This window comes from Miscanthus floridulus, chromosome 1 (genome assembly GCF_019320115.1).
Source record: "Miscanthus floridulus cultivar M001 chromosome 1, ASM1932011v1, whole genome shotgun sequence".
In the NCBI taxonomy this organism is placed as follows: domain Eukaryota; kingdom Viridiplantae; phylum Streptophyta; class Magnoliopsida; order Poales; family Poaceae; genus Miscanthus; species Miscanthus floridulus.
In genome coordinates this window covers 149,002,916-149,075,004 of record NC_089580.1, presented here as the reverse complement: position 1 = coordinate 149,075,004, position 72,089 = coordinate 149,002,916, and the positions used below count along the sequence as shown (strand labels likewise).

The 72,089-nt window shown below is 49.6% G+C and overlaps 1 protein-coding gene and 2 pseudogenes across 1 annotated transcript; 2 read left to right on the top strand and 1 right to left on the bottom strand.

Moving 5' to 3' along the window:
* Window positions 1–38,801: 38,801 nt before the first annotated feature.
* On the top strand, window positions 38,802–42,520 carry LOC136497631 (uncharacterized; annotated as a pseudogene).
* An 866-nt stretch (window positions 42,521–43,386) lies between these two features.
* On the top strand, window positions 43,387–46,869 carry LOC136497640 (probable polyamine transporter At3g13620). The gene is made up of 2 exons (XM_066493486.1): window positions 43,387–44,350; window positions 45,930–46,869. Exons 1-2 carry the CDS (start codon window positions 43,387–43,389, stop codon window positions 46,499–46,501), a joined length of 1,536 nt encoding a protein of 511 aa, XP_066349583.1. The 3' UTR covers window positions 46,502–46,869.
* Window positions 46,870–46,873: 4 nt separating this feature from the next.
* On the bottom strand, window positions 46,874–53,469 carry LOC136465207 (glucan endo-1,3-beta-glucosidase 3-like; annotated as a pseudogene).
* Between the last annotated feature and the right edge of the window lie 18,620 nt (window positions 53,470–72,089).

The window sequence follows — 72,089 nt, the reverse complement described above, 5'->3', positions numbered from 1 at the left end:
GCCTTGCCCCTATCCCGACCATCGCTGAACACCACCCCGACCATCTTCTCGTTGGAGGCGTGGTTCATGGCGATGTCGAGTAGGTCACAGGTGGTACGGGGCTTCACACAGTTGAGCTTGTGGATCAGGGACTTGTAGGTTGTCCTAAGAGGAACGCGCTAACGATGTCTGCATCGACGACATCAGGAAGGGAGTTGCACTATTTTGAGAAATTAGGGATGTAATTCTATAGGGACTCATTGGGCTCTTGCTGGCAGCTCTTAAGGTCCCAGAAATTCCCAGGATGGACATATGTCCCCATGGAATTTCCAGCGAAGACCCTCTTGAGATCCGCCCAGTCGCGGATGCTGTCGGGCAGAAGAAATTCGAGCCATGCTCTAACATGCTCCCCCATGATGATGGGGAGGTACTGGATGATGAAGTAGTCATCATCCACTCCTCCGGCTTGGCAGGTGAGCCAAAAGTCTTCAAGCCATATACCGAGGTTTGTCTCCCCGGTGTACCTGGCGATGTTGGTGGGCGATCGGAAGCATTGTGGGAATGACACTTTCTGGATACGACGACCAAAGGCCTATGGCCCCAGGCTATTTGGGCTGGGGCTCTAGTCGATTGACTGGCCACCATGCCTAGGGTGTGCGTCCTCGCACTCCTCAATGGTCAGGCTAGGCCCACGCTGCCTGGTCTCGCTGCCCTTCGATGGGTGTCATCATCGTGTCGGGAGTGGCGTCGATTATTGATGATGCTGTGAGCATCATGGTTCGGCCCAAGCCATTCGAGCACAGGTGGTCGATGTGGAGCAGGCGTCGGGTTGGGCTATGGTGTAGCCATGGCTTCCGGCTCCACGCCTGACAACTATTGCGGTGAGTGGATAGAGTGATTCGACTGGTGCGGCCCCAGTCCCCCGGTTAGGCAAGAGGCCGCGAGCCGGTGTTGCGATGTGGAGCTCTCTGCTTGTTGAACAGCGGCGGTCTCCACCAGCGCCCGAAGGTTCCGGTGGATTCCCTGCTCCTGGGGGTCGGTAGGCTCGGGGAGGCCACGTAGAAGCATCGCTATAGCAGCGATGTTCTGGCTAGCCTGAGCAAACTAAAGAAGGCCATCCTCTCCATCTAGTGTGTTGCACTAGACCTGATGGGCGCAACCCGAGCGCCGCTCACCAGTTTACATGCATGTGGCATAGCGTGATACGCTGGGTGCGCTGACGCAGGCAGCGGTTGGCTTTGCCGCCTTTGTCGTAACTCCTCGCCGTACTCCTACGCACACGCTAGCGCCTGCACATGAGGTTTCAGAGGGGTATGAGTCTGCAGAGACTCTACTACCACCGGTGGCTATCCCGGGACGTCTGCCATAGTGCAGTCCTAGGACAGAGGGTGGTTAGGTGCCATGACATCATCGATGCTAGAGTCATCGCCATCCCCATGAACTCGGACATGAAAGGGGGCGGCGTCAGCATCCTTCGGAGCCCCTACGCTCATGCATCCATGGGGGACGCGAAGCCATAGGGGAACCAGCCACACAACGGTCACGGTGGGGACAACGGGGTCCCTCCGAAGAGTCAGCAGAAGGTGTTAAATAGTGAGTAAAGAACAATATGTACATCACTCACCATGGGGTTTGAGCCTAGTATGGGCTCGAGGCGAAGCGCAAGTGTCTCGACGTTGAGGTCGTCGAGTGGTCCGGGTCTGGTAGAGGGTGCTCCTCCTCCAGTGGGCACCGGGGCAAGCGCCTCCTCATGAAGGCAGAGTATGTCGAGCTGGTCAGCGATGAAGTCCAGACTCCCAAAGAGGAAGGTCTGGAGTGGCACGAAGACGGGAGGAACCCACATCCTAGCAAGTGGGAGCATGGGAAACTCCAGCGAGCCAAAGCGAATCGTATCGCTCGAACCTGCCATGCTGAAGATAGTGGAAAGGTGGGCCATCCGATGGCCAAAAGTGTGAACGCACAGCGTCCTCCCCACGGACTGCGCCAACTGTCAGAGCGAAATGTGGCCAACAAGTAAATATTTATAGTTTTGCCGTGCGTTGTGATCGGATGTGGCCTAACACTCAATGACATAGGATTTATACTGGTTCAGGCAACAGGCCCTACGTCCAGTTAAGGTCGGTCGATGACTTTATTCCTGAGCCCAGGTGCTCAAAGTTTGTTGTTGGGTTACAAATGAGTAATGAATGAGAAGGGGGGTGTTAAAGGCCCGGTTGGACTCTGAACCGAGTGGAAGAGAGTGACGGATGCTCAAATGTGTGCTAAGTATTGGAGCGTATGCTCTGTGTGTCTGAGCTTATCAGCTATTGAGAGCGTATAAACTATGTAGCTATTGAGCTCTAGAGCTGTTGTGCTATTGTCCTCGAGTCCTTGAGTCTTTGAGTCTTTGAGTCTTCGATCCTTCTGGTAGGAGAGAGCGCATCCCCTTTTATAGTTGAAGGGGATGGCCTTACAAGTCAGAGAGAAAGAGAGAGTGCATACAGGCGCTGCCTAGTCTTGTTGCCCACACCATCAGGTATGGGATGGTCGCCATCGCCCATCTTACTGTTCATGCTCTGTTGTATCTAGCAGGCTGCACAGTGTTCGCCTGGTACCGCAAACGGCGGCGCCCACAATACTATTTGTGCTCATACATGTCTGGCAGGCTCTACCGAGTTTGCCTGACATGCCCCGTGTAACAAATCGGGTTTTTGGAGAAGCCAAAAATACGAACTTTTAAAATTTTTCCTGTAATATGTGAATCATGTAGTTGCTAGGTCAAACCTAAAGTCAACTAAGAACAATTTATAAATAAATTGTTGCACTCATATAGAATTGCTTGTAGGTGTTCGCTGGAGTTCTTTAGTTGGTTTAGTGTTTTGTTCAGAGTGCACAAATCTATAGCATCCCCCTCCAAGCCTTCTTGAATTACTCCCATCTCTATTGCATCCCTCCCAAAATTCATTTGTGTTAAAAAAGGAAAACCTTTTGCTTTTATTTCCCTTTTCAATTCTCCGTGTATATTCCTCTCAAACCCTTTTGAATTCATTTCAAAATCCTTAAATCAATAAAAGGAAAATTCCTTTTTCCTTTTGTCCTAACCAACCCATCCTATCACCATGGCGATGCTCCTAATAATCCAACTAGGTGAACAAACATGCCGGCTAGTGTGCTTGTTCACGTGAGCTCCTTGCTTCCTCTGTATACACGGCCATGCAAGGACTCCATACGTGTATATACGTGTATACATGCCAGTGCCCAATAGCAAGTACCGGAGCCCAGCTTCCCTTCTGGCCCATCACCATCGTGGCCCAGCTAGCCCAGCAGCATCGCTGCCTCTCCAAGATGCACCCCTGCTCCCAGGCCGCCGCCACCTCCCGATGGCAAGCCAACCAGACGAAGCCGCCCCTGCATGCTCCTATATGGACTATCGTCTGCACCTGGCCCCATCGGCCAGCCACAGCAGACTGCTACCCAATCCTCTCTCACGTGCATGCTCCTGTACATCACCCCGTGGGTCCCAAGTGTCATCCGCAAGGAGGAACTGAAGCCACGAATGCCATTTACCTCCAGTCGCTTTTCCTGTCCCCACGCCGTCTCCATGTTTCTCCATACATGCCCTGCTCCTCTGCTTTCCGTCAAGAGCCATGATGTCTGACCTTGGATGCCCTTGCGAGACCCCAGCTGTGGACCCCGCTGAGCCGCGCCTCGTGCCGCGAATTGCGAAAGTGACCGCACCGAGCCTGGACGCCCCCTTCTCGAAGCTTCTCGCGTCGCTCACCTGCCCGTGGCCTTGGATGCGTGCCATGTCGCGCCGACCGTCAAATCAGTGGCACGGACGCCGGCGCCCCACCGCGAAGCCCTAGCCTTTGGGCTATAAAACCCCCGGCCAAGGCCTCGCCCTCACCAACTCCCTCCACCGCGCCGCCATAGCCCTTCTCGCACCTCTTGGCCTCGCTTAGCCTCCGACACCATGCCCCTCCTCTGCTGCACGATCACGACCACGACCCCAGCGTTGTCGCCGTGCCGATCCACTCCATCACCGTTCGCGTCAGCCAGCTGCCAGAACCGATCGCCGCGGTGGAGCTGAGCAGCACGTCCACGCCGAAGCAGCTGCTCATCGACCACCATGGACGTGACCCCGAGCTGCTCGCCACGACCAGGAATAGCGCCAACCACCCGTGAAGCCGACGTCCTCATCCACATCCAAGCTGCTGCCTTCTTGGCCTCCGACCCTGCCTCGCCGTCCGTTACGTCGCGCGTTGGCCTCACCACGAAGGAGCCATCGGCCGTCCCTGATGCCAAGCTGGCACCTTACCATGACCTCGCCACCCTGGTGTGCCCGTGACCCTGCTACACACCCTTCGGCGACTACCAGTAAGGTCGAAGCCCACCGTTGCAGCCCGTCGAAGCCGGAGCTTGTGCCGTTGCCCTTACGACTACGTCGACGTAGCGGCTCGGCATAGCACGGCCTCAAATCGTCACTGCAGCACCTCGCCACTGCACCGCCATCCCTTCGCCTTCGACACCGACGGTGAGCCCACGCACCGCCCCCTGCTCACCGTCACCGTGTGCACCGTGGCAGCGATGCCGATGCCGTCCGCAACATCATGCTCTGCTCCAAGCTGCACCGGCGCTGGCAGCCCACCTCTATGACCATGAGCCCCCTGGACACGTGCACGCACGCACCTACGTACACGGCCAAGGCCCTACCTTGCCGGGCCGATGGCACCCAGGGACACAGCCGCCACCTTCCTGCCCTCGGTCGCACATGCCGGGATGCTGTCGAGCCTCCCCGTAGCCTCTCTGGAGCCCGCAACTGCCCTACCACCGCAGCTATATCACCCGTCACCACCGTCCTGCGCCACTGCTTCGCACGCACTGGCCACCGGAACTCTTGGCCTCATCCTTAGTCCACCAACGCCCTCGCTGCGATCACGCGAACCTGTAGAACCCATCTTCAGCCTTGCGGTGCCGCCGCCTTGTGCTGGCGCGTGAGCTCGCCGCCGACGAGAGCCCTGCCATGGGAGAACAGAGGAGGGAAAAGGAGGAACCTATCATGGCATTGCGAACCCATTCTACTGTGAGCCGGGAAAGAGAAACGAAGAAGTGGACTTGGTCCACCATGGACCCTGCCTTAGGTCCATGGACCAGCGCATCATGGTCTACCGTGAGCCATGCTCACGCCCACAGCCTAGAACTGAGCCCGTATGGAGCCCAGATGAGCCACGTGGATGGCCTCCCCGTGCGACACGTGTTCGGGCCGGCCCAGCCCAAATCCAGCCCTGTCTAGGCCCGCCAAGGCCCAGTCGGGACCCAAACCAGATGACCGTTGACCGGTCAGCATTGACTACTGACTAACCCCACATGTTAGTGACCAGTGCCGAGGGCCCACCTGTCAGCCATGGGTTAGCTCTGACGATGCCATGCTGACGTCATGCCAAAGATGAGACCGCGCCAGCGTCGAGGACTTCGGCGACCACTTCGACCACCTCCACGACCTCTTCGACCACTTCGGCGATATCACCGACCATGTCGGCGAGCTCTCCGACCATTTCGGTGATCTCTCCGACCACCTCGGCAACCTTTCCGACCACCTCGGCAACCTTTCCGACCACCTTGGTGACTTCTCCGACCACTTCGGTGATCTCACCGACCACGTCAGCGAGCTCTCCGACCACTTTGGCGATCTCTCCGACCACCTGTCAATCACAATCTATGCCTATCTGAATCGGTGATCTCTCCGACCACTTGTCAATCATGATCTATGCCTATCTGAATCCACATATGCCATGCCCTTATGCAGGTTCCCTCGTTGCTACGGAGATGTGCTACTCCATTCGTGTGGTTGTGTCTTAGCTCTTATGTTGGGTTGTCGGGATTCTTGTTCTTATGTTGTGTTTGTTTGCCTAAGGACCATGCCTTCAAGCCGGTCGAAGGATAGTACCTCGTTCGACCATTTCGGTCGTGGGTTTGCCCCACCGTGGTCGTAATGGCGAGCATAACTCGCTCCCTCGCTTTTAGTTGTCTCCGACGTACTACAATTATTAGTAATCTGATTCGGCCCTAGGACCTAGCCATTGTGGACTGAACATTGGTGCGGATATCACCCGCACACAATGAGCCCTTTGTGGCCTAACTTAGTGGATGAGTCAAGATATGATGATTGTAGAAGACGGATGCCAACTCGTGTAGGATAAGCTCATGGCCGCGAGTCCCCTCGCCATGACCATCGGGCTCTACCTCCTTTCACCTATGTTTATCCTAGCCACCTTATATGATTGCACCACCTTGACCATAGCATTCCTTCGGATCTAAGCGGTGACAACCGCACTACTGTGAACCGAGGGAATAGCAATGTGCCAATAAGTTGCACGGCTGTGATGCCCTATGAGTTGGTTTGCATCGTGGGACTGTATCTCTTCTCTCCAACCTTCGTCCGTTCCATGACAAGTTGGTCGAAAGAGTACAGATTCCGTTCTTCTCTCTCTTTGGTTCTCAATCATCGTCAAGCCAGTAAGATGTGGATTGAGCCCCTTGCTTGTTTGGTGTTTATTGCGCTCTTGATTCCATTCCTTTGATTCTCGTCGGCTTCTAGGGCGAGTAGATCAAAGGAAGGCGAATCTCGTGTTCTTCTCTTTTGGTTCTTTCGTGCTTAAGCCCTTGTATGTTTGTACCCAATTGGACCATAGCATTTCTGTGGTTCTTGCGGTGACAACCACACCGCTAAGAACCCTAGGGTGTCTTAGTGCATTTAGTGCACCTAGGTCTTGGTACCCTACAAGTGGATTGGGCACTCGTGTCCTTTTATGTGTCGCTCCTTTTTGAAGCCTCGTCCTTTGCCATGGCATGTGTATAGGAAGGAGTAGACCTTTGCCATACCTATACCTTTCTCTCTTCCCCCACCCTTTCTTGGTCATCGTCAATTACAATGGCGTACGGATTGAGAGAGATCGGAATTGTATAGCTGCTCCTTTCGATTCATGTCAATCTCTATGACGCCCGGATCGAAAGACCGTAAGCCGTGGTGTTTAGGATGAACTGAGGTCTTGGCCATTTATCTTGAAGCTGTATAGGTCGACCACAGTTGGCCCGGGAAGTACAGGCTAGGCCTTGACTTAAACCCGTGCTTAGTGAACAACCACTCCTATTTCTTAGCACATGGATCGGACATCAGCCGAGAGGGCCAAGTCATTTCCTCTTTGTGTTCCTTCTAGGTCTTGTCACCTTTTTGGAATATTGTTTATTCTCTTGCCTTGAGTGTGTTTTGGAGGTAATTGCCTCGAGGACAACGTTGGACCGGAACCCAATGGAGAAGGAGAACGTGATCGACGACGGGACCCTGGGAAGAGGAGACCTTGCTGATCGACTACATCAACTAATGAAGATTTGTACCACTACTACCTCAACATCGCAGGCGTCAAGGCAGCACCCTCTTTTAGAGAATCCTATTAGACATTGCATAATATCTAGAACTGCTAGCGCTTTATAATTATTCCTTTGATAGTACTTTGATGCATGCTACTACCTGAGCCATTATTACTCTGATGCAACCCACTCTACCATGTCACCCTGCTTTGCGCATTCGCTCACTTATATATGCTTACTTGCCTGCTTGCTTGCATATTACACCACTATACTTATTATTAACTCCACTTCGCATTATATCGGGGATGTGATGCTGGTGGTGAACCCCCTGGGAATGGTTTGGCTATGGGTGCCAGACTTGGTGGTGTGTGAGCGTGTTGCGTGTGTCTTGGGTGCGTGGAGAGTGAGGGTTGTGTCGACCGAGCTGGAATAACGATGAGCCTGGGGCGAGTCTTGCCATGTGGTGCTACCTGGCACTTGGATATGGAATACCTGTGGTGGGTAAATGGTAATTGGAGGTGGCCTCAGGTGTGAACCTCGGAGAGGTGGAGCCCGGGGTAGAGGTGTTGTGGTGGCACGTAAAATGGAAACCCTGATGAAGACATTCTGGCTTGGTCAATCCCTAAGGACTTACTAGTACTCAGACTCACCGGGAATCCTTTACATCCCACTCACCCTATATGGTGCGGGACGGTCGGACTACTTGGTAGAACGATGCCACTACTGCTAGGCGAATGTGTGCAAGGAGGTACAGGGCGCGCGGTTTCCCCCCACACCCTTCCGAGACTTCAGGAGGCCTTGTGGACCTGGCTCTTGACATCCGGAGGGCCCCGGCTCTATCTACGACTCATAGTATCAGCCATCCCAGACTAGACTTGGGATGTTACAGGGCTGAGAGGTAGGGCGGCATCGTTCTAGGCTAGCAAGCGACCGGAATTCTGCCTAGGAGATACATGGCTCCGAGGATGGCTAATCTTGTGGGTATGTAAAACCTTTGCAGAGTGTTTGGTTGATCGATCGATACATATGCCTGTAAGGAAAATGAACCCTTGGCCCATTTACTCTGGATTTTAGTGTTTGATGACCAACACAACCAAATTGGACTAATATATTTGCAAGTGTTTGTTTTGTAGTTCAATAGGGTGTAAGACATGACTTGGACGAAGGCGCCGTGATGATCTGATGATCAACACCTCAAGCAAGACCTTAGAAGCACAAGTGATGACCCAAGATATCAAGCAAAGTCCAAGCATGAAGATTGGAATCAAGCCGTATGCAAGATCGCCATGAAACGGGCTCACTGTGGTGACCGAACGCTGGACCAAACGCTGGACAAGCGACCGGACGCTGGGTGGAGACTCGACAGATAGGTGACCGAACGCGAGGACCAGACACTGGCGGCAACCGACCGGACGCAAGGCATCAGCGTCCGATCGAGTACAGAAAGGTTCCAAGCGCGTGAAACTGCGACTGGACGCTGGAAGCGTCCGATCGGTAGTTTGTGGCTACAATGGTCGGGACGACCAGACGCGTCCGGTCAGGACGATTCAGCGTCCAGTTAGTAGCAGAATTGCGGGAGTTCGACCCCAACGGCTACTTTCTCAGTGGGGCTTATAAATACAACCCCCAACCGGCCATTTGAGCAAAGTGGAGCTGAGGAAACATACCAAGGGTGTTGATACACCATTTTAGTGATCTCCACTTGCATAGTGCTTAGTGTTTCATCAGGTCATTAGCGTAGGTGCTTTGCGAAGTGCTTAGGTTGATTAGACCATCACTTATGCGCTTGCTCTAGGTGTATGCCTAGTGTTTGGTGAGGTTTGCATACCTCTTGCCACCCCGTGCTTGCGAGCACAAGAGTTGTACATCAGAGGGGCTTGAAGTCTTGCGAGATCGCACCAACCGCGTTTGTGGTGTGGCCGCCACCGTGTACCGAAGGAAACAAGGCCCGCGGCGTTTCGGCCAAAAGCTTGATAGTGAAGACGGCGGGGAGCATCCGGGAGAGGCTTGCCAGAAGGCACATCGGAGACCCACTTGCGCATGGGGAAGGCCCGAGGCTATCCACGGAGTTACCCGACTGAGAGCTTGGCCCTTGCGAGGGATTCCTTGCGAGGGGCTCCAACGAGGACTAGGGGAAGCTTGCGTGCTTCTCGATACCTCGGTAAAAATACCGGAGTCATCGACGGGAGTTCGCATATCTCTACCTTGCTCTTTAAGCTTCCGCATTTACATTGATCATATTATTATCATTTGTGGTAGAGATAGCAACACACTAGCAAAACCATAGTTGCACATCTAGATAGATTATCTTTTGCATAGGTTTTGCTAGAGGTAGATGAAGAGGCAATAGTTTAGAGAGTTAGATTTTTAAGTTGCCTAATTCACCCCCCTCTTAGGCGTCCTCGCGTCCTACAAGTGGTATCAGAGCCGGTTGGCTCATTTTGGACCTTTGGCTTAACCGTCGTTGAGCCGCCGCTATTTAGAGTGGTTGTGATGGATACCGCTAGGCCTCCGCAATTTAATGGCACTAACTTCCCATACTATAAAGCAAGAATGGCTTGTCATCTTGAGGCGGTTGATTTAGGTGTATGGAGAGTCACTCGTGACGGGATGAAACCCATTAAGAATCCCAAAAAACCCACGAAGAGTGATGAAAAAGAATTGCATTTCAATGCTAGAGCTAAAAATTGCTTGTTTGAATCATTAAGTATGGATGTTTTTAACCAAGTGCTCACTTTAAATACCGCACATGAAATTTGGTTAAAACTCCAAGAGCTCCATGACGGCACAAGTAATGTCCGTGAGCAAAAACATTGTTTAGCTAAACAAAATTATGATTCCTTTACTATGAATGATAATGAGCTTGTTCGTGATATGTATTCTCGTTTGAATCTAATCATCAATGAGCTCCATTCAATAGGACTATTAAAGCTAGATGATGCGGACATCGTGAGGAAGATCATCTCTGTGCTACCACAAAAGAAATATGCAAGCATCATCACCGTCCTTCACAACATGGAGGACTTGAGCAACATGACCCCGGGCATAGTCATTGGCAAATTAGTGGCATTTGAAATGTCACGTAAGATGGGTCAAGAAGAAGCCTCTTCATCGAGCAAAGGCAAAGCTCTCGCATGTAGCAAGAAAAAGAAGATGAAGGGCAAGAAAGTTGAGTCAAGCTCAAGCTCAAGCTCCTCAAGTGAAGAAGAAGATGATGAGGATGATGATGAAGAAGAAGAATCAAGTAATGATGATCAATCTTCCTCCTCCACCTCTGACCTTGATGAAGAATCAATGAAACTTATCAACAAGGTGGAAAAGATGATCCAAAAGCTCAATGTCAAGGGTGTGCCCATCCAAATTCAAGACCTCCTTTTTACCAATCAAAGAAACGAGCAAAGAAAGAGAGGATGCTATGGATGTGGCGAGGTGGGGCACTTTGTGGAAGTTTGTCCAAACAAGCCCACACCAGAGACAAAGAAGAAGGCGTGCAAGAACAAAGCCCTCACATCAATAAGGTCATCGGATGATTCTTCAAGTGAAGAAGACCATCACAAGAGGCGAGGGCGCAAGCACTCATCATCTAGCTCTTCACGTATGTGCCTTATGGCACGAGGTAACGAAAGCTCTTCCTCTAGTAAGAGTGATAGTGATGATGATATGCCTTCTTATCATGAAATTGTGCAACAAAATCTTAAATATGCTAAAGTTTGCACTAGTCAACAAAAGAAGCTCAAAAATTTAAAAGAAGAGCTAGGTAGTTCACAAGAAGCATACAAGAATTTGCTTGAACAATATGAGAACTTTGCAAATCTAAATGTTGAACTATCTACTAAAATTGAGCAACTTGAAGCTAGTGCAACAACAAATGAATGCATAATTAGTGATAAGCAACTTGCAAAGAAAAATGAAAAATTAAAAGAAAAGTTAGCTAGCTCACAAAATGATTATCAAAGTTTGCTTGCTAAAATAAAAATCATGTGCAAACATTGTGATGAGCTAACCAATAAAGTTGCTAATCTTGAGGCCGTTAATAAAACCTCCTCCAAGGCATCTAAAAGAAATGAGATTATTAAAAAGGATGTCTCTACTTCTTGCAAAGATTTATGTTTAGACTCACCTTTGTGCAACCAAGCTTGTGTTGAGAAAGTGATTATAGATACATGCACACGAGAGGTTGCAAAGGAGAATGAGCAACTCAAGCAAGAAGTAGCTCGCCTCACCAAGGACTTGACTCAAGTGAAAGGCAAGGTGAAGCAAACCCAACTTCATCAAGATAACACCGTCAAGGGAGTGAAGAAGTTTGATGAAGGACAAACCGTGGTTTGCTACATGTGCCACAAGGAAGGCCACAAGTCCTATGAGTGCAAGGTGAAGAATGGGGGAGGAGAAAAGAAGAAAGAGAAAAAACAAACAAGCAAGCTCTCCAACACCTACACCAACAAGGTGGACAAGAAAGCCTCCACACCTTATCTCTTGAAGAAGAAGAAAAATGACAAGGTGGTGGCCATCAAGGTAAACAAGCAAGCCAACAATGGGGTCAAACGCTTTTGGGTGCCAAAGGAAATCATTTCCAACATGAAAAGCACCAAGAAGGTTTGGATCCCGAGAGGGAAGTGAGAAGTCCAATGGACTTCGGGGAATTTGGAGACTTGGCAAAGTATGGGTGCATTTCATGGGGTGCATCTTGTTGGACAAAGTTATTGCCAAGTGGGTTAGTGAATACTATGGACCCAAATTCCCCTTCCCATGTTAGGTAACTAGATTCAATTTACTTCAATTTGGTATTAAAATTAAAACTTTCCTACAATTGGTATCTTTTAGCATCTAGTTACTCTTCATGCCTATGTTTGCATTTGAATTCTTATATCTTTTGTCATGCATACACTAGGTATATCATATGGTAGGCTTGCTCGGTTTCATTCTTAACCCTTGGAGCAAACCTACATGGTTTAAAATTAATTAGAAGCACGGCACATAGCTTGTCTTACAATTTTTTAACTAATATGTGCCAAAGTCCAAATTGTAGATAATTTCTCCCAAATATCATCTTTCAAGTGGTATCTTGATTCCAAAATCAAATGTGCATGAGTACTACAAATATTCCACGCTTGCATGCACAAATTTAGGGGGAGAATTATCTACAAGATGGATGCTTTGAGACTAACACCTTTTCAAGTTTATCATGTGTGTAGTAGTCTCATTGCAAGGAAAATAGAGTCCCCGGAGATAAGCATCATTCTTCATTTAGTATCATCATGTTGACTCCATTTTGATATTTATATGCTTTCTCCATACATTATATAGATTAAACTCCTTTGTGCAATAATTTGCCAATTATGCATATGCTTTGCCTTCTATCATATGTATGCATTTATTTAGGGGGAGCTTAGTCTATATAATGTGAGAGTCAAATTTTGTGATCCATTCAATTCTACATACAAAGGATCATAAAGTTTGACCCTCCCTTGTGCTACTAATGTCTTCCTTTTCGGTGTTTGATGCCAAAGGGGGAGAATTTGGAGGACCAAAGGCAAGCATTGAGTTAATATCTACAAATAGTAATGGTCAGAGAAAGGGAGGATAGTGGATTATGGATTAGTCTAAGTAATGAGGAGAATTTATAGGAAGCAAGACTTTAATCCATAATGCCACATGGGGACATTTGCAAGGGCAAGTTAGGTCTTTAATTGGTATCATAGTCTTTCAAGTAGTATCTCTTAGCATCATATAACCTTGCCCCTTGCATTGCATCCTAGCAAGTAGATAGTTTTTAAATTTAATTTTTTATTATTTGCTTGCTTTGGTCGTGTTGTCATCAATCACCAAAAAGGGGGAGATTGTAAGGAAAATGGACCCTTGGCCCATTTACTCTGGATTTTGGTGTTTGATGACCAACACAACCAAATTGGATTAATGTATTTGCAAGTGTTTGTTTTGTAGTTCAATAGGGTGTAAGACGTGACTTGGACGAAGGCGATGTGGTGATATGATGATCAACACCTCAAGCAAGACCTTAGAAGCACAAGTGATGACCCAAGATATCAAGCAAAGTCCAAGCATGAAGATTGGAACCAAGCCGTATGCAAGATCATGATGAAATGGGCTCACTGTGGTGACCGAACGCTGGACCGGACGCTGGATAAGTGACTGGACGCTGCGACCAGATGCTGGGTGGAGACTCGGCAGACAGGCGACCGGACGCGAGGACCGGACGTTGGTGGCAACCGACCAGACACAAGGCATCAGCGTCCGATCAAGTACAGAAAGGTTCCAGGCGCGCAAAACTGCGACCGGACGCGTTCGGTGGCAGGCGACCGGACGCTAGAAGCGTCCGATCGGTAGTTCGTGGCTACAACGGTCGGGACGACCGGACGCGTCCGGTCAGTAGCAGAATTGCGGGAGTTCGACCGCAATGGCTACTTTCTCAGTGGGGCTTATAAATACAACCCCCAACCGGCCATTTGAGCAAAGTGGAGCTGAGGAAACATACCAAGGGTGTTGATACACCATTTTAGTGATCTCCACTTGCATAGTGCTTAGTGTTTCATCAGGTGATTAGCGTAGGTGCTTTGCGAAGTGCTTAGATTGATTAGACCATCGCTTATGCACTTGCTCTAGGTGTATGCCTAGTGTTTGGTGAGGTTTGCATATCTCTTGCCACCCCGTGCTTGCGAGCACAAGAGTTGTACATCGGAGGGGCTTGAAGTCTTGCGAGATCGCACTAACCGCGTTTGTGGTGTGGCCGCCACCGTGTACCGAAGGAAACAAGGCCCGCGGCATTTCGGCCGAAAGCTTGATAGTGAAGACGGCGGGGAGCATCCGGGAGAGGCTTGCCAGAAGGCACATCGGAGACCCACTTGCGCGTGGGGAAGGCCCGAGGCTATCCACGGAGTTACCCGACTGAGAGCTTGGCCCTTGCGAGGGATTCCTTGCGAGGGCCTCCAACGAGGACTAGGGGGAAGCTTGCGCGCTTCTTGATACCTCGGTAAAAATACCGGAGTCGTCGACGGGAGTTCGCATATCTCTACCTTGCACTTTAAGCTTCCGCATTTACATTGATCATATTATTATCATTTGCGGTAGAGATAGCAACACACTAGCAAAACCGTAGTTGCACATCTAGATAGATTATCTTTTGCATAGGTTTTGCTAGAGGTAGACGAAGAGGCAATAGTTCAGAGAGTTAGATTTTTAAGTTGCCTAATTCACCCCCCTTTTAGGCGTCCTCGCGTCCTACAATGCCGACTTGTCGGCTATGGACCTTTCCTAGGTTTCGCTTAAACTAGATAGGAGATGAGTCCTTCTTTCCTCCCTCCAGGGTTGGGGTATTTTCCGGTCGTGAGCCTTGGGGGCTACGGGTCGTTGAGACAAGGCCGAGAGTGAGTTGGCCTGTCGACCTGAGTGTGTGAGATGAGATATGGTGTGGTGGTGTGGGGATGGTTTGGGATGGATGGTTGGTGGATGGATATGGATGGTGTGGTGGTGAATGTGTTAAAAATTGGATATTATTATTATATTACTAATGTTATTTACTTCTCATGCGCTAAGGATGTAAAGCACAGCCAAATATTAGGATCGCCAGATCCCTTGTTTATCTTTTCCACTAAAGCTCATCGGTGCTGACCATGGCCTGCACACATCTGGCGGTGTGCAGATTTCCTGCTTCTCAGAGATGCTGACTTTAGAAGGATTAGGAGGTCTCATGCCTACGCTCAAGTTTGGTTCGGAGATGGAATCTACGTTGCACTACGCCAACTCTGATGATGCCCGTGAAGGAGGAGCCTTCACTCGGTAGTCTTTTGCTAGATTAACTCTGTAATAGATGTGTTCCCCAGTGATGTAATATCTTGTATTCTTGTAATCTTACGATGTATGACTGTGACATCGACTGAAATATGATAATATGATGGAATCGGTTCTTGGTTTTATCATATTACAATCCATTCTGTGGATTTTCCCTTCAAGGAAAATTGAGGATGTTTCACCCCAATGGCACCATCCTGCAGGTGCGCAGTGCGTGGCAGGGTATGGTCCTCGGTATTACGGTTGACTTGAGCGCCTTACCTTATCTGCTCCGCCTGCTCCTAGGGCCCACACCGAGCGGGCATCCCTGGTCGATCGTTCCCAATCGGCCCCGACCATGTCGGTCAGGAAAGAGCAGCGAGTAGAGGTCCTAGCGTATTCTGGATCGGAGAAAGGGGGTCGGAGTCGGACTGCGGTCCCACCACGGCCAGGCCTTTCGGTCGCACCTCCGATCAGATCTCCTAGCCGAATGTGCCGGCTAGGGACCGGATCGTGGTCTTGGCCTGTCATTGTGTATCTAGGCCGGCCCAGGCACGTGCTGTCGTTGTGCCGCCTGCTGGGCCGAGTTTTGTAGGGAAGCGGGTCCATTGGGGACCTCGTGTTTATGAACCCGACACTATCTCTGCACCAAAAAAAACTCCTAGTTCCATGCTCATATGGGGTATAGATGTCACTACTCTATTGATACTAACACAAATCGGATAGTTCAGATTCAAATTTCTATTCAGATATCCATTTAACTTTGTTCAGATTCACAAATCGAATAGTTCATATTCGAATTCATATTACAAAGTTGTATAGCTCTTCGATATCCACAACTCTGGCCGTTGTCGTTTCACCATCTGTGGTCATTTGCAATTTTTTAATTTCAAAATATGAGGACTTCAAACTGAATTTTGAGATCCTAGATTATTTCAATCGAACAAGTTTATCGACTATAATGTTTATACCTTTTTGAGAGCTATAAATTTGGTTTTGGCCATTTCTCTATTCAAGGTCATTTGAAAAATTCATTAAAATGAATTTCAAAATGTGACAATTTTAAACAAAATTTGAGGGACTAAATGATTTCAGATGAAAAAGTTGTCAAATATAAATTTGTAGATGTCTTCAAGACATACAACTTTGGTTAAAAGTTTGTCTTCATCTAACTTCGTTTAAAAAAAGTTACGAATTTTTACTATGTTTCACCTATTTTTAGGGACAACTCCAGTAGATCCAACCGCCTTTACAAATCAATTTCTAGGGGTGTTTCAATATCCAGCCACCTCTAAAAATCGATTTCTAAGGCAGGCTCTAGAACTAGCTGCTTTTGCAAATCGATTTCTAAGGATGGCATTAGATCCAGTCACCTCTACAAATCGATTTTTAGGTGTGGCTTTAGATACAACCGCCTTTAAAGATAAAAATGAATTTCTAGAGGCGAGTTATTTTGGAAACTATTTTTAGGACAACTTTAAATAGAGCTGTCTCTACTAAAAATTGGAGGTGTTCTGTAATATACCATTGTAGATATATGGGTGCAAATTACTTATGTGAAATTATCCTCACGTGGTGTGAGTGCCTCTAAAAGGCACTTCCACGGTTTCACATTTGTCCTAACTCAAATTTCTCTAGATTTAATAAAAAATACAGAAAAAATCATTGAAGTCTATAGTACTACAACAATTTAATTAAATTCTTCATAAAATATGCTTAGGATAATGCATTTATATGAACCTCCTACAGATGTTAATTTATTTTTGTAAAAGCTTGATTGAATTTAAAGAAGTTTAACTTCAAATAAAAGTAAAGCAAACTATAGTTTTGACAATTTGGAACTGATGGGTACGGTCGTACGGATACTTATCTTGATAGATAGGGTTAGAGGATGTCTTCAATCTTTGTTTTAACTTTTTATTTAAAAAGTTATTTTGAGTAATCTGTTGCTAGACACTTGGTAAACCTTGGCAGTTGTATAAGCAGTTGTATAGTACAGGGAGCGAGCTTCGGCTCGACTGGTCAGGTGGGCCTCACGCCTGCCGACCAGAGTTCAAAGGCCCAGTCGGCCGAATTTCCAGTATCCACAAAAAAAAATCCACTCATTGTGCACACGAGCCTGATGACTGCGTCGGATCTGGCCTGATGATCTGTCCCGGTTCACTCGGCCCTTCGGGGTTTGTGCCAGGGTTCGAGGGTTTTCTCGATCCGGTGAGGGCGGTTCTTCCCTCACCGGTCGAGTTTTTTTTTATAGTACAACATACTATACTGTTACTCAAATCTCCTTCTTCAAAAGTTAACAGGGACGTTTCTAGTTTAAAGTCGTGTGGCACAGTTGCAGTGCTTATAATTCAGATAGTCCATGTCAGTCGGTACTCCATTATTTACAATGGACTAGATAACACCTCGCGCGTTGCTGCGAAAATTTATAGTGTTGTATGTCTAATTAAACATTTGAATGGAACATAATGCATTTTGTTATATGTAAAAGTTAAAAAGATACATGGAAGATACAAAATCATATATGGAATTAGACGTTGTAGACAATTTATTGAAGTTAGAAAAAAAATGTTGGATTTCAGGAAGTTAGGAGAAACAAAAATTGTAAATTAAAAAATAGAATTGATGTCGTAGCCTTTCAGAATACAGCGTGATGAATTGGAGAGGAATGAGAAACCTGTGTAGTACGTAGGACATCACACTCGTCTGTATCTAAACAAACAATCAGCGTGTTCAGCTAATCTGGTCTTAGATTGTTTTAGCTTATTTCAGCTTATTCTCTTTCACAAAACACTATTCAATTATCCGAAATGAGATTTTAGTGCTGCAATAAAGGGAAAGTGGCTCCGTCTCCGTGAAGACCAAAGGCCGTGTGCGGTCTGCGGTGTGCCCACGTGTCTAACCCTGAGCTACTGACCTCCAAAGCTATCTTGACCGGCCTGTATACTCCCTCCATATCGCTTTTAGAGGTCGTTTAGGACATGGGAATGCTTACCAAGGAGTGATTAATTAGGGGGTATTTTTCAATGTCCACCCCTATTAAATAGGGCTACAGTTGTTACCTATACAACAAATAGATACATAGCTTGAGTGGCTAGCCCTTAGCGGCCCAAGGAAGCAGGTCATCGGTTTGAGTCCCTGCGGGTTCGCTTATTTTTTATGTCGTTTCTATTTTGCATGGCACTGTGCTCGGGGCCGGCGTTGCTTGCATGGATTTCGTTTGCCTTCGTAGCTGCTCGTGCGCGCGCGCGTTTTGGCCGTCCGCGGCAACGTTTTGCCCTGCGCGCCGTCGACTTTTGGTTCGTTTTCGCCCTGCGCGTTTTAGCAGTCCACGCGCGCGTTGATCTCGTTCAAGCAGGTAGGTTTTTTTTTGTTTTTTCGCATCGTGCACGCTCTTGTTTCCTTCGGCCGTCCATCTACCCCTTCCTATTTAACCGGCGCTGCATGCCTGCATCTGTGCCGTGATGGAGTCCGGCGCGAGCTCCATCTCCTGCTCGAGGCTGTCTTCCGTCGTCATCTTCATGGACTCCGGCACCAACGCCGACGTCGAGTCCGCCGAGGATGCATCCATGCAGTCCGGCGTGCGGCGAGGGCAAGGGCGTGCGGCGGCGTGCGGCATGCGTCGAGCGGATGGGAGACGACGCTAATAATTCACGCGGTTGGTGTAACAACCCAAAAATCCATACACTAAAAAATACCAACTACAAAATTTTTCTTAAAACTCCCATGTGATGATGAGTGTCATGTATAGAAACCCAACCTAAGAGATGCATTAGGTCTAACCCCAACCCAAGTCAACACATAAGCATGGCATGTCATTTGTTGATTATGATTATTTAATTTCTAACAAATAAAGTGATGCATGCATTTGTTAACTTGAATTGTGAATTGGATTTCCATTGTTTTATGTTATGCTTAAAAACTCTTTTAAAGAAACACACCATAAAAGTAATTACTATTCAAACCAAAGGATAAATGTGTAAAAAGAGAAAACTAATTCTATTTTTATATATAACAAGCTACACATAAGTTGATATACAAAATAGCTAAATAAATTCCTAATATATATAAAAGAATGTGGTGGGCCTCATATCTAAGACTCCATTGAATTTGGTGCACCCATTTTGAATTCAAATACCCAAACCAAATTTGAATTCAAATCAAGGAAGAAGGAAAAGAAAACAGAAAAAGGAAATAAGGAAGAGGGCCTCGCTAAGGCCCAAGCCTGCTCGGCTTCACGGCCCAGCCAGCCCCACTGCACCGGCCAGCCCCGCCAACGCGCAGCAGCAGGCCGGCCCACGCGCTCGCATAGGCCCAGCAGCCAGCCCGCACGCCGCTCATGCCCACGCGCCTCCCCGCCTTCGCTTGTAGCCGCTGCCACGCGGGCCCCGCACGTCAGCCGCCCCGTCCACAGTGCCGTCTTCCCTGACCGCCCACGCCGATTCCCCTCACCGACCGAGCCCCGACAGCACTGGTAGGGCGGGCCAGGGGGTCACGCCCGGGGCATGCCCCTGTCTCCTTGGCGCCGCGCCCACGCAACCTCGCGCCACCGTAGGATGCATCGCATGCCTCTCCACCGATCGATCGCCGTCTGCCATGGAAGCTTGGTGCTCGGCTATAAAAGCCCGGCCTCGGTTGCCCTAGCACCCTAAGCTCTCAACGCCCCACCGCCACCTTGTGGCTACCCTCTGCACACCCGAGCCAAGAGAGAGAGCCAAGAGAGAGAGCCAAGAGAGGAAGAAGGAAGGGAGCAGGAGAAAGAGGAAGGAGCCACCGACGGAGCACCTCCGAAGCCGCCGGAGCAAGGACGACGCCACGACGCTGCACGACACTGCACGGCTTCCGGAGCTACACGGCCGCAACTCGCCACTGCGTCGCCATCCCCTCTTCCACAACACCTATGGTGAGCCCCCGGTTCTTCCCCTGCTCGCCGCCGGACCGCACCATGTCGGCCATGGCGCTCTACACCGGGAGCGCGTAGGCCAGGGCCGTCTCTGGCCTCTGGGAACACACGCACTCATGCACACAACCGCGACCACACCGTGACCACCCCACCGGAGCCCCGTAGCACACCCGCGTGCCTTGCCGTCGTCTTCATGATCGCCGTGGCCGACGGGGAGCCCCTAACGGCCACCTGGAAGCCGAAGCCTCGCCTTGAGCCCTGGACGCCTTCGCCGTGCACCCACGGAACCCCAGAAGCCCCTATCTACCCAGCCGAGCCACCGGAGAGCCTGCATGCGTGACCTCGCCACCGGCGAGCACCGCCGAGCCGCCAGCCGCCGTGGCCAACGCCCTAGAAGGCCCCGGCCACCACTTAGACCCCAGCATCATGATCGCCGTGGCCTGGGGAAGCTTTTCCCCTCCCCAATTGGACACCAGCACCACCACGGAGGCTCATCAGCGAACTCGCCGCTGGCAGGAGCACTGCCGCGGGGGAAACAGGGGAACACTCCCCTCGCTGGCCACCCGTGCGTGCACCCGGTGCACATGAACTGCGCCTGAGAGAAGGAGGGTGGACTCGGTCCACCGTAGACCTATCTGCGGTCCATGGACCAGCGTCTCTTGGTCCACCGTGAGCCACGCTCATGCCCACAGCCGAAGACCCCAGCCCAGTGGAGGCCCACGGCTACGACGTGGCAGCGCCACAGCTTGCCACGTGTCCGGCCCGCCCTGGCCCAGACCGGCCCAACCTGAGCCCACCAGAGCCCGTTTGAGACCCGGCCCATGTTGACCGTTGATTGGTCAACGTTGACCGTTGACCTGGGCCCACATGTCAGTGGCACGGACACTCTGGACCCACATGTCAGACGCTGACGTCATGCTGATGTCACGCGGGACCCACACGTTAGAAGCCAACACAGCCAGGGTGACGTTATACTGACGTCACGGTGATGTCAACTGCTGACGTCAGCAGCCCTGGCCCCACACGTCAGTGATCTGACCCGTTGACTGTTGACTCGTCGTTGACTCGCCGTTGACTTGACGTTGACTTCGGTCGGACCCACCTGTTAGTGACCCGAAAGCCCTGGTCCCACCTGCCGGACTGATGACACTGATGACGTCATGCTGACGTCAGCTGGACCCCACCTGTCAGTACCAGAACCGAGACGATGACGACATCAGCATGCCACGTGGACCAGCCACAGCGTGACACATGTCAGCCCAGGGTTAATTCAGCCTTTTTCCATTTTCAGAAATGATTTAAACTTCGGAAATTCATAACTAATTCATATGACCTCAGAAAAATACGAAACCAGGACCAAAATTCATCTAAAATCAAGCTCTACGCAATGAACCCATGTTTGAGTGCATTTGGCTCTTTTGAATTTTCATTGTTTCTTTGTGCTATTCTATAGATGTCGCTAACGCGACTATAATGCGATCGTTTGCAGACTCGGAGGAGGATCAGACAGACGAGGATCGTGAGTACCATGAGGAGTACAGAGACGACTACACTAAAGGTGCCACATCCCACCCAATCTCGTAGCACCTATTAGGCATGGCTAATATAGAACTGCTATTGCTTTACTTTACTGCTACAGTCATGTTATGATAGGAATTGCATGGTAGAATGCTTACTTGAAGGCCTTTACCTTGACGCAACCTTACCCCTACATACCCTGCTATTAGGCTAGACACACGCTTACTGCTATATATTTCATTACTTACACTTCTACTACGCTTATACTACGTGTGTGGTGGGAGCTGGTGTTATCTGGATTATGGGGAGAGTGCTGCGTGTGTGACTTGGGTGTGTGGAGGGTGAGGGTTATGTCGACCAAGTCAGAGTATACGACGAGCCTAGAGCAAGTCTTGCCATGGGGTGCTACCTGGGCACCCCTGGAAATGGATACCTGTGGTGGGTAAATGGTATATGAGGTGGTCCTGGGTGTGAACCTGTGATGGTAGGAGCTCGGGGTGGAGGTGCTGTGGTGGCACGATAAATGGAAACTCTGATGAAGACATTCTGGCTTGGTCATCCCTAAGGACTTACTAGTACTCAGATTCACCGAGAAGCCTTACGTACCACTTGCCCTATATGGTGCGGGACGGCCGGACTACTTGGTAGGATATTGCCACTACTGCTAGGTTGATAGCGGACAGTGTAAGGAGGTACGGGGCATGGAGGATTTCCCCCACGCCCTTCTAAGACTTCATGGAGACCTTGTGGACCCGGCTCATGACTCACAGTTTCAGCCACCCCAGACTAGACTTGGGGTGTACCATGGCTGAATGGTAGGGTGGCATTATCCTAGGCTAGCAAGCGGCCGGAATCAACACAGTTGACGACGGTCAGCGAGGAAGGCGGATCTTGTGGTTATGTAAAACCTCTATAGAGTGTATGGTTGATCGATCGATACATGTGCCGACTTATCGGCTATGGACCTTTCCTGGATTTCGCTTAAACTAGATAGTGAGATGAGTCCTTCTCTTCTTCCTCCGTGAGAGAGTGTCGGTCGTAGCTAGGGGCTACGGGCCTTGAGACTATGCCGAGAGGGAGTTGGCCTATCGACTGAGCGATGGTATGGTTATGGTATGGTGATGGTGTGGAGATGGTGGTATATCGATCCCAGGATCGAAACCTGGCTCTAGGAAGGGAATGGGTGGAATGTGTGTGGGAATGGTGTTAAAACTTGACTATACTTTTAAATACTTGATATGCTAAGTACATAGGAAACCCCAACCTTATAGGTTCCTTTTGACTATATCCAACTTGCATCCAATTTCCACAAAGCAATGCTCATAGGGTTGGGAGTGGCCAGTACAAATCGTACTGATAAATTTTAGCACACAGGTTCTGCTGAGGAGTATAGCTCCGAGGAGTTTGACGGTTGAGGGATTCGTGCCTATGCTCAAGTTTGGCGATCTTATCTTCAAGCTGTTCTAAATGAATGCTACTTTTGATTCCGCCAATGCAGCGATGTAATAATTTATGTAATTTTGCACTGTTTGTACTCTGATATTATCGTTGTATGGATGTGATATTCGACTGGAATTTGGGTAATATGATCTACCACGGTCTTATTACACTTCGACGCTGTGGATTTCCCTTCGCGGAAATCGGGGTCGCTTCAGTTGGTATCAGAGCCATACTTGACCATAGGACGAAACCCTTAGAAATGGACAATAGAATAGGATGTGAACAGACCTTCTTTCGGTTATATACTGACCCTACATTTACTTTTATGCAAGGCTTATCTAAATATTGACCTGCTAACACCTGATTCCTTAAAACATGCAGATGGCAACGAACATCGACTGGCCGCCTCTAGGACCGCTACCTCTAGACCACGCCAAGCTTACCTTTGACCTACATGAGCTCGAGGGTTTTGCACAGACCCTCTACCGAGTTCTCGTCACGTTAGGTATCCCCGACGAGCTTGTCAAAGTCACATGCACCGGGAAGCCAGCTCAGGAAGGAGGAATCAAAGGACCAGTTGTCACCTCAGTCGAGTTCCCAGCTAGCACTACCTTACCTTCTGTCCTAGCTTTCACCGAGTTGACTATAGAGGACACAGTCAAGGAGGGACTGCAAGCTATCTCACACAAGGCACTTTACAGAGTGATGAGGGACCACTACGAGCACCTAAAGACGACAGAGTTCCATCTACTTCCCTAGGCCCTCGACCTCAGCCTTACCCCCAGTGAGCAGAGTTTTGCAGCCGGCAGAGTTATCCTTGTAGAGGAGGACAGGTGCCTTCGCGTCTCGGCTATCCACCTACTCGAGCAGGACGGGTATGTAACCCAGCTTGAGTAGAAGAGACGTCAGAACCAGGCCCTTCTGTGGGAGTACTAGGGGTGAGACTCGCAGGGAGCACAGGAGCAAGCTAGTCTGCTCAAGACAGTTGCCAAGCTATAGGACGAACTCAACCGTCATGAAGAAGTCCACAGAGCCGAGGTCGCTGACTTATAGGACAAAGCAGCCGACCTAGGCAATAGGAACTGCTACCTCGACAGCAAGGTCTGGGAGTTGCAGAGAGAGTTGGACGACAAGAAGGCCGAGTTGAACCGCAGAGGGGACAGAGAGAGATCCAAGGGGATTGATATGCTGAAGATTCAATCTCGGAACAAGACCATGACTCGAGAGCTAGAGGAGTCTAGGAAGAAGGCCGTTCACAACCAGGGTCACTTGATCGAGGCACTCAGGCAGACCGAGTACCTACAGGACAAGTGTGAAAGGACATGGCAGGCTTGGCAGAAGTCTGACAGGAAGTGCCTCAGGGAGATGAAGGGTATGTGGGACCAGCTACCCAAGGAGATTCGTAGCAAGACGAGGCCTAGGATAGAGGAGTTTGAGTTAGCCCTGACTCGCCTCAACCTAGATGCTTGTCCTACCCTACCTAGAGCCAAGCCTACTGAGGAGCTCGCCGAGGCCTTGAAGTACATATCCTGACTTCTCAAGTCTGACGAGGAGATTGAGATCGAGAACAGTCGTATCCTAGCTGCGGTGTACGAGTTAGAGTAGGATGACCCTGCGTGGTCATGAGTCATGTCAGTAGCTTCCGTAAGTTGTACCCCATGATGTACCCCTTATGAGATGTATTATACTTTGTGCGTAGTACGAATTCTCGCACGTCTTCAAGTGTAGCTACTAGAGATGATGCTATGTAATAAAACCCATGTAATGAATGTTTCGGATCTTATTGCATCTTTATGAATCTTATTGCTTCTTTGTAATGAGTGTTGGATAGTATAAATGTTTTTCTTTAAATCATCAAAATCATGTAATCATATTGAATTATAAGCACTTATGGCACAAGCACTAAATTCTCTATGATCCGTGTTGCAGATGTCGAACCGCCGATCTAATCGCCTAATGAACTATGGACGAGCGCCCACCCCTGAACCAGTTGAACCAAATGGGGGACGTGGTGGCAACAACCGTGGCCGAGGCCATGGCCATGGACGTGGAGGGATACCCTTCCACCTGGAGAATACTCCGCCGCCTGAGGAGAACATTCCTCCACCACCACCACCGAACCTGGTAGAAGTAATGGCACAGCAAACCCAACTTCTTACAGCTCTTGTAGAAGGAGCAAATCGTCGCCAGGGAGGTCAGCAGAATGATTTCCAAAGGAAGCTAGAGGGATTCCTGAAGCTAAGGCCACCTACCTATGATGGCACCGACCCTGACCCGCTTGTAGCCGATGACTGGCTCAAGGAGATGGAGAAGAAGCTTGACCACACTACTTTCACCGACGATGAGTGTGTTGGAGCAGCCGCACACTAGCTCACAGGTGCAGCACGCGCCTGGTGGGACAGTTTTAGTGATTCCCATGAGGACCCTACCAACATCTCGTGGGACGAGTTCGCCGAGGCATTTACCGAGTATCACATTCCCAAGGGTGTCATGGAGGCCAAAGCTGAGGAGTTCCGCAACATCAAGATGGGAAAAGACAGGGTGACTGAGTACACTACTCGTTTCACCAATCTTCTACGCTATGCACCTTCCTATGTTGTGAACTCTGAGAAGGAGAAGCTGTACTATTACCGCAAGGGACTTAACCCGCACATCAAGCTAAAGTTTGGCGGTATTGAGAGTAACACGTTGCGTGCCCTGGTGGATCGCTGCATCCAGATTGAGAAGGACCATGCTGAAGCTAGAGAAGAGTACAGGGAGAGGAATCGTAAGCCTGAGGAGTCCTTCCGTGGACGTGATCGCAAGAGGTTCCATAGAGATGCATCATCCAAGAAACGCTCTCACCACAACAGGGATGACACCCCTGGATCGAGTAGGGGTAGTGGAGGCTACACCGCCAAATACTCCTGCCCTGCTCAGGATCGTTACACCCGGGACCGTTATGCTCAGGACCGCAACACTCAGGATCATTTCAACCGTCCCCGCTCAGTGAATGAACGCCCAGCATAGAACCGCTCCGCACCAAGCACTGGAAACTGGAAGGCACCCGCGCCAACCCCTACAGGCGGTACGCCTTTCATCTGCTTCGCTTGTGGCCAACCAGGTCACAAAGCCGCTGAGTGCCCACAGAACTCAGCTGCTCAGAAGTCTCAGTTTAGGGGATCTACTACTCGTGGACATCTCAACCATCTAGACGCCAAGGAAGCATAGGCTACCCCTGACGTGGTGTACGGTATGTTTTTAGTTAATGGCAATACTGCATCAGTTCTATTTGACTCAGGAGCAACTTGTTCTTACATATCATCCAAGTTTGCACAAGAACATGACCTGTCTGTAACCCCACGTGAAAAGCCTATCATCACCAGCTCACCTTTAGGAGACCTAAAATGCACCCACATCTGTAAGGGAGTGAGTCTTACCATTGAGGGTCTTATCTTTAAAGCCGACCTAACCCTGTTACCTTCCACCAACCTAGATGTCATCTTAGGTATGGATTGGTTAACCATTCACCGAGGGATCATATCATGTTCACCTAGATATGTCCAAGTGACCCACCCATCAGGCCAAGTCATTAGATGTGAACCCCAGTCCAGAAAGTCCACCTCTATCTTGTGTGCCCTTAAAGCAAGTTCAGAATCGCAGAAAGAGGAGAAGATAGTTCATGATGTGCCTGTGGTCAGAGACTACCTCGATGTATTCCCTGAGGAATTACCGGGTATGCCACCAGACCATGATGTAGAGTTCATCATTGATCTTTTATCGGGAATGGGACCCATTGCCAAGAGACCCTATCACATGTCAGTTGATGAACTAGCTGAGCTCAAAAAATAGCTTGATGAGCTCATCTCGAAAGGATATATCAGACCTAGTGCTTCACCCTGGGGATCCCCTATTCTGTTTGTTAAGAAGAAGGATGGCTCAATGAGAATGTGCATTGATTACCAGAACTTGAACGCAGTCACCATCAAGAACAAGTACCCCCCTGCCAAGAATTGATGATCTGCTTGATCAGCTTCGAGTTGCCAAGTATTTCTCCAAGATTGATCTCAGATCCGGCTATCATCAGATGAAGATTCGAGAGAGTGACATCCCGAAGACAACTTTTGTGACTAGGTATGGGCAGTTTGAGTTCACCGTGGTGTCCTTTGGACTCATGAATGCTCTCGCATACTTCATGAACATGATGAATAAGGTTTTCATGGACGAACTGGATAAGTTTGTGGTAGTATTCATTGATGACATCCTTGTCTATTCATCCATCGCTGATGAACACGAACATCATCTGAGAACGGTGCTTGAGAAACTAGCCCAACATCAGCTCTATGCAAAGTTCAGCAAATGCGAATTTTGGCTACAGGAAGTTGCCTTCTTAGGCCATGTACTATCAGCTGATGGTGTCGCAGTTGACCCAGCCAAGATTGAAGCCGTGAAAGAGTGGGATCAACCCCGTAATGTGACAGAAGTCAGAAGTTTCTTGGGATTGGCTGGATATTATCGCCGATTCATTGAGAACTTCTCCAAGATAGCCCGTCCAATGACCAACCTTCTGAAGAAGACTAAGGAGTTTGAATAGACGCCTGAGTGCGAACAAAGCTTCTAGGAATTGAAACAGAAGCTTACCACGACTCCTGTGCTAGCATTGCCTGATATCAGCAAAGATTTCGTGGTCTATTGTGATGCATCCCGTCAAGGACTTGGTTGTGTACTGATGCAAGATGGAAGAGTGATATCATATGCGTCTCGACAGTTGAAAGAACACGAGAACCGTTACCCTACTCATGATCTTGAGTTAGCAGGAGTTGTGCATGCTTTAAAGATCTGGAGACACTACTTGATAGGCAACAAGTGTGATATCTACACCGATCACAAGAGCTTGAAGTACTTTTTACTCAAGAAGATCTAAATATGAGGCAACACCGATGGCTAGAATTGATCAAGGACTATGACCTAGAAATCCACTATCATCCAGGAAAAGCTAATGTAGTCGTAGATGCCCTCAGTCGCAAGAGTTACTGTCACACCTTGATCACTGAATTCGTACCACCTGAGCTCAAGGAAGAGATTGATGATTTCCAACTAGAGATACTACCGCATGGCTTGTTGAATGAGCTCCGCATACAGTATGATCTCACAGATCGCATCCGTCAAGCTCAGAAAAGTTGCGAAGAGATCGAATATCTTCGTGGTCTGATGAAACTAGGCTACAAGACCAACCACCAAGAAGATGAATAAGGAACCATCCGGTTCAAGAACAGAATCTGTGTTCCATCTGACCCAGTACTACGAGAGGAAATTCTGTTAGAAGCTCATGATTCCAAGTACTGTATTCACCATGGAAATTCAAAGATGTATCAAGACTTGAAGAAACACTTTTGGTGGAAAGGCATGAAGACAGACATTGCAGGACATGTGGCATGTTGCGACACCTGCGACAGAGTCAAGGCTGAACATCAAAGGCCTGTAGGATTGCTAAAGCCTCTTGACGTTCCCGAGTGGAAATGGGAGAGCATATCCATGGATTTCATAGTTGGATTGCCCCGTTCGCAGAAAGGCAATGATTCCATCTGGGTGATTGTTGATCGTTTGACCAAGATTGCTCACTTTGTACCAGTTAAGACCAAGACTAATGCTGAAAAATTAGCAGATCTATATGTTGAGAATATTCTCAGACTGCATGGAGCTCCTTCTACTATTGTATCTGATCGTGGCCCTCAGTTTGTGTCCCGATTCTAGGAAGCTCTGCACAAGTCCATTAGAACCAAACTTGATTTCAGTACCACTTACCACCCACAGACAGATGGACAGACAGAACGAGTAAATCAAATTTTAGAAGACATACTTCGCGCTAGTGTACTGAATTATGGTTCTGATTAGGAGAAATGCCTACCCTATGCAGAGCTCTCTTACAACAACAGCTACCAAGCCAGTATCAAGATGTCGCCATTTGAAGCTCTGTATGGCAGACCTTGTAAGACACCTTTGATGTGGTCCCAACCGGGAGAAAGATCATTCTTTGATTCCGCTCAAATTCAAGATGCCGAAGAAGGAGTTGCTCAAGTAAGAGAGAATTTGAGAATTGCTCAAAGTCGATACAAGAGCTATGCTGACAAAAGGAGAAGAGAACTTGAGTTCAATGTGGGAGACTTCGTCTATCTCAAGGTATCCCCGCTATGTGGAACTATCAGATTCCATGTGAAAGGAAAGCTTGCCCCTAGATTTGTTGGCCCATACAAGATTTGCAAGAGGATTGGAAAGCTCGCCTACAAACTTGAGCTACCTAAGGAATTGATGGGTGTACATCCCGTATTCCATGTCTCATAGCTACGCAAGTGTTTGAGAGTGCCCGATGAAGTAGTTCCAGCTGATACACTTGACATTCAAGATACACTTGAATATAAAGAACATCCTATCAGGATTCTGGGCAGAGATACCAAAGAGACACGAAGCAAGACTATCCCTATGTGCAAGATCCAATGGAGCAATAACACTAAGAGAGAAGCAACGTGGGAGAAAGAGTCTGACCTCCGGCTACGATATCCTTACCTCTTCGAAGAGTACGTTACGCTTTAATCTCGGGGATGAGATTCTGTTAAGGGGGTAGGACTGTAACAACCCAAAAATCCATACACTAAAAAATACAAACTACAAAATTTTTCTTAAAACTCCCATGTGATGATGAGTGTCATGTATAGAAACCCAACCTAAGAGATGCATTAGGTCAAACCCCAACCCAAGTCAACACATAAGCATGGCATGTCATTTGTTGATTATGATTATTTAATTTCTAACAAATAAAGTGATGCATGCATTTGTTAACTCGAATTATGAATTGGATTTCCATTATTTTATGTTATGCTTAACAACTCTTTTAAAGAAACACACCATAAAAGTAATTACTATTCAAACCAAAGGATAAATGTGTAAAAAGAGAAAACAAATTCTATTTTTATATATAACAAGCTACACCTAAGTTGATATACAAAATAGCTAAATAAATTCCTAATATATATAAAAGAATGTGGTGGGCCTCATATCTAAGACTCCAATGAATTTGGTGCACCCATTTTGAATTCAAATACCCAAACCAAATTTGAATTCAAATCAAGGAAGAAGGAAAAGAAAACAGAAAAAGGAAATAAGGAAGAGGGCCTCGCTAAGGCCCAAGCCTGCTCGGCTTCACGGCCTAGCCAGCCCCACCGCACCGGCCAGCCCCGCCAGCGCGCCGCAGCAGGCCGGCCCACGCGCTCGCGCAGGCCCAGCAGCCAACCCTCACGCCACTCACGCCCACGCGCCTCCCTGCCTTCGCTTGCAGCCACTGCCACGCGGGCCCCGCACGTCAGCCGCCCCGTCCATAGTGTCGTCTTCCCCGACCGCCCACGCCGATTCCCCTCACCGACCGAGCCACTACAGCACTGGCAGGGCGGGCTAGGGGGTCAAGCCCGGGGCATGCCCCTGTCTCCTTGGCGCCGCGCCCACGCAACCTCGTGCCACCGTAGGATGCATCGCATGCCTCTCCACCGGTCGATCGCCGTCCGCCATGGAAGCTTGGTGCTCGGCTATAAAAGCCCGGCCTCGGTTGCCCTAGTGCCCGAGCTCTCAATGCCCCGCCGCCACCTTGTGGCTACCCTCTACACACCCGAGCCAAGAGAGAGAGCCAAGAGAGGAAGAAGGAAGGGAGCGGGAGAAAGAGGAAGGAGCCGCCGACGGAGCACCTCCGAAGCCGCCGGAGCAAGGACGATGCCACGACGCTGCACGGCACTGCACGGCTTCCGAAGCTACACGGCCGCAACTCGCCACTGCGTCACCATCCCCTCTTCCACAACACCTACGGTGAGCCCCCGATTCTTCCCCTGCTCGCCGCCGAACCGCACCATGTCGGCCATGGCGCTCCACACCGGGAGCGTGTAGGCCAGGGCCGTCTCCGGCCTCTGGGAACACACGCACCCACGCACACACCCGCGACCACGCCATGACCACCCCCACCAGAGCCCCGTAGCGCACCCGCATGCCTCGCCGTCGTCTTCATGATCGCCGTGGCCGCCGAGGAGCCCCTAACGGCCACCTGGAAGCCGAAGCCTCGCCTTGAGCCCTAGACGCCTTCGTCGTGCACCCATGGAACCGCAGAAGCCCCTATCTGCCCAGCCGAGCCACCGGAGAGCCTGCATGCACGACCTTACCACCGGCGAGCACCGCCGAGCCGCCAGCCGCCGTGGCTAACGCCCTTGAAGGCCCCGGCCACCACTTAGACCCCAGCATCATGATCGCTGTGGCCTAGGGAAGCTTTTCCCCTCCCCAATTGGACACCAGCACCGCCACGGAGGCTCACCAGCGAGCTCGCCGTCGGCAGGAGCACCACCGCAGGAGAAACAGGGGAACACTCCCCTCGCTGGCCACCCACGCGTGCACCCGGTGCACATGAACCGCGCCTGAGAGAAGGAGGGTGGACTCGGTCCACCGTAGACATGTCTGTGGTCCATGGACCAGCGTCTTGGTACACCGTGAGCCACGCTCATGCCCACAGCCGAAGACCCTAGCCCAGTGGAGGCCCACGGCTACGACGTGGCAGCGCCATAGCTTGCCACGTGTCCAGCCCGGCCCGGCCCAGATCGGCCCAACCCGAGCCCACCAGAGCCGTTTGAGACCCGGCCCATGTTGACCGTTGACCGGTCAACATTGACCATTGACCTGGGCCCACATGTCAGTGGCACGGATACTCTGGACCCACATGTCAGACGCTGACGTCATGCTGACGTCACGCGGGACCCACACGTTAGAAGCCAACACAGCCAGGGTGACGTCATACTGACGTCACGGTGATGTCAGCTGCTGACGTCAGCATCCCTGGCCCCACACGTCAGTGACCTGACCCGTTGACTGTTGACTCGCCGTTGACTTGACATTGACTTTGGCTGGACCCACCTGTCAGTGACCCGAAAGCCCTGGTCCCACCTGCCGGACTGATGACGCTGATGACGTCATGCTGACGTCAGCTGGACCCCACCTGTCAGTACCAGAACCGAGACGATGACGTCATGCTGACATCATGCTGACGTCAGCATGCCACGTGGACCAGCCACAGCGTGACACGTGTCAGCCCAGGGTTAATTCAGCCTTTTTCCATTTTCAGAAATGATTTAAACTTTGGAAATTCATAACTAATTCATATGACCTCAGAAAAATACGAAACTAGGACAAAAATTTCATCTAAAATCAAGCTCTACGTAATGAAACCATGTTTGAGTGCATTTGGCTTTTTGAATTTCATTGTTTCTTTGTGCTATTCTATATATGTCGCTAACGCGACTATAATGCGATCGTTTGCAGACTTGGAGGAGGATCAGACAGACGAGGATCGTGAGTACCGTGAGGAGTACGGAGACGACTACACTGAAGGTGCCACATCCCACCCAATCTCGTAGCACATATTAGGCATGGCTAATATAGAACTGCTATTGCTTTACTTTACTGCTACAGTCATGTTATGATAGGAATTGCATGGTGGAATGCTTACTTGAAGGCCTTTACCTTGATGCAACCTTACCCCTGCATACACTGCTATTAGGCTAGACACACGCTTACTGCTATATATTTCATTACTTACACTTCTACTACGCTTATACTACGTGCGTGGTGGGAGCTGGTGTTATCTGGATTATGGGGAGAGTGCTGCGTGTGTGACTTGGGTGTGTGGAGGGTGAGGGTTGTGTCGACCAAGTCGGAGTATACGACGAGCCTGGAGCAAGTCTTGTCATGGGGTGCTACCTGGGCACCCCTGGAAATGGATACCTGTGGTGGGTAAATGGTATATGAGGTGGTCCTGGGTGTGAACCTGTGATGGGAGGAGCCCAGGGTGGAGGTGCTGTGGTGGCACGGTAAATAGAAACCCTGATGAATACATTCTGGCTTGGTCATCCCTAAGGACTTACCAGTACTCAGATTCACCGGGAAGCCTTACGTACCACTCGCTCTATATGGTGCAGATCGACCGGACTACATGGTAGGATATTGCCACTACTGCTAGGTTGATAGCGGACAGTGTAAGGAGGTATGGGGCGCGGAGGATTTCCCCCCACACCCTTCCGAGACTTCATGGAGACCTTGTGCACCCGGCTCATGACTCACAGTTTCAGCCACCCCAGACTAGACTTGGGGTGTACCAGGGCTGAATGGTAGGGTGGCATTATCCTAGGCTAGCAAGCGGCCGGAATCAGCCCAGTAGACGATGGTCAGCGAGGAAGGCGGATCTTGTGGTTATGTAAAACCTCTGCAGAGTGTATGGTTGATCGATCGATATATGTGCCGACTTGTCGGCTATGGACCTTTCCTGGGTTTCGCTTAAACTAGATAGTGAGATGAGTCCTTCTCTTCTTCCCCCGTGAGAGAGTGTCGGTCGTAGCCAGGGGCTACGGCCTTGAGACTGTGCCGAGAGGGAGTTGGCCTGTCGACTGAGCGATGGTATGGTTATGGTATGGTGATTGTGTGGAGATGGTGGTATATCGATCCCAGGATCGAAACCTGGCTCTGGGAAGGGAATGGGGTGGAATGTGTGTGGGAATGGTGTTAAAACTTGACTATACTTTTAAATACTTGATATGCTAAGTACATAGGAAACCCTAGCCTTATAGGTTCCTTTTGACTATATCCAACTTGCATCCAATTTCTACGAAGCAATGCTCATAGGGTTGGGAGTGGCCAGTACAAATCGTACTGATAAATTTTGGCACACAGGTTCTGCTGAGGAGTATAGCTTCGAGGAGTTTGACGGTTGAGGGATTCGTGCCTACGCTCAAGTTTGGCGATCTTATCTTCAAGCTGTTCTGAATGAATGCTACTTTTGATTCCGCCAATGCGGCGATGTAATAATTTATGTAATTCCGCACTATTTGTACTCTGATATTATCGTTGTATGGATGTGATATTCGACTGGAATTTGGGTAATATGATTTACCACGGTCTTATTACACTTCGACGCTGTGGATTTCCCTTCGCGGAAATCGGGGTCGCTTCAGTTGGGAGGCCAATCGTTGCCGAGCGTCGAGCGCGGCGCTATTAACTCACGCGGCGCGGGAGCCCAAGCGCGAGGGGCAGCGACGTCCAAAGCTGAGTACTTACAGCAGAACGACATCTTTTCATCAACTCGAGTCCAAACGCAGAACGACCTCTAAAAGCGATATGGAGGGAGTACATGGCATCTGTGGAGTAGAATCAGGTGGTTGGAGGTTGGAACCTGTGCTAGCGTTGGAACCAATGACAGAAAATAAAAAAAAATCGAATTTAGGAAATGGAAAACCGACGTCGTCCGTGCACTCACTACTCAATCGTTCCCCACCGACACCGAGGCTCCAGTCCAGACCTGTGTGAACGCACGGCGCATACGGCTCCTTCCCTTTCCCTGCATTCGCATACCCAGCGCGGCCGCGCTAGTACAGCAAGCTCAATCCTTCCCCATCCTTGAAGGCAGAGATGAAGAGCTATCACGGCCTCAACCCGCGGTGACGGAGAGGAGGCGGCTACAGTTGAAGAGCCATCACGGCCTTCCTCGTTGGGGTTGAAGTCTTTGGCGAAGAGAGGCGACGACGTGCGGGGATGAACGTACGGTGAGCGCCAAGCGACGCCTCCTACTGCATCCTCCTCCACCGACGGCTCCGCAGCCCACGCCCATCATGCGCTTCTCCCTGCCCGGTTGCGGCCGCTGCCCCATGGCATCGTCGGGCTCCCCCGTGGCCTCCGGCCCATCTACGTCGGGCAGCGATTTACGGATCAAGCAGCGCTCTGACGTCCCTGCACGGTGGCGTCTCCGTCGATATGCCGCAGCTAGCTGGAAAGGATTCCATTTCATTTTATAGGGGAACTGGCGAAGACCGGAAGATTGTACTGTGGTAGTAGCTACGCCGTAGACGTTTCAAATATAGATGCATGCGTGCGTGGTGGCTACTGGAGTAGTGGGGAACTCAAGAGGCAGGAAGCAAGGATCGGTGGAGGAGAAGCCAAGGCGAGATAGGTAGTGCCGTGGCGTAGTGGTGAGCGAGCACCGGATGGATGAAAGCTGGTGATGTGGCTTAATAAAAGGTTAGGAAAATCACTTAGCCTTGTTCGGTTGGGTGGGGAACCATTCCGGTCTCTGGCTTCCTTCGATAATCTACGAAGCATCCTTTCGGCCCGGAACGGCTTGGAACAGTGCTAACCGAACGGGGCCTTAGGCCTCGTTTGGCTGCTCGGGTATTGGCGTGGATCGCCCCTCAAACCACGTGTGTCGTGGAACAAATCCCACGTCGGGGTGAGCTCCCCCGTTCGTCGCGAATAGTATGCATTTGGCTGCTCAAGTGTTGACGTGGGTGAGGGACCAAAACACGTGAATACACGGGGCCAAAAATGTCCGGGTTTTTTTTATCAAGCCATTACAATTCTTCGAAGTTGGAGAAGTGCCATTACAATTCGGATATTCTGAAACTCGCCATTACAAATCTCGGCATCCCTGGTGCTTGCCATTTTCTACGTATGTGAACAGCTCGGGTCCACTATCAGGTTGAGGAACACATACGCGAATTGCGTATGGACATCGATGCCCCTGCCTTATCTTCTCGTCCCACTCCGTTCCCATCCAGTTCGTTACCCTCCAACAACCGTAATCCAGCCACCCGCCACCGCCGGAGACCTCGCCCGTCGCCGGAGCAACCACCCCCCGTGCCGGAGTAAGCACAAAAATGGCTTTTTGACATTTCTGTGCTTACTTGGTGTTGATGCTTCTCTGATTTGCGCCCTCTATTTTTTATTGCAGGGTGATTCTAGTACATGTCCCTATATCCGTTCGGAGCTGGAGTACGAGGCCTTGGAAGCGCAGACTATGAAGGATGGAGCTGGTGACTGTTGCGCCGATTTGAAGGAAGAATTACAACAGCTGAAACAAACAGTGGACAGTGCTGGAGCTGAGCTTTGGAAGATGAGGGTGCAACCTGTTGCGCCGATGCCTGCACTGAACGTTGAAGTGGGCAAGAAGAACATGCAGATTGCGATTGATTCTTCTGTGCTTGCGCCTATTTTTGTAGGCTTTGTAGGTGTTTTAATTGGCGTGATTGTCGTTGGAACGTGGAAGTGATCACTATATCCGTTTCTTTTAGGAAGCGTTATGTGTGTGTGCCTGTATGTTCCCAGAATCGAAATGAATTGAATGTATGGTTCTGATTGAATGAAGAATGTTCCAGAATTGTGTTATGCCATATAGGCCATCTGAAAATATAACAGAATTGTTCCAAGAATTGTTCCCAGAACACATGTACCATATATATGCCATTGAGGCCATCACTAGTTAAGAAACACATGTACCATATGTATGTCATCTAGGTCATCACAAATCAAGGCAATAAGAATGTAACACAAATATATCCCATATAGGCCATCTGAACTTGAAATAGCAGCTACCATATATATGCCATTTAGGCCATCACAAGTTAAGATAAAATAAATAAGACCAAATCTGCAACTTCATTGACACAGCCAAGCTCACAAACCGCAGGTTCAAATGCCATTTAGGCCATTACAGATCAGGTTTAGGTTCAAAAGCCATATAGGCCATTCACACAACCAAGTTGCCATTTAGGCCATCACATAACAGGTTCAGGTTCTCAGGCCATATAGGCCACATATCCTAAGTCACAAAATAAGTTGTAGGTTTCTATCAGGCCATGAATGTCATTACATATCAAGTTCACAGGCCATGAAGGCCATTTGCCATACACACAAAATAAGCCGTAGCTTCATTACTGCTCATCATTTATCATATCAAACAGGCTTCTAACAACCTGTGCAGGTGGAGCTGCTGTATTTTTCTTCAATTTCTTCTTAACTGGTGTCTTCTTTTTCTTAGATGTCTTCTTTTTCTTAGGTGCCTTCTTCTTTGTTTACTTGAGATGGTCCAGCTTCTTCTTCAACTGGCCTCTTCCTGCAAAATAAGTTTAAAATTATTTATTTTTCATACCAGTATGTAGTGAACAGATCAAAATTATTTTTCTGTACTTATTTTCATACCTTTTATTCAGAGCAGCAGCAGGCTGGCCATTCGGTCCCACCTCAGGTTCCTTGCATGTCTTGGCAAAGTGTCCAAAACATCCACACCTGTGACATTTCACTTTCTTCTTTGTACTGTTTTTTTCTAAGCAACCTCTTATCCTTACCTCTTATCTTTACCACGGACAACCCTCTACAGCACAGTGAGCTAAGAACCTGGTCTTGTCTGGTTTGAGCCCAGCATACTCAAAACCAGTCTTCAATGCATGGTGCCTAATTGCTTTCATGAATGCAATGATATAAGGAAACAGTGCCCCCTTCACTATGTTTGGATTCTCAGGATCATGGAGTATATGCACCTCGAGAGAGTTTGCATCATCAACTTCATCATCAACAGCAAAAGCATTTTCATCAGATGGGTGAGCATCAACAGAATCATAAGCATTGTTAACTGACGGTGCATTAGCAGCTTATTGAGCATTAGCAACTAAAATATAGATTTGTTCATCATCAACTCCAACATATTCTTCAGGATTATCAAAGATATCAGGCTCCCTCTCAGGCTCTACATCAACATCATCACCTTGTTCAGGCTCTAAATCAGTAGCTACCTCTAGATTGTTAGCAGCAGCAGTACTGGGTTTAGAAGCCTCTGGATTGTTAGCAGCAGCACTATTTGGTTCATCGGCAATGGAAAATTCATTATTGGGTATCTCAAATCTAATATCAGCATGAATTGCACATAAAGGCTGTACGTCATCAAAATCAGCATCATTATCAAACAATCCCACTACAAACTGACAACACATCTCTTCCTTGTATATTTCAAAGATATCAACCATCTGAATTTCACTAATTAATCTGACATCCTCATGCAGTCTTTTGTCAAAGAACTACACTGTGGGTAACTGGTTGGAGGGCACATTCAATTCATTTGCAATACTTGACACCAACAATTCAAGCGTTAAAGACCCAAACTCCACATCCCACTTAATCACAGTGCCTTTAGTGTATGATTTCCTACCATCTGAGTCTTTCATAGCGAAACCGTGAACTTTAACCTCTATCGCGAACATACCATTCCTACCAACAATCAAATCGAGTCACAAATCGAAGTGTAAATAGACAAGCACAAGTCAACTACACTATGTGCTCAAACTGATAGCAGGGGACGCGCGCACATTACCTGCTATTGCAATCCTCCATCTCCACCGCAGCACTACGGCGCAGATGCAGGAAGACCTCGCCCGTCGTCTTCATGGTTCCTGCACCTCCTTCGGTGAATGCGCCGGCCACAGACGCGACACCACCAACCGCTGCCACCACCGTTGCACCTCCGCAGCTCTCCGTCGCAGCTTCGTAGGTTGCCATCGCAGCTCCACAGGTCTCCGGCGGTGGCTACGGTCTAGGGTTAGGGTTCTTAGGGAACAGAGGAAAAAGAAGACGGAGAGGAGCACTGGCGAGGGATGGAATGAACACGAAAGAGGGTTGCGGCGGCTTGTAACACGCAAGCAGAGGCATCGATGTCCATACGAAAGTCACGTATGCCTTCCTCGACTTGACAGTGGGCCCGAGCTATTCACATACGTAGAAATAATAAGCACCAGCGACACTGTTCGGCTTACCCCATATTCGGCTTGTTCGACTTTTTGTTTAGCCGAAACAGTATTTTTCTCGCACAACAGTTCAGCCGGAACAGTGTTTTCAGCCAGTTTTAGCCAAGTTTCACACCAGCGAATGAGACCATAATGGTATGTTTCGTAATACTGAATTGTAATGGTATTTTTCCAGTTCGAAGAATTGTACCATAAAAAAACCAAAAATATCCCCCACCCGAGGTGCGGAAAGACCGAGCTCTCGCGTCTCGCGTGCGAGCGAGCGAGCGCGCTGCACTCCCCGCCTCGCCGGTGCCGCTCCGGCCGCCTGCTCCTCGTCGCCGCTCCGGTCGCCTCCTCCTCGTCGCCCCCGCCCCTCGTCGTCGCCCCCGCCGCATCCGCGACATCGTCGTCCTCACCCAGCCATCCGCTGCACTCCGGCAGACCTGGTAGAATCCGCTCCGGCGAGCGTCTTCCTCCCCCTCTTCCTTCCATCTCCACTGCTCTGGTGTTTCACTTATTTTTGGTCTAGGGTTTCGATTTCACCCTTCTTCTCCCACAGATCCGGTAGAGTCAGATCTCGTCGAGTTGCATCTTGGTGTTCCCTCTGCTATGTAGAGTTGCATCTTTCTTCTTTTCTTTTGTAGAGTTGCATCCAGTAGAGTGAGATCTGCCACTAAAGCGACGGCTAGCTCCAGTATATGATCCATCCATCAATTTGTTTTTTCTTTTTGTTTTACCTTGATCCGTCTGTAGCTCTGTAGCACAATCGGTTGACTTGTGCTCCTACAAATAGTAGGTACGCAGCAATACGATGATTATTGCTCAGTTTCCTCTTCTACCTGCTGTCGATTGGATTGGATTCTTGCTCCAATGTTTTCTTATATACAAACAGATTAGGTTATTCATGTAGCCGGTAATAATTATTTTGACAAGATAGCTTGTGAGATTCAGAAATGAGCACTTTATTTGCAGCATTTGTTTATCAAGAACCATATTCTGAAATGTAAAGTGTCTTTGAATAATTACCCTATTTCTAGATGTTGGAAATTTTTCAGTTGCCAGTAGTAGTACTAAAGAATACTGCTCAATTTTTTTGAATAATTACCCTATTTCTAAGATAGACAGGCTGCAACTCAATTTTTCCCCTAAAGTACTTGATGTATATGTGCCTGTATGTCAGACTTCCAGCTTTGATAAAAACTCTGTTTTTAAACTTTCCAGATTAGAAGAAAGGTGCAAGAAGGAGAAGCTGCTCCTCAACCTCGACCCCAAGAAAACCGGATCGTGCCATATTGCGGAATCACATAGAGAGAGCAATTGGTGTTCTTAAGAAACGCTTCCCTATCTTAAAAGTTGGAACACATCATCCTATTGAAAACCAAGTGAAGATACCAGCTGCAGCAGTGGTGCTCCATAATCTTATACGGATGCTTAATGGGGATGAGGGTTGGTTGGATCACCAAGGAAGCAACATATCTCCAGAACATTTTATTGATGTCTCTGAAGGTGACAACCAATACAGTAATGATGTGATGTCCCTTAGCAGTCAAGTAGATGATGGAAACACAGTTAGAGATATGATAGCCCTAAATATGTGGAATGACTACAGTCACAACTCGTCCTAATAAATGTGAGTCTTAACTGGTATCTCATGAAATATTTTGCTTCTGTATTTTCTGTCTTTTAATCCCTTTCAGATTCTTGTATTTGCAGCAACAATGTTTATTTGCAGATTTTTATATCCTTAAGTTTGATACCAGATTTTTATATTTGCAGCAACAATGTTTGGAAGAGGGTCCCCAAGTTCAGTAGGTTGGTAGATTAAAAACATGTAATTATCTGTAGCTTATGTGTGCTTCTCTATTCCAGCTGTACTTGATCGTTCAAGAGCTAGTTGGAATGCAGGACTTGAAAAGGGTTTGGTTGAACTACTACATGATCACAACAACGACTGTTATAGGGCTCAGAACGCATGGTCCACAGATGCATGGAACAGAATCTTCAAATTGTTCCATGAGAAGTTCCCCCATGTCAAATTTACAAGGGTTCAAATTCAAGACAGAGAAAGAACTTAAGAGGGAATATAGGGTTCTAAAAGAAGCAAGAAAACAAAGTGGTGCGTCATGGGATGATAAGCTGTGCAGGATTATAGGAGATCAAGCTGTTTGGGACAAAATCATTTCTGTGAGATTTCTTGTCTCTTGCTGTTAATTCTTTTTAAATTCTTAAATTTAGTGCTTGCTTTAGTCTCATTTGCTAATTACCTTTCATTCTTGTTTTCATTAAATAGTCTCATCCTAAGGCCAAGAAATTCCAGAATAAATCTTTCCCATTGTTTGAGGCTTTAGGAGAGCTATATGACGGTATGTTACCATTGCTGAATTTTTATTTTCCTACCAGCCAAGCATGTTGTGTTCTGTTCTCCTAAATATTACTTGACTTCACTTTCTGGTGTAGGACAAACTGCCGAGGGAACCTTGAACTTCACCTCCATTGGCCCTTCCCAAGTTCTTGTCACACAGCCTTCCCAAGTTCCTATCACTCAGCGTCTCAGCCTTCCCAAGTTCCTGTCACTCAGCCTTCCCAAGTTCCTGTCACTCGCCTTCTCAAGCTACTGTCACGCAACATTATATAGGAGAAGAAGATGAGAATTTCCCTCTTAACTCTTCTGTACACAATGTTGAAACTGATGACGACGACTTGAGGATATTGGAACAACCAGTTGCAAGTGGTGCCGCTGCAAGGTCAAGAATGGGAAAAAGAGTTGCAAGTACAAGAAACAAGGATACCACTACAAGTGACAAAACAGAAAAGGCAGCACAAAGACGTCGACAAGATGGGAAGGTGGTTGAGATGATGGGAAGGTTTATAGAAATGAAAGAGAAGCAAGCCGAGGCTGAATCTATGCAGCAGGAAAGGGCCAGAAGTAATCAGCATGAGGATGAGTTTCCCATCCTGGCGTGCATTGCTGTTGTGGACAAGATGGAAGATCTGTCAGATGATGAGAAGGTTGTGGCTTATGATGTCTTCAAAGATCCACAAAACTGGGCCATTTTCATGACCGTGAAAGACTCTACACGACTCAAGTGGTTAAGGAAGAAGATTATTAATTAGAACTGCGTAATCTGGTACCGCTCCTCTTCCATCTTGTTACTGCTCTGTTAATTAGGTTGGCATTTTCCTACTGTGTATGGTGTTTTGCCTTAGCCCCTTATTGCAATCAGTTATCAGATAGGTAGCAGTAGTTCCGAAGATTAGTAGAAAATGCAATCTCTGTCTGTTTCTTCAGAAAGTTCAGTTTTTCTGTTTCAGTGCAGTTCCGCTGTTCCAGAGCAGCAGCCTTGCATCTTTCTATGTTGTGTCACTTTCATAATAATAAATATTTTAGTCAAGCAATCGTTCACAAATATTTGAAGAATTAATTCATTTCCTATTGTATGAACAAGTGCACTTGCAGCAGTTCTAAATTCCTGGAATTTGCAAGCTTCCTTATTAGCCCTGTTCTCTAGTTTCTCTGTGTTGCTAGCAGTCAGTTTGCCACAGCAGATATGGAGCCAATTAATCTTTTGCCTTGTACTTTTGTTTCAGGTGATGCAGGGAAAAAAGCTCCAATGGAAGTGGAGGGAGATATGCTGGTGTTGGAGTTGTCTCCAAATTTATCTATTATACTGTCAAATACTTGACTGTCTTTTGCTTGGATGTTTCATGTTAAAGAAACTATTCATTGATGGAACACCTAGACTTCAAATTATACCTCTGGCAGACTTAGCTATCAAAGTTATCTATTACTGTCCAATACTTGGGTTTGTATGTCTGGTGTGTGCTGTTTTTACTTGGATGGTCATGTGTTGAATCAATGATTCTAGTTCACCTATAAATATTTCATGAATCTGTAATATGTTCAGCCATGCGCATGCATGTTAATTTCTCTATTTTCTATGTGAAATTCTGCTCTACGTGTTTTCTTTTTTAATTTCAATGCAGGGTTTTTAGAATTACGAATGGACATACATGTTGGATTTTCTTTTCTGATACTTTCTTTCTTTGGTTATTTTTATTTATTTTTCTGGATCTTTTTTATATTGATTTTTACTCACTCTTTTGTTAAGTATTTTATTTTTCTAGTAGTCTTTGAACTCAATAAGCTTAAGTTTGAATTTTTATTTTTTTTATTTCTCACATGCATACATAATATATTTGTAGTTCTGTACAGCATTTGATAATCCACCATGCATACTGTGACGATGCGCCAAGGCTCTGGCCGCTGGAGCAGCTGGGAACCACCGGTCCACCCCCGAGTTCACACGTGGTTGTCAAATCGTGCGTGTATTGGGTGCATGGCGTGGATTCATCCAATAAACAACAGTAATAAAGTCTTTAAGTTCCAAATAAATTTGATAGGTTAGAGTTGAAACTCAGCATAAAATAGGTTAGAGTTGAAACTCAGCATAAACGATAAGATTCAGGCACGTGAATAGCACTCCTATCTAATGCTAAGTTTTAGGGTATATTTTATCCTTTCAAGTCACATTTTATTACCTCTACCTAAGTCAACTTTAGTCTTTCTCTGTCTTTCTTCACGTTACTATTCTAATTTAGGATTTCACTATACACCAGAGCCACTAGCTTATGATTCATCCAATACACCGGTGGGATTATTCACACTTGTATAATATACACGAACAGACGAACGAGGCCTCAGTGGTTCTCCAATTTAGGTACAGGAGATTTATATACGCACTATGCCCGCATGAACGCTCAGCACACTTGTTCCGCTAGCTCTCTAGAGTACCGAGGCTCTCACCAGTCACCATGAACCAGGAGATCCAAATAACAAAGCTGCCGTCGCAACGCCAACAGCAACAAGAACTACCACTGCCACCAGAAGATGGCACCATCGTGAAAGATCACACGTCGCAAGACGAGCAGCAACAGGCGGCGCAAGGTCGCCACGGCACCGTGCAAGGCGGCGGCCACCACCACCACCACCACCGGAGCAGCAGCAAGCTGACGGTGCTCCCGCTCATCTTCCTCATCTACTTCGAGGTGGCCGGCGGTCCGTACGGCTCCGAGCGGGTGGTCCGCGCAGCGGGCCCGCTCTTCACGCTCCTCGGCTTCCTCGTCTTCCCCTTCGCGTGGGGCGTCGCGGAGTCGCTCGTCACGGCCGAGCTCTCCGCCGCGCTCCCCGGCAACGGCGGCTTCGTCCGGTGGGCCGACCTCGCCTTCGGCCCGCTCGCCGGCTCGCTGCTCGGCACGTGGAAGTACCTCAGCTGCGTCATCAACATCGCCGCGTACCCGGCGCTCGTCGCCGACTACCTGGGCCGCGTCATCCCCGCCGTGGCCGCCGGCACGGGCGGCAGGACGCGCACGGGCACGGTGGTCGGCATGACCCTGTTCCTGTCCTTCGTCAACTGCACCGGCATGAGCATCGTTGGGTGGGGCGCCGTCGTGCTGGGGCTTGTGTCCCTGGCGCCGTTCGTGCTCATGACCGGGATAGCTGTGCCCAAGATGCGGCCGCGGCGGTGGACGGTGCAGGTGGAGGGGAGCAAGGACTGGCGCCTCTTCTTCAACACGCTCTTCTGGAACCTCAACTACTGGGACAGCGCCAGCACCATGGCCGGCGAGGTGGAGCGGCCGGAGCGCACGTTTCCCCTGGCGCTGGCCGTGGCAGTTGTGCTCATCGCTGCCAGCTACCTGCTGCCGCTCATGGCAGCGACCGGCGCCACGGACGCGCCGCCGGACACGTGGGCGAACGGCTACCTGACCGATGCTGCCGGTACGTATAAACTGAAGGAGTTGATATACTTTGTGTGCCTAAATTTTTTGAAATTTTCAAGCAACAATCTTACACAATAAACTATTACAATTAAAAAGAAACAACTCATAAGAGACAACTTATAATTTTATTTTCTATAGCCAAACAATAACAAAATTGCATGTTCTCTGAACAATAAAAAAAATCAGACATGCAAAATATAGGATAAGTGCTCATATATGTATGTGCAATCAGAGTCTTCGTATATACTCTCATGTTTGGTCGTTATTTTTGGAGACAAAAAAAAATGATGACAACATATCAGGTGCAAACCAACCGACCTGTGTAAACTTAGAAACTACCGACCAGGACCAATATATCTGATCCAATAAATTGAACCAATGCAATTTGTTGGCTCCAAGTGACCTCATCGGTTCTTCAGATCAAATAATAATGTCCGTCGTTCAAACAACGTTGAAATCAAATTTTTAGAAATTAATACTAATCATTTCACTGTCAACGTGCATATAGCGTAATGGTAGTGGACCTGTTATGTCAGGTGTGACCTACAGGTAGGAGTTTTGACTTCCCATTGTAAAAGTTAAAAAAAAAGGGTTCACTTTGTGTGTTGGTTCGTGAACTTTTTTCTTGACCATGGCGGCTTGCTGAATCTTGGCTGAAATTGGTTGAAAAACACTGTTCTGACTGAATTGTTGTAAGAGAAAAACACCGTTCCTGCTGAAAAAACGAGCTGAATAGTGCCGTTTTCTGGGTAAGCCGAACGGGCCCCATGTGGTTTAGATTTATTCTAATATAAAATATCTTGTGGGAGGCAATGGTGGGATCTAGTTTTTACTTGTAATTGCATCGATAAATCATACTAGGTACACGAATAAATTTCATAAAACTAGCACTACTTAGTCATAGTACCCTCAAACGTAACCTACAACTATTTTAACAAGTATCATAGAAGTACATCTATTTTTTACGCTTAGCTACAAAACTGCTACAACTTTATCGCATAACTAGTTTTGCATCTACTCCCTCCGTTGAAAATTATATATCTAAATACGTAGTAAAATCTATGTATTTAGAAAAGTCAAAACGACTTAGAACGGAGGGGATATATAGCAAAGTGGAGTCCTATTGTAATATAAGGCATTATACGTGGATCTAATTGGAACGTGTCGAGTGACCCCAACCGGGAATATATGTGTACCTGTATTTGAAAGGCGTTGGGCCGAGTTACTACAAAGGGAAGTATTAGTGGCCCCAGCTAATACTTATGAGTTATTAAAACATGTCTCCCGTGTTCTATACAAAGAAAACTTATTGGTCAAGAATTTTGTACTACGGAATATTAAAGATACCTTTTAACTAACTGAGACATCGAGATGATAGAGTTTCTCCTGAAAAGCACTCAAAAACCATACAGGGGGAAAAAAAGAACGCAATGAACAGTATATGACCTGTGACCGCTATTTCAATCAATCTGAAAATGTCGGCAAATCAAGAATTGCATGACCGGCGATGGAGGCCCATGTAGTAGGCCCGCTATCATACACAAGGCCTGAAACTTGGGTGCGTGCGCGTGTTGCAGGCATCATCGGAGGCCCATGGCTCAAGTACTGGATCGAGGCCGGCGCTGTTCTAGCGTCCGTGGGCATGTTCGAGGCCCAGCTGAGCAGCGGCGCGTTCCAGCTGCTGGGCATGGCGGAGCTGGGCCTGCTCCCGGCGGTGTTCGCGCGCCGCGCCACCCTGTCGCGCACCCCGTGGGTGGCCATCGCCGCCTCCACGGCCGTGACGCTCGCCGTCTCCTTCCTCAGCTTCGACGACGTGGTCTCCACGGCCAACTTCCTCTACAGCCTGGGCACGCTGCTGGAGTTCGCGGCGTTCCTCTGGCTGCGAGCCAGGCAGCCCGACCTGAAGCGCCCCTACCGCGTGCCGCTCCCGCTGCCCGCGCTGTCGGCCATGTGCGCGGTGCCGTCCGCATTCCTGGCGTACGTGTGCGTCGTGGCCGGGTGGAGGGTGTTCGCGCTCGCCGGCGGGCTCACGGCGCTCGGCGTTGGCTTGCACGGCGCCATGAGGGTGTGCAGGGCCAAGAGGTGGCTCAGGTTTGAAGGCCAGCAGGGACAAGGAGATCATGCTGCCGCACCTGCACACACGGTTTGAATTTGAACTTTGAAGTTTGAACTGTCACGGGTAGGCAGATCGATGCGAAAAACAGGATGCTACATCCTACATTTCTGATTCCAAACCTGTAAAAATGTAATTCATCATTGTACTAAAGATTTGTGTCGTGTCTTTATACATACATATATCCATGCGCTCATCTCATCAGAACCAAGGCACCCTGACTGTCCCAACTCACATACATACAGATATTCGCTTCATATTTACGACTTCTATACATAATAGAAATCTGATCTGACACTGGCATCTACATGACCAGTAGCTCAATAATCAAGAACATGTTGTGACACGAGAGAAAAGGGATGTCTAGTCTCTGCTAGAGGTAATAATCCAGATATCTGCATTGGTAATTCACATCGCATCCAAGGACACAAGAAGAACGGCGACGGCAGCGGCGGACAGAGCCGTCAAGCCGGCGCGCGACAACCCACGGGACACGCCGTTGCAAGGGTTGAGCGTGCCGCTCGGCCCGAACGACCCGGTGCCATTGAAGGAACCCGGCGGGGTGCCGAATCCGGGTCCAAAGCCGCCTCCAGCTGGCGGGGTGAAGCCGGACGGAGGGGTGAACGACGACGACGGGGGGGGGGGGGGGGGGGGGGGGGGGGGGGGGGGGGGGGCGGTGGAGCCGACTGGAGGCGTGAAGCCCGTCGGAGGTGAGAGGCTGGTCGGCGGGCTCGCGCCCACCGGCACGCTCGAGTTGGAGCCTCCCGCCGTGGAGCTGAAACCGCGACGCGTGCCAAGAAAACGAGATCACGTCAGACTGTCAGTCTAGCAAGCGTTCCGAGTGGTTGGCAGAACATAACAGAACTGGTGCGTGCAGAAATTGCAGAGTTTGAAATAAACCGTGCTCACCTTCCCGCGAAAACGCAAGAGCCTGAACCTGAAACGAGCAGTCACACGAAGGCGTTAATCAGTGCTCACGAACACTGCTCGATCTCTTGAGGTAAAAAGGAAAAGAAAAATACTTGGGTCATCGGTGGTGGTGGGGGCGGTGCCGTTGAAGGAGCAGGTGGCGCCGGTGCTGGCCATCTTCTGGTAGTAGTCGTTGTAGGCGTAGGACGCGAGCGCCGGCAGGTTGTTCTGCTGGTAGCAGGCGCCGCACGCAAAGTTGAGCCCGGCCTGCAGCGCCGCCGGGTCCGCGTTCTGCAGCGCCACGCAGAACGTCCCCGTCGCCAGCGACCGCCGCTGACCACCCGCACCCGGGTAGCCGTAGCCGTATCCGTATCCGTAGTAGTAGTACGGCACCACCGCCACGCCGCCGCCGGCCGCGAGGTCCGCCGCGATCACGGGGACGCGCGAGACGCCCAGCGCGCGCATCGCGGCGTACGCGGAGTGGACCTTGGCGTCGCTGGCCTCCGACGGGCGCGACTTGAGGAACAGCGGCGAGCCGGACGACTCGAGGAACCGCAGGACGTGGGCCACGACGCCCGACCACGCCAGGTCGGACAGCGCCTCGCCGGACAGCGCGCTGGACACCTTGACGCGGCCGCCGAGGCCCGCGGCGGCGAGGGCCGAACGGAGGTTGACCATCGCCGGAACCAGGAAGTAGAAGCTGCTGCCCGGGGAGCTCGCCAGCAGCACGTTCTCGCCCGCCAGGACGTGCGTGATCCTGTCGCAGGGAGGAACCGCGCGACGTTGGCGGCGACCCAGAGGTCGGCCTCCTCCTGGTTAGCTGTAGGGATAAAAACGGTACGGATATTTTCCAACCGTATTCGAAACCGAATCTGTTTAGAGGGGTTGAGATCTGTCCGTATCCGAGTCTGAATATCCAACATCCGATACCGTATCCGTATCCGAATACTCAAATTGCATATTTATGATATCGATATCCAATCGTATCCTATCCGACATAGTTGACACTATCCGTATTCGAATCTAAATTCGGACAAAAATATGAAAACAAATGTAATATCGGTGATATCCGTCCGTATCCGATCCGTTTTCATCCCTAGTTAGCTGCTTATGTGTCTCGGGTTGCAGCTTTGTCATCATGTTTTGTCCCGCTGAACTCATTTTTAATAAATGTCATCAGGTGGCAGCAAGTCATGTTCATGGCTTTTCTAATGTGTTATGTAATAACTTGTCCCTGGTTCGACAGCTTATGCAATGCTTGTTTTAGTAATTTGCCTCCTAGATTGCATCTTGTCTTGTTTTGGTCACTACCCTCGTTATTTTAATAGTGTCCCTAGTTCACAGCTAGTCGCATTTCTCGGCTTTTGCAATGGATTTTATAAAACTTGCCCACTAGTTGGCAGCTGATGCGATGCTTGTTTTAATAATTTGCCCCTCAAAATTGTAGATTGTCTTTTGTTTTTGGGCCGCTAGTGTTGTTTCTTTAATAAATTTCACTAGTTGGTAGCTAGTTTGCATTGTTTGTACATGAATTATTACACGTTTTACTATATATAAGTTGCAACAAACTCTCACTAGCAACTCGATCCATGTAATTTGCTCTTAAATAATATAATACAGGGCTAGTATGTTTATGTAAATACTATATAATATTTTTATTATATTCCCATAATAACAATCGATGTATATACTATATAAAAAATTTAGTATATTTTTTGAGTAGCAACTCTAGTATTACGTGACAGTAACTTCTTTGATAAATCTCTTAGCATATATTTACCTATAAGTTGTTACTAAAATAAATTCGTTGAAACATATGTAAGTGAGGTTTAGTTTTGTTCGTCTCGTCACGTAGAATATACTGGTACCGACGGAATTGAAAATAGATACACATTCAAAAGTTATAGTTTTTCAAAATAAATGTTTCGTTTTTTTTGTGTCAGACATGGACTAGGAGAGTTACCGGATGCATGCACCTAAGGAGTCAGCTGGTCGGGCGCATTAAAAAATGCACGCACGCGCGCGGCGCTAGAGAGCGAGAGCTGGTCGGGGTGCATGCACGTGAGCGGGGCTGTGGTCGCGCGGTAGCCATATGCGCGACCCGTCGCGCCCTATCCTCGTCCGTTGAAAAGGTAAAGATGCAGCATCCTGTCGCCCAGGCTGCGCCGAAACAGTTTACCAATCACGCCCTTTGGGTGTGTTTGCGTTGACTGTTGAATTAGAGTTGCATAAAACTGAAGGCAACGTATCAGCTGCAAACCAATCTACCTACGTAAATTTAAAAACTATCAATCAGGATCACTAGATGCTGATCCAATGAACGTGGTGAGTGGTAAGATTTTTTTGCGCTTAAGCCCCCCACCCGCTGGCCTTTTTTTTACGCTTAAGCCCTCTCACCCCATCCATTGGAACAGCAACTAATGGTCCTGATTGATAGTTTTCAAGTTTACACAGGTTAGTTGATTTGTACCTGATATGTTGAAGGTTGAAGGTGGTGAACCTGTTTTACGTGACTATGCTCCCGCGGTGCCCATTTGCACGCGGTAGGGCCGCGGCATGTCCGGGCGCTTGGCGGAACGAAAAAACCTTGCGTATAAGCGCCCGCACAGCCTATCTGGACGGTGAGCTTCATCCAGAGATTCGCGCTGACCCCACTGTTGCATTGCCCTTTTATCTTTATTTATTGATGAAGGGACCGTAGGAGCCGTGGCTCGTTTGGCTCGGCTCATATCACTCAGCTCTAGCCGGCTTCTCTCTCAAAGCCTCATCTACCGGCTGCCGCTGATCTCTCCCCTTTTTTTTTGGCTGATCCTCTCTCTCTCTCCTTCTTTTTTCTCTTTCTTCTCCAGCTCCTCTCTCTCTTCCTCCTCCCTTTACCCAGACCTCTCACCGCGCCGTCGTGCTACACGCACTTCATCGCCCCCCTCCGCCAGTCTTCATCGCCGTGCTCCGTCATCTCCACAGTTCTTGCCTTACTCCGTCAGTCCTGTGCTTTTCCGCAAGCTCTTCCGTCTGGATCTATCACTTCTCCCCATCTTTACTTCTCTTCCGTCATCTCTCTGTTCCAGAAGCTCTTCCCATGGATGAAGACGACAATGGTTTTCTACGAGCTCTCACCTCTCCTCATCTTTACTCTCTTCAGCCATCTGCTGCTTTTAGTAAACTATTATTTATTGGATCTGGATGCTGCTATGAGTTCATACGTCTGGTGCTTTTGGTTAGTTTTTTAGATCTAGTCAATGTGTTTGATGGATGCACTTGGCCTGTCGTTAGTTCATCCCTATGCTTCCTTTTTAGATAATATAAGCACCGACTCTTGTGTCCCATGTAGTTTTTGGTTTTCTTTTGATAATAAGGTTCTTATAAGATATGCTTGTTTTATGTCTGTTCTTAGATGTTTCGGATCTATTACCGGTGGTTCTTTTTCATTATAAAATGTGGCAGTGTGGTTGCTGCTTTTTAGTTATTATATTCGAAGCTGCAAGCGGATTGTTTTTTTTATTAGTCTTTAGAACTTTACTCTAGATGTGCCATGAACCAAATTTCTTCTTGTATGATCCTATTCACGAGCTTAATTGAGAAGAAAAAAAGATCTGACGACTCAACAGCTCAAGCCATTGTGTGTCCTGGAACAACAGCTATTGTGTTTAGTTTATATATGTCATTTCAGTTGGTTGCCTGTATGTCTATATATAATATACTTTTGGTTTCTCGGTTCTCTAAAATTAGTACTTCCCAAATGATTAGATATTATGGAATTATCATTTGTCACTTCTTTAATCTATTCTTTGTTTAGTCCTTCTAAACAACTTTTAAAAATGGTGCTTTATCTGCCTTTCATTATAAACATACTTTCATGGATTCTTGAGACAAACCGCAGACGTAGAAATATTTATGTCTACTAAATCCTGTACTGGTTGTTTTTCTTATGCTAGTTGTTTTAATTATACTTCTACTAAATCCTACAGGTTGCAAGAATTATTAAACCATTCCAGATTCTATAACAGGAGGTTCTTCTTTATACATTTTTTATAGTACAAGTTGTTAATATGCATAGCATCAGAAACAAATATATGCATTTTTTACTACTTGGTTTGGTGGTTCCACCTGCTGGAACAATTTAATTTCAAAAATGATTTCAGTCACTCATGCGGTACCTTGTATGAATTTCTTTGGAAAGTTATCTAGAATTATTTTTCACTTTACATATTCTGTATGTTTCGATTCACTTTGCATCCTCTCTAGGTGTCGGGTTCATAAACCCGGGGTCCCTCGGGGACCGGCTTCCACGCCAGGGCTCGGCCCAGGAAAACAACAGGTAGTTCATAGGTCGGCCCAAGAGTCTAAAACACAACGGGCCAGAAGGGCAGTCCGGTCGTCCGACCGGAAGGTCTACCCAAATGGACGAGCGCCCGCTCGGCAACTTCTTCAGGCCCACCTCTCCGACCGAAGCGCTCGCTTCAGGCACCAGCCGCCTCCGGGCGGTCTCTTCGATCGAAAGGCCTGGCCCAAAACGCTGCTTCCTACTCCGACCCCGCGACTCCGACCGGGGACCCGTAGGAAGCCTGCTTACCGCTCTTCTCCGACTGGCGCGGCCAGGGCAGACTGGGGCCATCCGACCAGGGTCGTCCGCTCAGGAAGGGACTAGGGGCGAACGGAGAAGGCAGCGCACAAGTCAAACCACGATACCGGGACCATACCCTGTACGCCTGCGGGAACAGTGCTTCGCAGCCGCCCTGACACAAACAGTATTGTAGGCGCCGACATTTGTGTCTACAGTATTGTAGGCGCCATTGGGCTCCCATACGTCAAAAAGCCCCCCATGCCTCTAGGCATCGACAGTGGGCGCCAGGATTCACCATACCTGGTACATGTGGTAAGGGCTCCTCACATAACAATAGTATTTTGTAGGTACCGACATCCACCCTTCCTGAAGAAGCCAATGCAACCTCCCATGTGCACCTGACATTCTATAGTACATCAACAGTATTGTGGGCGCCTACTATCATCACCGTCCTCGTCGGCGTGGGCAACAAGGCTTAGTAACGTCCGTACTCTCTCCCTCTCACCTGTAAAGCCATCCCCTTCATCTATAAAAGGGGATGCGCTCCCTCCAACGAAGGAGGTCGACTTCTTCAAGCACCAGATTCACTAGATCGATAGCTAACAATCCCTCAAGTGCACGCTTGAACACTTAGTTCGTAGCGGAGTTCCCGTCGCTCTCGGCTCTTCTGACCGGAGCCGACCGGGCCTCTCGTACATTCCACCTTTCTCCTTCTCGTTTGTAACCCCACTACAGACTTTGAGCACCTGGGCTTAGGAATAAAGTCACTGACCGACCCTGACTGGACGTAGGGCACGTTGCCTGAACCAGTATAAATCCTATGTCATTTAGTGCTAGGCCACCTCCGATCACAACGTACAGCAAAACTACAAATATTCACTAGTTGGTCACTTTTCTGTACCGATAGTTGGCGCCGTCCGTGGGGAAGACGTTGTACGTTCAACGCTTTTTGGTCATTGGATGGCCCATTTTTTCACCACACCCGCCGCGGCGGGCTCGGGCGATACGATTCGCTCAGCCTCACTGGAATCTCCCGTACCCTCGCCTGCTGAGGTGCGGGTTCCACCTATTTTCAAGCCATCCCAGGCCTTCCTCTTCGAAAGCCTGAACTTCATCGCTGACCGGCTCGGCGTACTCCACCTCCGCAAGGAGACTCGCGACCCGGCACCCGTCGAAGAGACGTCCTCCAGTCAACTCTGGGTCGCGCGACTTCGACTGACGCGGCATTTGCGCTTCATTCCGAGCAAACTCTCTGCTCAAACCCCGCTGTGAGTAATATACATGCCATTCTTTACTTACTACATTCTATCTTCCGCCAAATACCCGGAGGGCTACCGTCATCCCCATCGTGGCCACCGTTCAACCGGTTCCCCTACGGCTTCATGTCTCCCGAAAGATTATGGCGCCTCCTCCTCTCACGTCTGAGTTCGTGGGGATGGCGAGCTACGGTCCCACCTGTTTCCTCAACATCATGGACGACGACGTTGGGAGTGATGGCTCCAGCATCAGCGACATGGCACCCAGCCACCATCCGCCCCGGGAGTGCACCATGACGGACGCTCCGGAACAACCACCAGGGGCAACGGAGTCCTCATGGACTCAAGCCCCTCCGGGCCCTCATGCGGAGGTCCCCGAGCTCACACGAGAGCACGAGGAGGATCTACGACGACAGTGGCCGCATCAGCCACCGACCGCGCCAGCGCACTCTACGCACCACACTACGCCCTGTACGCATAGACCGGCGAGCGGCGCTTGGGGTCGCGCTCATCAGGTCTGGCATAACACCCCAAATAGGGGGACCGATCCCCCGCAGTTCGCTCGGGCCAGTCAGAACATTGCCGCCGCAGCAATGCTCCTACGCGGCCTGTTCGAGCCGAACGACCCTCGCGAACAGGCGATCCATCGAAACCTCCGGGCACTGGTGGAGACCGCTGCCGTTTAGCAAGCGGAATGCTCCGTATTGCGACGCAGTAGATGGGGCACTACACCCTGTCACCGCAACAGCCGCTGAGCGAGGCACACGAGGCTATAATGACACCTCGTCTTAACCTGATGACCGCTCTGCACCAACCGCCTATCTACGCGTGGCTCGGACCAAACCAAGGCACATGCAGTGGTGACCGGAGTCCCAGCACTGACGACCCAGAACCACCAACCTTTGCCCAACACCCCTAGCAAGCGCTGTTCTCACCGTGCTTCAACGAAGGCCACAGCAAAGGTAAGGCCAAGCGCCAGGATCAAGACGAGGGCCCCTCCATGCAGAGGGGAAAAAAGAACGGAAAGGATCGCCGCCGACTAGCCAACTCGGTGTTGGTCGCCGTGGCAGATTACGCGGGCACTCAGCCCCGGCAAGACCCTCTGGGCCACTTTCATGAGCTCATGGAGAGCCCGTGCACCAACCACAACTATCCCATCAACCATCTGTACTAAGGACTGCCAGCTTCTCAAGCGCCTGCTCAGGTAGACTGGCAGGCCAAGGAAAGAAAAAGGTGAAGAAGCAACAACAGAAGAAGGGGACAGAGCGGGCGAGGATCCAAACGATTGAAGGCTGAAGTGATTCGACCGGACGCCCACCGACTGAACGACAACGACGATGATGTTCTCTCCAAACACTTGGAACAGCTATGTCGTTCTTTCCTTCCCCTAAGTTTCAGTTTTACCATTGTTTACTTAGCGAACGCTCCTATAAGAGCACCCCGACCCGAACACTTTTTGGCTCGGGCGCTCGGGGGCTCCACTAGGGGGCACTATTACCCCTCCATTTTCGTCTTTTACTTTCATATGGAGAAACTCCTTCCTACCTGAATAGAAGGGCAGTTCGTTCTTTTGATTTACTTTACATAGGTTTGCTTCAAAACATTGCGACTGATCGCGCCCCGCCTTTTCCTATGGTTACGAGCGGCCGAGCCTCGCGGGCCATGCCCTGGGCTCACAAGGTCGCGGCCTACGGGACAATCGGGCAGGTACGAAAAAGAAAGGAATAAAAAACAAAATTATGCTAAGGGAAAACTAAGGAACGAAAGGGAACAAGCTTCCCCAAACGGAGCAACTCCATCACAAAAACAGAAACCGATTGCAGTCATTAAAACACACACACGAACGTTTTACACGGGGGCTCCCTGACGAACTTAAACTCTTTACGTTTACTAAACTACTTACATTCTGCAAGCTATTAAACCAACTCGGCGGCATCTACTGGCGGCGCAACCGACGAAGGCGCAGGCTGCTCACTCCCCGGTGGCACTGACGTTCGGCTCGATCGGAGCCAAAGCAACGTCCCCCCCCGAACCAGGCTCCGTGCTATCCGTAGGCCCGGAAGCGTCCTCTCCATGCATGCTTCGGGCCCTGTCTTGACGATGAATGTCCATCACCCACTCGGCGGAGACTTGCTCTGATACCGACAGCGCGTGCGGCGGCAAGCTCTCCCCGATTGATTGGATGTCCTCCATGCTCAGGCCTTTAGCATACCCGCCGCAAATAGTGGTGAAGTCTAGATTCGGGTGGTACGTCGCCACTGAGGTCAGCACCCCCGACGCTTCATAAAATAACCCACTCCTGACAAGGTCCTTGATCGCGTCCAGGACCTCCGCCAGCTGGACCGCGGGCGTGCTGGTACTTGGCGCCGACCCGAAGACTTCCAAGACGACGAGCTGGGTAGCATTGCGGATCTGGCCAATCTCCCCTTCGAGAGCACATCGCTCTTCATGGGACTTGGCCAGCTCCTCGGCTTCTGGCTGAAGTTCGCCTTGGTCGCCTCCAGGTCTCGCTCCAGTGCCTTCACCTTTTCACCCAACTCTAGAAGAAGGGCGACAAGCTCAGGAACAGGCTGAGGGAAAAATCAGCACCACGAGAAAACAAAAAGGTACGCACCGATGCGAGAGGCCTCAAGGGTAGAAAGATCCTCTGACCTACCGAGCCACCTACTCGCGTAGCCGGGCACTCAGCATCCTCCATCCCCATCACCTAGCCCCAGGAGCGCGAGCACCTCCTGATCCACCTTCCGACCGGGCCCTCTGCTCCGCCTCTAGGACCTTCTATGCCCTCTCCAGGGCGGCCCGCTCCAGCTCAAGGGCCTCCAAGGCCTCTTGAAGCGCCGCCTCGGTGTTTGCCAGGGACGCCCATAGCCCTGCCTCAGTCTCCTCATGGCGGACCTTTGCCGCCTCGAAGCCCGTGCTCGGCAGCAGTCGCCCGCTCCGCCGCACGCTGCCCCTCCGCCCGCGCCGCGGCCGCCTTGGTCCGCTCGGACCTGGGACTCGCGGCAAGTGGACTCCACCTGGCGCTCAAGCTCGGCCGTCTGGGCGTGTTCTGCCCAAAGGAAGTAAGACTTGCAGGATGACACCTTCCTTATTTCCCGTGAAAAACAGGCATGCTAAAAACAACCGACGAAAGATTCAAAGGGCAAGAATAAGTACCAGAAACTCACCTCCGCGGCGAGTGGCAGGTCGACCTCAACCAGCTGCCGGGCAAACTGAGCCTGCTTCCGAGCATTCTCAAGCTTCGCTGGACAGCTTGGTGAGTTTCGGACACCGCGGCATGCCCTTGTCCCCCGAAAATGTCCTAGAGCTGGCACTCCTAGGAATCCCGAAGGACGAACCTTGCCTTCGACAGGTCCTCAGGGAAGGGCCACTCTAGGTCACCCTCCGATGAACCACCGGAGGGCCCAGCCTCCGACTGAACCACCACCAGCTCCTGTGGTGACACCGGCGGTTCCGCCATGGTATCCGCCTCGTCGTCAGATGGGATCTCCACCACCTCGTTCGCATGGGACGCCGCCGGGCATCCCAACTCTGTCCTGGCCATGCTTCTCTCCGATGCCTTCGGCTCCGACGACAAGGATAGGTCGTGCAGCCCTCCACCTGGTGAGGTAGGGAGCTCGCCCCCCTCGTCTCCTCCACCACAACCGGTGGAGGAGGGGCCACGAGAGTTACCTCTGACGCAACCTTTGCCATCAGCACCGGGATCACCGCCAACAACGTCGCCGCCACTATCATGTTATCAGCAGCCGCCCGGGCACCACCCCTAGGAGGGAAGGCTTCGCCGCCACCACCCTGCTGCCCCCTTCGCTCGCCACAACACGCTGCAGAGTGGGCCTCCAAACCTCTCGCACGGGGGTCAGGGCGATGCTCAACCCCAGCATCCCCCGGCCGCTGACAAAAATCGTGGGTAAGCCACACTCCAAAAAGACTCAACCACCAAAACTACCAAAAATGAAATCTCCGCCGGGAGACCAACCGACCCCCTGAGTCGATCGAGTCACTCAGTATCTACATCGAGACGCAGGTAGGAAGCGAAGGGACGCCCCATGTAGGCCATGCCGACTCCATCACGAACGGCGAGCACGGGTCCCGGTCGGACGTTTCTGACTGAAGCTCTCCGAGCCCCGTCACTCCAGTCGTCAAGGTAAACACTATCAAAACCCCCAGCTATTTCTTTATATAACTCATTCATACATCCATACGCGCATTCATCTCATACGCCTGTACCCCTCAGACGGTTAGGGCATGAACCACCCGGGGGCTCGGGAACTAAGCATCGCACGTGCAGCGAAATGCATCACAACGCTCCATGTTGCGTCATGAAGCGGCGGTTTGCCTCATTCGACATGAGCAACCAAACAGGGCCAGGGAGAAAACCATAGATGAGCACCGTGTGGCCCTCGCCTGGTCCGGCATACCGGGTCATCTCAACCTTCTCGTTCAATCCTAAACCTCTCGCCAGACCCACTGAATCTCCATCGAGGGGAGGCCGTTAGGCCACCTGGGTTGGTCTTCGGAATGACCTAGGCATCTATCGGGTTGTAGGTAAAGGAGTAGTGGAATGTCACTAGAGGGCTATGCCGACCCTGTCATGAACGATAGACCCGGATTCCACTCGATCACACCCATTAGTGAACTCACCAAGCTAGTCTTCGAGCCCGAGTGATCGGGACAGGCGACGAAACTCAGCCCCTCTGGTTGTGAGGAACCGAGGATGGGGTAACGCACAATACTCACATCGACCCCCACGAAGGCCCGATAGGGCTCGGGGGCTCAAGACAAACGACAAGGATGGCGACCTTGAACTCACCAGATCCACGACTATGACTCGCCCGGTCCCATGGCGCGCACCGACGCCAGGATCCACAAGCACCGCCTCGTCCGATCTTTAACTAAACTAACAGTGTCTTCATAAACGGCTTCACTTTTGACTGCGCTCCAAAGAAATCTTGGGACCGCGACCCTGAACTCGTGTCGATAGGATCGGCGACATCCGTCTGCGGCTCTTGGGACCGTGACCCCAAACTCGCGTCGACAAGATCGGCGACATCCGGCTATGGCTCTTGGGACCATGACTCCAAACTCACATAACGGCTTCACTAACTAAAACTAACTAAACTAACTCTAGATCCATGGCGCACACCGACGCCTGGGTCTACTCGTGACTCCGCCTCACCCGATCCCATGGCGCGCATCGACACAAAAGATTAGTGAGCTCTGTCGCATCCAAACTAAGTTGTCTCCATTCGCGGCGCGCATCGACGCTAGGGTTTGTCTCAAAACTAAACTTCCTCGCCCGATCCCCGGCGCGCACCGACACCGGGATCAGTAGGTTCTGTCTCAATCCAATCCCCACGCCTAAAATGCCTCGGCTACGCAACGATGCCGTGGTTAAACAAAGTTCTGTCTCAAAACTAAAAAACACGCACACCCGCTGAAACAACACCCCCAGACGGTTCTACCCGAACCACCCGGGGCTCAGGGGCTACACCCGCGGGTGCGCTCACGCGCACTCGCCGACACAACACAAAAACCTCTCCCGCTGACAACGCAGAAAACCCCCCAGCTGGTTCTGCCTGAACCGCCTGGGAGCTTGGGGGCTACACCCACGGGTGCGCTCACGCGCACCTATCGGCAAGATAAAAAAATACCCCGGACGATCATGCTCAAATTGCTCGGGGGCTCGGGGGCTCCTGTCGGGTTCATAAACCCAGGGTCCCTCGAGGACCGGCTTCCACGCCAGGGCTCAGCCCAGGAAAACAATAGGTAGTTCATAGGCCGACCCAAGAGTCTAAAACACAACGGGCCGGAAGGGCAGTCCGGTCACCGACCGGAAGGTCTACCCAAATGGACGAGCGCCCACTCGGCAACTTCTTCGCCCACCTCTCCGACCGGAGCGCTCGCTTCAGGCACCAGCCGCCTTCGGGCAGTCTCTCCGATCGAAAGGCCTGGCCCAAAACGCTGCTTCCTACTCCAACCCCATGACTCCGACCGGGGACCCATAGGAAGCCTGCTTATCGCTCTTCTCTGATTGGCGCGGCCAGGGTAGACTGGGGCCATCCGATCGGGGATGTCTGCTCGGAAGGGACTAGGGGCGAACGGAGAAGGCAACGCACAAGTCAAACCACGATACCGGGACCATACCCTATACGCCTGTGGGAATAGTGCTCCGCAGCCGCCCTGACACAAACAGTATTGTAGACGCCGACATTTGTGTCTACAGTATTGTAGGCGCCATTGGGCTCCCATACGGCAAAAAGCCCCCCATGCCTCTGGGCATCGATAGTGGGTGCCAGGATTCACCATACTTGGTACATGTTGTAAGGGCTCCTCACATAACAATAGTATTTTGCAGGGTACCGACATCCACCCTTCCTGAAGAAGCCAATGCAACCTCCCATGTGCACCTGACTATTCTACAGTACGTCAATAGTATTGTGGGCGCCTACTATCATCACTGTCCTCAGTCGGCGTGGGCAACAAGGCTTAGTAATGTCTATACTCTCTCCCTCTCACCTGTAAAGCCATCCCCTTCATCAATAAAAGGAGATGCGCTCCCTCCAACGAAGGAGGTCGACTTCTTCAAGCACCAGATTCACTAGATCGATAGCTGACAATCCCTCAAGCGCACGCTTGAACACTTAGTTCGTAGTGGAGTTCCCATCGCTCTCGGCCCTTCCGATCGGAGCCGACCGGGCCTCTCGTACACCCCACCTTTCTCCTTCTCGTTTGTAACCCCACTACAGACTTTGAGCACCTGGGCTCAGGAATAAAGTCACCGACCGACCCTGACTAGACGTAGGGCACGTTGCCTAAACCAGTATAAATCCTGTGTCATTGAGTGCTAGGCCACCTCTGATCATAACATACAGCAAAACTACAAATATTCACTAGTTGGTCACTTTCTGTACCGACACTAGGTTTTGATTCGGTTCCTCTGTATGTACCTTTTAAGAATTGTTTTGGCCCTCTGATGTTTTCATCTATTCTAACCATTTAGTTGTTAATGGCTAATTTAGTTCACTGCCCAATGGATAGTGGCGTCCAAACCTTCACTGTCTAGTGGTTGGGGGCTGGAGGCTGGATTTGATCTTTCTAGTTTGAAAATTATGTTTCTTCATCAGTCAGGTAATATGGGACCAGTGATGAAAAGTTCCCAATTTAGTGATGAAAAAGTGATCTTGTTCTTGTGAGGGGCTGGGTACTTCCTGTTTTCTGGTGTTGTTCTTCTTGCTACCAAACAGACCCTAATGTTTTCTTGTTACCAAACAAACCCTAATGTTTTCTTGTGTTGTTCTTCTTTTTCACCTTGATGCCTTTTCATGCTATTGCACTTTCTGTCTATGGCCCTTGAAACAACCCTGATCTCCGTGAAGGGAAATCCACAGAGTCGAAGTGTAGTAAGACCGTTGAAGATCATATTACCCAAATTCCAGTCGAATATCACATCCATACAACGTAATATCAGAGTACAAATAGTGCGGAATTACATAATTTATTACATCGCCGCATTGGTGGAATCAAAAGTAGCATTCATTCAGAACAGCTTGAAGATAAGATCGCCAAACTCGAGCGTAGGAACGAACCCCTCAACCGTCAAACTCCTCGGAGCTATACTCCTCAGCAGAACCTGTGTGCCAAAATTTATCAGTACGATTTGTACTGACCACTCCCACCCTATGAGCATTGCTTTGTGGAAATTGGATGCAAGTTGGATATAATCAAAAGGAACCTATAAGGCTGGGGTTCCCTATGCAATTGCATATCAAGTATATAATAATAGTTGGTCAAGTTTTAACACCATTCCCACACCCATTCCACCCCATTTCCATCCAGAGCCAGGTTTTGATCCTGGGATCGATTTACCACCATCTCCACACCATTACCGCATCACAACCATACCATCGCTCAGTCGATAGGCCAACTCCCTCTCGGCATAGTCTCAAGGCCCGTAGCCCCTGGCTATGTCCGTACACTCACTTCTGGGGGAGAAGAGAAGGACTCATCTCACTATCTAGTTTAAGCGAAACCCAGGAAAGGTCCATAGCCAACAAGTTGGCATATGTATCGATCGATCAACCATACGCTCTACAGAGGTTTTACATAACCACAAGATCCGCCTTCCTCGCTGACCGTCGTCAACTGGGCTTGATTTCGGCCGCTTGCAAGCCTAGGATAATGCCACTCTACCATTCAGCCCTGGTACACCCCAAGTCTAGTATGGGGTGGCTAAAACTGTGAGTCATGAGCCGGGTCCACAAGGTCTCCATGAAGTCTCGGAAAGGGTGTGGGGGAAATCCGCCGCGCCGCGTACCTCCCTCACACTGTCCGCTATCAACCCAGCAGTAGTGGCAATATCCTACCCAGTAGTCCGGCCGTCCCGCACCATATAGGGCGAGTGGTACGTAAGGCTTCCCGGTGAATCTAAGTACTAGTAAGTCCTTAGGGATGACCAAGCCTAGAATGTGTTCATCAGGGTTTCCATTTACCGTGCCACCATAGCACCTCCACCCTGGGCTCCTCCCATCATAGGTTCACACCCAAGGCCACCTCATATACCATTTCCCCACCTCACATAACGGCTTCACTAACTAAAACTAACTAAACTAACTCTAGATCCATGGCGCACACCGACGCCTGGGTCTACTCGTGACTCCGCCTCACCCGATCCCATGGCGCGCATCGACACAAAAGATTAGTGAGCTCTGTCGCATCCAAACTAAGTTGTCTCCATTCGCGGCGCGCATCGACGCTAGGGTTTGTCTCAAAACTAAACTTCCTCGCCCGATCCCCGGCGCGCACCGACACCGGGATCAGTAGGTTCTGTCTCAATCCAATCCCCACGCCTAAAATGCCTCGGCTACGCAACGATGCCGTGGTTAAACAAAGTTCTGTCTCAAAACTAAAAAACACGCACACCCGCTGAAACAACACCCCCAGACGGTTCTACCCGAACCACCCGGGGCTCAGGGGCTACACCCGCGGGTGCGCTCACGCGCACTCGCCGACACAACACAAAAACCTCTCCCGCTGACAACGCAGAAAACCCCCCAGCTGGTTCTGCCTGAACCGCCTGGGAGCTTGGGGGCTACACCCACGGGTGCGCTCACGCGCACCTATCGGCAAGATAAAAAATACCCCGGACGATCATGCTCAAATTGCCCGGGGGCTCGGGGGCTCCTGTCGGGTTCATAAACCCAGGGTCCCTCGAGGACCGGCTTCCACGCCAGGGCTCAGCCCAGGAAAACAATAGGTAGTTCATAGGCCGACCCAAGAGTCTAAAACACAACGGGCCGGAAGGGCAGTCCGGTCACCGACCGGAAGGTCTACCCAAATGGACGAGCGCCCACTCGGCAACTTCTTCGCCCACCTCTCCGACCGGAGCGCTCGCTTCAGGCACCAGCCGCCTTCGGGCAGTCTCTCCGATCGAAAGGCCTGGCCCAAAACGCTGCTTCCTACTCCAACCCCATGACTCCGACCGGGGACCCATAGGAAGCCTGCTTATCGCTCTTCTCTGATTGGCGCGGCCAGGGTAGACTGGGGCCATCCGATCGGGGATGTCTGCTCGGAAGGGACTAGGGGCAAACGGAGAAGGCAACGCACAAGTCAAACCACGATACCGGGACCATACCCTATACGCCTGTGGGAATAGTGCTCCGCAGCCGCCCTGACACAAACAGTATTGTAGACGCCGACATTTGTGTCTACAGTATTGTAGGCGCCATTGGGCTCCCATACGGCAAAAAGCCCCCCATGCCTCTGGGCATCGATAGTGGGTGCCAGGATTCACCATACTTGGTACACGTTGTAAGGGCTCCTCACATAACAATAGTATTTTGCAGGTACCGACATCCACCCTTCCTGAAGAAGCCAATGCAACCTCCCATGTGCACCTGATATTCTACAGTACGTCAATAGTATTGTGGGCGCCTACTATCATCACTGTCCTCGTCGGCGTGGGCAACAAGGCTTAGTAATGTCTATACTCTCTCCCTCTCACCTGTAAAGCCATCCCCTTCATCAATAAAAGGAGATGCGCTCCCTCCAACGAAGGAGGTCGACTTCTTCAAGCACCAGATTCACTAGATCGATAGCTGACAATCCCTCAAGCGCACGCTTGAACACTTAGTTCGTAGTGGAGTTCCCATCGCTCTCGGCCCTTCCGATCGGAGCCGACCGGGCCTCTCGTACACCCCACCTTTCTCCTTCTCGTTTGTAACCCCACTACAGACTTTGAGCACCTGGGCTCAGGAATAAAGTCACCGACCGACCCTGACTAGACGTAGGGCACGTTGCCTAAACCAGTATAAATCCTGTGTCATTGAGTGCTAGGCCACCTCTGATCATAACATACAGCAAAACTACAAATATTCACTAGTTGGTCACTTTCTGTACCGACACTAGGTTTTGATTCGGTTCCTCTGTATGTACCTTTTAAGAATTGTTTTGGCCCTCTGATGTTTTCATCTATTCTAACCATTTAGTTGTTAATGGCTAATTTAGTTCACTGCCCAATGGATAGTGGCGTCCAAACCTTCACTGTCTAGTGGTTGGGGGCTGGAGGCTGGATTTGATCTTTCTATTTGAAAATTATGTTTCTTCATCAGTCAGGTAATATGGGACCAGTGATGAAAAGTTCCCAATTTAGTGATGAAAAAGTGATCTTGTTCTTGTGAGGGGCTGGGTACTTCCTGTTTTCTGGTGTTGTTCTTCTTGCTACCAAACAGACCCTAATGTTTTCTTGTTACCAAACAAACCCTAATGTTTTCTTGTGTTGTTCTTCTTTTTCACCTTGATGCCTTTTCATGCTATTGCACTTTCTGTCTATGGCCCTTGAAACAACCCTGATCTCCGTGAAGGGAAATCCACAGAGTCGAAGTGTAGTAAGACCGTTGAAGATCATATTACCCAAATTCCAGTCGAATATCACATCCATACAACGTAATATCAGAGTACAAATAGTGCGGAATTACATAATTTATTACATCGCCGTATTGGTGGAATCAAAAGTAGCATTCATTCAGAACAGCTTGAAGATAAGATCGCCAAACTCGAGCGTAGGAACGAACCCCTCAACCGTCAAACTCCTCGGAGCTATACTCCTCAGCAGAACCTGTGTGCCAAAATTTATCAGTACGATTTGTACTGGCCACTCCCACCCTATGAGCATTGCTTTGTGGAAATTGGATGCAAGTTGGATATAATCAAAAGGAACCTATAAGGCTGGGGTTCCCTATGCAATTGCATATCAAGTATATAATAATAGTTGGTCAAGTTTTAACACCATTCCCACACCCATTCCACCCCATTTCCATCCAGAGCCAGGTTTTGATCCTGGGATCGATTTACCACCATCTCCACACCATTACCGCATCACAACCATACCATCGCTCAGTCGATAGGCCAACTCCCTCTCGGCATAGTCTCAAGGCCCGTAGCCCCTGGCTATGTCCGTACACTCACTTCCGGGGGAGAAGAGAAGGACTCATCTCACTATCTAGTTTAAGCGAAACCCAGGAAAGGTCCATAGCCAACAAGTTGGCATATGTATCGATCGATCAACCATACGCTCTACAGAGGTTTTACATAACCACAAGATCCGCCTTCCTCGCTGACCGTCGTCAACTGGGCTTGATTTCGGCCGCTTGCAAGCCTAGGATAATGCCACTCTACCATTCAGCCCTGGTACACCCCAAGTCTAGTATGGGGTGGCTAAAACTGTGAGTCATGAGCCGGGTCCACAAGGTCTCCATGAAGTCTCGGAAGGGTGTGGGGGAAATCCGCCGCGCCGCGTACCTCCCTCACACTGTCCGCTATCAACCCAGCAGTAGTGGCAATATCCTACCCAGTAGTCCGGCCGTCCCGCACCATATAGGGCGAGTGGTACGTAAGGCTTCCCGGTGAATCTAAGTACTAGTAAGTCCTTAGGGATGACCAAGCCTAGAATGTGTTCATCAGGGTTTCCATTTACCGTGCCACCATAGCACCTCCACCCTGGGCTCCTCCCATCATAGGTTCACACCCAAGGCCACCTCATATACCATTTACCCACCACAGGTATCCATTCCAAGGGTGCCCAGGTAGCACCCCACGGCAAGACTTGCCCTAGGCTCGTCGTATATTCCAACTTGGTCGACTCAACCCTCACCCTCCACGCACCCAAGTCACACACACGCAGCACTCTCCCCATAGTCCAAATAACACCAGTTTCCACCACATATCTATGTAGTGCAAGCGTAGTAGAAGTAATAAGCAATGAAACATAGCAGCAAGCGTGTGACTAGCCTAACAGCTGGGTGAGCAGGGGTAAAGTTGCATCAAGGTAAAGGCTATCAAGTAAGCATACTACCATGTAAGTCCTATCATAGTGTGAATATAACAGTAAGTTAAAGCAATAGCAGTTCTATATTAGCCATGCGTAATAGGTGCTACGAGGTTGGGTGGGATGTGGCACCTTCAGTGTAGTCGTCTCCGTACTCCTCACGGTACTCACAATCCTCGTCCATCTGGTTCTCCTCCGAGTCTGCATACGATCGAATTATAGTCGCGTTAGCGATGTCTATAGAATAGCACAAAGAAGCAATGAAAATTCAAAAGAGCCAAATGCACTCAAACATGGGTTCATCACGTAGAGCTCGATTTTAGATGAATTTTGGTCCTAGTTTCATATTTTTCTGAGGTCGTATGAATTAGTTATGAATTTCCAAAGATTAAATCGTCTCTGAAAATGGAAAAGGCTAAATTAATCCTGGGCTGACACGTGTCATGCTGTGACTGGATCACGTGTCATGCTGACGTCAGCATGATGTCATCGGCTCGGCTCTAAGCTGACAAGTGGGGTCCTACTGACGTCATCTTGATGTCAGCATGACGTCATCAACGTCATCAGTGCTGATAGGTGGGGCCAGGGCTCTTGGGTCGCTGACATGTGGGTCCGATCAGAGTCAGCGTCCAGTCAATGGGTGAGTCAACGGTCAATGGGTCAGGGTCACTAACGTGTGGGGCTAAGGCTACTAACGTCAGCAGCTGACGTCATCATGATGTCAGCACGACATCACCTCGGCTATGTTATTACTGATAGGTGGGACCCGCATGACGTCGTCATGACGTCAGCATGACGTCACCCACTGACAAATGGGTCCAGCGGCTGCTGTGTCACTGACATGTGGGCCTAGGTCAACAGTCAACATTGACCGGTCAACGGTCAACTCGAACTGGGTCTCGAACGGGCTCTAGCGGGCTCGGGTTGGGCCGGTCTGGGCCGGGCCGGCCCGGACATGTGGCATGCTATGGCGCTGCCACGTCGTTGCCATGGGCCTCCACTGGGCTTCGTCCACAGCTTGGCCCACACTGCGTGGTTCACAGTGGACTGGCGTTCACGGTCCATGGACCGTAGGCTGGGTCTTCGGTGGACCGAGTCTATGCTTCTTCCCTCTGGCCTGGTCCATGTACACCGGGTGCAGGCACGTGCGGCCGATGAGGGAATCCTCTGCTTCCTTCCCCGGCGTGCTCCCGCCGGTGATGTGCTCTCCGGCGAGCTCTTACGGCGGCGCTGGCGTCCAATTGAGATGGGGAAAAGCTTCCCCAGGCCATGGTGAACACGATGGTGGGGTCTAGGTGGCGGCCGGGGCTCCCTATGGCTCTGGCCACGACGGTCGGTGGCTCGGCGGTGCTCGCCGGTGGTGAGGTCGCGCGTGCAGGCTCCCTGGTGGCTCGGCTAGGTGGATAAGGGCTTCTGTGGGTCCATGGGAGCACGGCGAGGGCGTCCAGGGCTCAAGGCGGGCTTTGGGTCCCCATGTGGCCGGTAGGGGCTCCACGACATCCACGACGGCATGGTGGCGACGGCGAGGCACGCAGGAGCACTATGGGGTACCGGTGGGGCAGTCACGGCGTGGTCGTGGATGTGCGCGTGAGTGCGTGTGTACCTAGAGGCCAGAGATGGCCTTGGTCTACGCGCTCCCGGTGTAGAGCGCCATGGCCGAAGCAGCATGGTCTGGCGGTGAGCAGGGAAGGACCGAGGGCTCACCATTGGTGTTGAAGGCGTATGGATGGCGGTGCAGTGGCGGGTCATGGCCGTGTTGAGTCGATGCTGTGCCGTGCCGAGCAGCAGCGTCGACGTGCTTGATCGGGGTGACGTCCTCCGCTCCGGCGACACCGGCAACGTCGCGCGGCTTCGACGCTCCCCTTCTTCTTCCTCTTCTCCCTCTTCTCTCTTGGCTCGGGTGCGCAGTGGATGTCCACAAAGTGGCGACGGGGCGATGAGAGAGCTCAGGGGCTCCCGGGGCCGGAGCTTTTATAGCCGAGCTCCAAGCTCCAATGGCGGACGGCTGGTGATGCGGTGGAAAGGTGTGCGATGCATCTGATGGTGGAGTGAGGTTGCGTGAGCGCAGTGCAAGGGGGAGCAAGGCCATGCCCGGGCGTGACCCCCTAGCCCGCTCCTACCAGCACTGTCAGCCTCCGGTCGCGCGGGCGGTTGAGGCATGGGTGCGGAGAAGACAACACTGTGGCGGTGTGCGGCTGACGCATGGGGTCCGGTGGCAGTGACAGCAAGCGAGCGGGGAGGCACGCGGGCATGAGCGACGCACCAGGCTGCTTGCTGGGCTGGCCACGCGAGTTGGACCAGCCTGCTGCTGCGCGCACAAGCTGGGCTAGCTGGCTGCTGCGAGCCAGCGGGCCGAGCAGGCCAAGCCAGCTGCGGGCCTTCTTCCTTTCTTTTCCTTTTTCTGTTTTATTTTTCTTCTCCTTTGTTTGAATTCAAATTTGGTTTTGGAATTTGAATTCAAAATTGGTGTACCTTATTCATTGGAGTTTTAGATATGAGGCCCACAACATTCTTTTATATATATATTAGGAATTTATTTAGCTATTTTGTATAACAAAAATAAGTGTAGTTTTGTTATACAAAGATAGAAATAGTTTTCTCTTTATACATTTATTCTTTGGTTTGAGTAATAATTACTTTATGGTTTATGACTCCAAAGGAGTTGTTAAGCATTACATAAAGCAAATAAAAATCCAAATGTGCATGCAAGGTTCATTTAGCTAGGGAACTTAAATCACATGTTTATGCCAAGAGTTATGCCATGCTTATGTGTTGGCTTAGGTTGGGGTTAGACCTAATGCATCTCTTAGGTTGTGTTTCTATACATGGCACTCATCAACACATGGGAGTTTTAAGAAAAAAATTGTAGCTGTTATTTTTAGTGTGTGGATTTTTGGGTTGTTACAGTCCTACCCCCTTAACAGAATCTCATCCCCGAGATTAAAGCGTAACATACTCTTCGAAGAGATATGGATATTGTAGCCGGAGATCAGACTCTTTCTCCCATGTTGCTTCTCTCTCTGTGTGATTGCTCCATTGGATCTTGCACATAGGAATGGTTTTGCTTCGGGTCTCTTTGGTATCTCTGTCTAGAATTCTGATAGGATATTCTTTATACTCAAGTATATCTTGAATGTCAAGTGTATCAGTCGGGATCACTTCATTGGGCACTCTCAAACACTTGCGTAGCTGGGATACATGAAACACGGGATGTACACCCGCCAATTCTTCAGGTAGCTCAAGTTTGTAGGCGAGCTTTTCAATCCTCTTGCAAATCTTGTATGGGCCAACAAATCTAGGGGCAAGCTTGCCTTTCACATGGAACCTGACAGTTCCACGTAGCGGGGATACCTTGAGATAGATGAAGTCTCCCACATTGAACTCAGGTTCTCTTCTTCTTTTGTCAGCATAGCTCTTGTATCAACTTTGAGCAATTCTCAAATTCTCCTTCACTTGAGCAACTCCTTCTTCTGCGTCTTGGATCTTAGCGGAATCAAAGAATGATCTTTCACCCGGTTGAGACCACATCAAAGGTGTTCTACAAGGTCTACCATACAGTGCTTCAAATGGCGACATCTTGATACTGGCTTGGTAGCTGTTGTTGTAAGAGAACTCTGCATAGGGTAAGCATTTCTCCCAATCAGAGCCATAATTCAGCACACTAGCACGAAGCATGTCTTCTAAGATCTGATTTACTCGTTCTGTCTGTCCATCTATCTGTGGGTGATAAGCGGTACTGAAATCAAGTTTGGTTCCAATGGACTTGTGCAGAGCTTCCCAGAATCGGGACACAAACTGAGGACCATGATCAGATACAATACTAGAGGGAGCTCCATGCAGTCTGAGAATATGCTCAACATATAGATCCGCTAATTTTTCTGCATTGGTCTTGGTCTTTACTGGTACAAAGTGAGCAATCTTGGTCAAACGATCTACAATCACCCAAATGGAATCATTGCCTTTCTGTGAACGGGGCAATCCAACTATGAAATCCATGGATATGCTCTCCCATTTCCACTCGGGAACGTCAAGGGGCTTCAGTAATCCTGCAGGCCTTTGATGTTCAGCCTTAACTCTATTACAGGTGTCACATCGTGCCACATGTCCCACAATGTCTGTCTTCGTGCCTTTCCACCAAAAGTGTTTCTTCAAGTCCTGATACATCTTTGAACCTCTAGGGTGAATACAGTACTTAGAATCGTGAGCTTCTGACAGAATTTCCTCTCGTAGTACTGGGTCAGATGGAACACAGATTCTGTTCTTAAACCAGATGGTTCATTGTTCATCTTCTTGGTGGTTGGTCTTGTAGCCTAGTTTCATCAGACCATGAAGATATTCAATCTCTTCACAACTTTTCTGAGCTTGACGGATGCGATCTGTGAGGTCATACCGTATGCGGAGCTCATTCAACAAGTCATGCGGTAGTATCTCAAGTTGGAAATCATCAATCTCTTCCTTGAGCTCGGATGGTATGGATTCAGTGATCAAAGTGTGACAGTAACTCTTACGACTGAGAGCATCTGCGACTATATTAGCTTTCCCCGGATGATAGTGAATTTCTAGGTCATAGTCCTTGATCAACTCAAGCCATCGGCGTTGCCTCATATTCAAATCTTCTTGAGTGAAAAAGTACTTCAAGCTCTTGTGATCGGTGTAGATATCACACCTGTTGCCTATCAAGTAGTGTCTCTAGATTTTCAAAGCATGCACAACAGCTGCTAACTCAAGATCATGAGTAGGGTAACGGTTCTCGTGTTCTTTCAATTGTTGAGACGCATATGCTATCACTCTTCCATCTTGCATCAGTACACAACCAAGTCCTTGACGGAATGCATCACAGTAGGCCACGAATTCTTTGCTGATATCAGGCAATGCTAGCATAGGAGTTGTGGTAAGCTTCTGTTTCAATTCCTAGAAGCTTTGTTCGTACTCGGGCATCCATTCAAACTCCTTAGTCTTCTTCAGAAGGTTGGTCATTGGACGGGCTATCTTGGAGAAGTTCTCAATGAATCGGCGATAATATCCAGCCAATCCTAAGAAGCTTCTGACTTCTGTCACATTACGGGGTTGATCCCACTCTTTCACAGCTTCAATCTTGGCCGGGTCAACTGCGACACCTTCGGCTGATAGTACATGGCCTAGGAAGGCAACTTTCTGTAGCCAAAACTCGCATTTGCTGAACTTTGCGTAGAGCTGATGTTGGGCTAGTTTCTCAAGCACCGTTCTCAGATGATGTTCATGTTCTTCAGCGGTGGATGAATAGACAAGGATATCATCAATGAATACTACCACAAACTTATCCAGTTCATCCATAAAAACCTTATTCATCATGTTCATGAAGTATGCGGGAGCATTCGTGAGTCCAAAGGACACCACGGTGAACTCAATCTGCCCATACCTAGTCACAAAAGTTGTCTTCGGGATGTCACTCTCTCGAATCTTCATCTGATGATAGCCAGATCTGAGATCAATCTTGGAGAAATACTTGGCACCTCGAAGCTGATCAAGCAGATCATCGATTCTTGGCAAAGGGTACTTGTTCTTGATGGTGACTGCGTTCAAGTTCTGATAATCAATGCACATTCTCATTGAGCCATCCTTCTTCTTAACAAACAGAACGGGGGATCCCCAGGGTGAAGCACTGGGTCTGATATATCCCTTCGAGATGAGCTCATCAAGCTGTTTCTTGAGCTCGGCCAGTTCATCAACTGACATGCGATAGGGTCTCTTGGCAATAGGTCCTGTTCCCGGCAAAAAATCAATGATGAACTCTACATCACGGTCTGGTGGCATACCCGATAATTCTTCAGGGAATACATCGGGATAGTCTCTGACCACAGGCACTTCATGAACTGTCTTCTCCTCTTTTTGTGATTCTGAACTTGCTTTAAGGGCACATAGGATAGAGGTGGACTTTCCAGACTGGGGTTCACATCTAGTGACTTGGCCTGATGGGTGGGTCACTTGGACGTATCTAGGTGAATATGATATGATGCCTCGGTGAATGGTTAACCAATCCATACCTAAGATGACATCTAGGTTAGTGGAAGGTAACAGGGTTAGGTCGGCTTTAAAGGTAAGACCCTCAATGGTAAGACTCACTCCCTTACAGATGTGGGTGCACTTTAGGTCTCATAAAGGTGAACTGGTGATGATAGGCTTTCCACGTGGGGTCACAGGCATGTCATGCTCTCGTGCAAACTTGGATGATATGTAAGAACAAGTTGCTCTAGAGTCAAATAGAACTAATGTAGTATTGCCATTAACTAAAAACATACCGTACACAACGTCAGGGGCAGCCTGTGCCTCCTCGGTGTCCAGATGGTTGAGACGTCCATAGGTAGCAGATCCCTTGAACTGAGACTTCTGAGCAGCTGAGTTCTGAGGGCACTCAGCGGCTTTGTGACCTGGTTGGCCACAAGCGAAGCAGGTGAAAGGCGCACCGCCTGTAGGGGTTGGTGCGGGTGCCTTCTAGTTTCTAGTGCTTGGTGCGGAGTGGTTCTGTGCTGGGCGTTCATTTACAGAGCGGGAATGGTTGAAACGGTCCTGAGTGTTGCGATCCTGAGCATAACG

Bases quoted from the DNA above. Each gene is read 5' to 3' on its own strand.
- LOC136497640 (XM_066493486.1), top strand. From the start codon at position 43,387: ATGAACCAGGAGATCCAAATAACAAAGCTGCCGTCGCAACGCCAACAG. The intron at 44,351-45,929 runs GTACGTATAAAC...CGCGTGTTGCAG, and splicing joins CTACCTGACCGATGCTGCCG to GCATCATCGGAGGCCCATGG.